This window comes from Centrocercus urophasianus, unplaced genomic scaffold (genome assembly GCF_019232065.1).
Source record: "Centrocercus urophasianus isolate 14NV4802_14NV808 unplaced genomic scaffold, USGS_Curo_1.0 seq_11, whole genome shotgun sequence".
NCBI classification, from domain to species: domain Eukaryota; kingdom Metazoa; phylum Chordata; class Aves; order Galliformes; family Phasianidae; genus Centrocercus; species Centrocercus urophasianus.
In genome coordinates, this window is record NW_024884253.1 from 32906537 (window position 1) to 32978045 (window position 71509).

The 71509-nt window shown below is 39.8% G+C and overlaps 3 protein-coding genes across 8 annotated transcripts in view; 2 read left to right on the plus strand and 1 right to left on the minus strand.

Moving 5' to 3' along the window:
- The window catches only part of PDE7A (phosphodiesterase 7A), a 73633-nt gene extending 71738 nt beyond the window's left edge, over nucleotides 1-1895 (plus strand). For all 3 annotated transcript variants that reach the window (XM_042839754.1, XM_042839757.1, XM_042839755.1), the window contains one exon: nucleotides 938-1895. In XM_042839754.1, coding sequence (XP_042695688.1) covers nucleotides 938-1149 — 212 coding nt within the window. In that variant the 3' untranslated portion in view covers nucleotides 1150-1895. The remainder of the gene's footprint in view (nucleotides 1-937) is intronic.
- A 2635-nt stretch (nucleotides 1896-4530) lies between these two features.
- MTFR1 (mitochondrial fission regulator 1) lies at nucleotides 4531-25762 on the minus strand. Of its 3 annotated transcripts, none has more exons than XM_042839725.1 (8): nucleotides 25604-25760; nucleotides 21673-21815; nucleotides 18237-18335; nucleotides 12428-12546; nucleotides 9852-10087; nucleotides 7930-8182; nucleotides 7588-7756; nucleotides 4531-6106 (listed from the first exon to the last, which is right to left on the minus strand). In XM_042839725.1, exons 2-8 carry the CDS (start codon nucleotides 21736-21738, stop codon nucleotides 6047-6049), a joined length of 1002 nt encoding a protein of 333 aa, XP_042695659.1. In that variant the 5' UTR covers nucleotides 21739-21815; nucleotides 25604-25760; the 3' UTR covers nucleotides 4531-6046. The 3 variants fall into 3 exon arrangements, with proteins under 3 accessions (XP_042695659.1, XP_042695660.1, XP_042695661.1); XM_042839726.1 differs by having other exon boundaries at nucleotides 25653-25758; XM_042839727.1 differs by lacking the exon at nucleotides 18237-18335 and having other exon boundaries at nucleotides 25604-25762.
- Nucleotides 25763-26578: 816 nt separating this feature from the next.
- Nucleotides 26579-57830, plus strand: ARMC1 (armadillo repeat containing 1). Of its 2 annotated transcripts, none has more exons than XM_042839738.1 (7): nucleotides 26579-26715; nucleotides 28779-28980; nucleotides 32960-33051; nucleotides 51270-51459; nucleotides 54710-54826; nucleotides 54915-54989; nucleotides 55564-57830. In XM_042839738.1, the coding sequence occupies exons 2-7, from the start codon at nucleotides 28807-28809 to the stop codon at nucleotides 55753-55755; spliced, it is 840 nt and encodes a 279-aa protein (XP_042695672.1). In that variant the 5' UTR covers nucleotides 26579-26715; nucleotides 28779-28806; the 3' UTR covers nucleotides 55756-57830. The 2 variants fall into 2 exon arrangements, with proteins under 2 accessions (XP_042695672.1, XP_042695673.1); XM_042839739.1 differs by lacking the exon at nucleotides 26579-26715 and adding an exon at nucleotides 27485-27530.
- Nucleotides 57831-71509: the final 13679 nt, after the last annotated feature.

Consider the following 71509-nt stretch of genomic DNA (forward strand, 5'->3'; position numbering starts at 1 on the left):
CAGGTTTATGTTGTGATAAGAATCAGCTTTTCTTATTCTTCCCACCCATGTTTAGATCATTTATGAGGTAATTTGTTAGAAAAACTATATTTCTAAGAGAGATCTATTGTGTAGTTTATGCGACTTAGTTATTGATTAGATAACTAAGATTTAGATTCTCTCTCCCTGTTCTCTAATATTTTCCTTTATTTGCTCACTGTTCTGGAAAAGAAAAAAGATCTTGTAATCCAGTATTAGTTGGTCCAGTGGAGGGCCACAAGGATGTCCTATGGAGACAGGCTGAGGGAGCTGTAGGGGGTTGGAACTAGATGAGGGGCCTGCCAACCTCTCTGGACACCCTGTTTCTGTGCTCTGTCACCCTTACCATAAAGAAGTTCTTCTACATGCTGTGTTTGAGTTTTAGGCTATTACTCCTTGTCTTATTGCTATGCACCACCAAGAGCCTGGCCTCATCCATTTGCCTCCCTCCTCCCTTTAGATATTTAAACATTGATCAGATCTCTTCTCAGTGGTCTTTTCCCCAGGCTGAAGAGACCCCATGTTACTCAGCCTTTCTCCCTATAGGAGGTGCTTCAGGCCTTTATTCACCTTTGTGGCCCTCCACTGGACTCCTCCTAGGAGATCCCTGTCTTTTTTGAGGTGAGGAGCCCAGAACTGGACACAGTAGTCTAAATGTGGCCTCACCAGGGCAGAGTAGAGGAGAAGGATCACCTCCGTTGGCCTTCTTGGCCACAAGAGCACACTGCTGGCTCATCACCAACCTGTTGTCCACCAAGAAACAGAGCTTCTCCACAGAGCTCCTCTCCAGCAGGTCATCCCCCAACCTGTACTGAATGCAATACTCGGCATGGTTTAGCTTATTGTTACATCTTACTTGAACTACGTAGTTTCTGTCCCTGTTTTCCTCACGTGGCTGTGTGTGTTTGCTGTTTTGAAGGCTTCATGACCTACCTGGTGGAGCCACTGTTTGCAGAGTGGGCCCGCTTCTCCAACACGCGGCTGTCGCAGACGATGCTCGGCCACCTGGGACTGAACAAGGCGAGCTGGAAGGGGGTGCAGAGAGAACAGTCCGGCAGCGGGGAGGATGCTGACCCTGCCTTTGAGGAGATGGACTCAGACATATTACCTCAGGAACCTCGATTGTCCTGACCTCAGCCCTCATGACAAAACTGCCTCTTCTCTCGGTGTCTGCACAGCTGGATTAAAGGAGATACTTGCTCGCCCGAGGTCTTGGTAAAATGATGCCAGCATTATTTATTATTTCCAAGTTTTCCTTCGACACAGACATTTGAACCTGATTTTTTTTAACTGCGAGATCTGAACATAGAGCAATATGCAGATGCCTCGGTTGGTTTTCGTTCGGAACCTTGAATATGCAAAGCACAGCGGTGACCGAGCCTTGGAGGAACAGTACGAAGGCTTCATTGTGCCACACCTTCGTTTTTCTTTAGTGAAATTTGAAACACGGTCTTCAGATCTAAGACTTGAGATGGATCGTTCCACTTCCTCGGAGTTTAGCGAGACTTGCATGAATGTGTTGGGAGCATACCTTCCACTCAGTCCCTGTTTTAATACGGAAATGTGAAGTGCCCATCCTCTGCTGCCTCTGGCAAGACTTGATGTTTACAAACGTACTCTGAAACTATGGGTTCTAGACTTAACCTTTGCGCATGGCTGTGAAGGAACCACTAACCCGGGTTTTTTGCTTTTTTAAAAGAAAAAAGATCAAATCCGAGACTGCAGCTCTTGTTTTTTGGATGCCGGAAAAGCCTCCCATTTGCCATAATTTTGTTTGTGCACTGGGAACTGAGCATTCATCATAGAGCACAGCCAAGCTTTACTCCAGTGCTGTATGGGAATGCAGTTTTTTAAAAGCGGAAAACACGTCAGAATTCGGGAAGGGGCGGGGGGGGGAGGGGGGGGCCGGGGCGCCATCTGAACTGCATTGCGATTCTGCAGTGAAAACATTGCATGTTGTTTTCACTATTGTACACTTGAACTGCACATGCAAGAAAAAAACAAAGGTGGAATGTCTCAACACCATCATCAGCTCAGGGTATTTGCCAATCTGAAATAAAGCGGGATGGGAAGCGTGTCCTTCAGAACAAGGGTACAAATGCCCCTTTGCTGCAGTGTGTGTATGTGTGGGTGCGTGAGTCTGTGTGGGGGGTGGGGGGGAGTGGGGTGGGAGGGTCTGGGCAGGGTTTGAAAGGCAGCATTTTATTTTTTTTTTTAATTTATTCTTTTAGAATGTGACAATTTCATGAACAGCCACATCGGGGAGGAAACTGTAACAGATTGCTACAGATGCCTTAAACTATGCACAAAGCTAAGTGACCAAATTTGTTTGTGATTTGAAGGAAAAAAAAAAAAAAAAAAAAAGAAAAATTACAAAAAAAAAAAACCACAACCAAGTGCATTGTTTACCTGTTCCTCCCTCTGCTGAAACATCGCCCGTTGGTGGGGTTTGGATGGGAAAAGGAGAAAATGTTTTTCTAGGACAAAATTAAAGGACTAATTTTAAACTTAACAACATTCCATTTTTGTAATTTGTTTGACATCGTTTTCAGTACAGTAAGCACAACTGTAAGCTGATTTGAGAAACTGGTGCTTTCTTTTAGTTCACTTGTATCTCCCTGTTATTCTTGTAAAAGACTGTTTATCGATTCTGTTTACAGTTTGTCGCAACAGCCATTTCTGGGAGAGAGCTTCAGCGTAAAGCCGTTGGCAAGGCTTTGCCGCAGTCGTTTTAATATGTGCCTGTTGCTGTTAACTTCTAATTGGTAAAAGAGATCGTTTTGCATTCTGCTCCCGTACATTTAAGTTACAACCGAGTCCAGCAGTACAGAAAGGCGGCGAAGGCTGCAGTCGGCTTCCACTGTACACTGAGCCCAGCTTTGGATTTGGAAATTGTCCTCAGATTCTGGAATTTATTGGCTTGGCCTCTTACTGTATGGAAAACAACTTCTGACTTACCTGTTCGTTTCCCCTCTAAAATTGAGTTGTTGGTTATTCTTTCATGTTCCCTGAAGTAATACTGTAATTCTTGAGGTGGCCATGTTTAAAGAAATAAATTTGTAATGAAACCACTCGTTCTGAGCCTGCGTCAGCTTCCTTCCTTTGTTACCTGAGTCCGGGGAGAAGGATCAAAAGCAACATGAGTGTGGGTGGCTGCTGAGATGGCCATGAGTGGCCTCTCCTCAGCAGGCTGCTCGGCAAAGGGCCATCCTGGATGGCCTTGTTAAGGACTGGGCCTCACTGGCTGTATCAACTTTGCTACTTGTTGCCTTGTTGCAGGCTTTTAGATATGTGTCAGTATTTCTAATGGAAAGGAAATGAATTCACAAATATCTATATAGCACTACTTAAATGTAATATTGATAAACAACCTGTGCCATTTGTTGTTAAGCAGGTCGCTCTAGTTGGATAAGAACCAATGCAGTGGGTCCCAGAGCTGAGTGCCAGGGTTCTGATCCCATTTATGAGTGTATGTGGGAGCTTCTGACATTGGACTGAAGTAAAAATCAAAATCCCTTCAAAGCACTGCCTGGAAATTCCTTCTAAAAACCTATGCTGAATATCATAGGTTAACCACCTAGAGAGCATAGATGTGCTGCGAGCATCTGTAATGCATTACAGCTGCTGAGAGTCACTCAGCCCATCTGGATCCTGGAGTGCATTATGGGATGGATGTCAGGTTCCCATTGTAACTGCTTTAATCTGCAGATCTGCTGCTGGGCCACCCCATGTGCTGGAGAGCCAGGCACAGGCCTTGGGCTCTGCTGCAGGTGTCTGTCCAGTGTGTGTGTGTCCACTTTAAGTACTGCTGCCTGGGAGGCTTTCTGCTGGCACTGGCACACGGAATGGAAAGATTTAAAGCAGAAAGATGCATAATAAGGTGTATGAAAGTATGAAGTGAATTAATTGACGGCAGCTTTGTGCTGCGTTTTCTATACAGAGGGTGTTTCTGTTACCACAGCTTTATGTCATTAATAAGGCTTTGCCACGTTCTTCTATTTCTGGGGCACTGAACGCCTGCACCTCACATCAACATTTCAAACCAGAGAGGTTTTTCTCATGTTTCAGACAAATTTAAGGGGTCAGTCGAAATCCTGAACTTTACAATTAATGACATAACTGAACTGAGTTATGTTATCACAAATTACGGAGTTGAAGTGAAGTTGGCTGAAACGTTTTCACAAGTGTGACTTCAGTAGAGTCTTCTGGGCCACCTGTTGTGAAGCTGTGGCCTCTGGGAAGAGGAGTGAGTGCCACAGAAGTGCATGCAGTGACTGACCAGAGCCCCTATGTGGGTACCAGGAGCGTATGAGAAGCTGCAGGGTAAGCCTGAGGGAGGCATAAAGTGTGCTACTCTAGGACTAATTGTGCTGCACAGCAAGGTAAGTAGTCCTGTCCTGTTCTGAAACATGCAGGCTGCCAGTGCATTTCTAGTCACTGTCATAGAACATAGAGTATACTTGATTGTGGCTGACATCATTTGTAGAGCACCACAAATCGCATACCCCAGTATTTATTTTAAATGCTTTTAATTTTATATAATGGCAGTAGAGCATTAAATACAAAACACCCAAAATTAACTTTTCAAAAAGTGTTGTAAAGGCGTTTAAAAGAAACATGAGGCTTCAACGGCCTATCAGTAAAACTGATGGCAGAGCATTCTGAAAAGAATTTATATTGTGTACATATTAACATCATTTCAAGTTTCACACCAGAAAACATCCTCCTTGATCACACAATCTACATCCCAGTTACAAGCAGCAGCAAAGCCTCAGTCATCATCAGTAACCTCCCAGGACCATTCACTTGTTTTTACTGCAAATGTGCTCTGTTTCTCTTTTCCTAGAAAACAGCAGCTCTAAAAGGCACTTGTACTTGTTTGAGTAGCAGGCAGACTACGGAATAGCCACACGTGGCTGAGCCCAGCTGCAGTCAGAGCAAAACCTGGCTTCCCTTAGGCGTGCAGCAGTTACAGCTGGTTGCAGAACAGCTTTTCTCAAGCTGAGCTCTGGATCTAGCTTCAGCCCTGCACGTTTGTAGACAGAGGCAAGAGGGTTGGTCAGCAAACCAGCTCTGTGCAGGTCTGGCAGCAAAGAACCGCTGTGGGAAATCTGCAAAGGACTTCCCTTGAAAACAACATTATGTGTGACAACTTCAATCGTGGCTTCCTGCAAAGAGGACCACGAGGGCTTGTGCAGTCCCCAACAGCTCAAAGCCTACCCAGCTGGGAATAAAAGGTGTCAGCACAGCTGAGGTGAGCGATATATTTTTGGCAACTTCCATCCCCTGGTATTTTCTGCCTTTTTACCTACACCGCTGCTGCTCTGGCTAACACGTGCTCTGACAGTAATCCTTTCACTCTGCTGCTACCTCCTGTTTAGTTCAGGTTTGCTGCAGTACCAGCATTGAGGGCCCCACAGCACAGCACTCTGGCCACAAGATGGTAAGTATTGCTATCTTACCACTGCAACTCTGTGCTGCTACTAAAATTCTCACACCAGGTGACTTCTGCAGCAGATTTCAGTTTTTTCTTGATTCAGAATGAAGCAGCTGTACTCAGTTTTTTGGGGGAGGAGGGCTAAAAATTGCTAAAATGAAGTTTAAAAGAAACACTGACATGGAAAAAGTCAGTATCAAAGTAAACACTGTAGTGCAAGTTACCATTAGAGCTCAAATGAGTGATTAACGTAAGGGTCTATCGCCGTCATTATTAACATGTACACAATGTTTTAAGGCAGTCAGTCATACACAAGGAATGTCATAGAGATAACATAGTGTTACTGAACAAAAACCATCATGTAAGTCTACACAGAAAGCCAGGCTTGAATGCAAAATTAATACCTGAGTATAAGGTCGAATTTATTCCTTGTGGTAAATCACATGCAAACATGCACCTCAAACTTCATGTTTAGTTCCACATCAGTTTTCTTCAGCTCTGCACAAGACCCCTTGGTACTAATGCTATTTGCAACACAGGAGACTTCAGACATAGCAGCTTGACGGTCTTTCACACAGCGATCTCAGAACATTAAGATTTTTCAATTAAGGTCTTCATTTTTCCTGTAGACTTCAGCATGTGTGGTCCAAACTGAGAAGAAAACCAGAGGCACTGATTGCTTTCAGCAGAGACCCAGCTGAACTATTACCATCCAAGGTGTTCATAAAACCACAACCTGGGCGGTGGGAACTTCCTTTGTCTACTTGTTCCTATGCAAATGTTGCCAACTCAGCCTTTTATCTTAAAGCCTCTGATGCTAGAAATAAGGGATTGATGTGGGGGAAACACAGCCCTGAAATTGTAAAGAACAGCTTGAAAGTTGCTAGGGCTGTTCAGTGTGGGGAAAAGGAGGCTGAGGGGAGACCTTACTGCTCCCTTCCAGTATCTGAAAGGTGCTTACAGTGAGAGCGGGGTTGGTCTCTTCTCAGAGGTGACAGGACAAGGGGAAATGGCCTCGAGTTGCAACAGGGGAGGTTTAGGTTGGATATCAGGAAACACTTGTTTACAGAAAGGTGGTTAAGCACTGGAATAGGCATCCCAGTTGAGTCACCATCCCTGGATGTGTTTAAAAACCGTTTGGATGTGGTGCTCAGGGACGTGATTTAGCAGAGGGTTGTTACACCGTTAGGGCAGTGTGGTTAGGTTGTGGTTGAACTTGATGATCTTTAAGGTCTTTTCCAACCTGAGCAATTCTATGGTTCTATACTGACCTGAAAGGCCTAAGTCAGAAGGCAAGTCAGTCAGTCAGCATTAATAAGCTGAACTAGTTGCAAGTCCTGAGACTTATGGCTCAGAAGTCTTACTTTTCTCAAGTAATTCAGAGTACAGCTAACTCTTTTGGTTAAGCTGCTTTAGATTTTGGAGTTTCACACTCTTCTGTTCTGATTCTATAGCACAAGGCTTTGAGGGCTGTTTGCTAACATCACTGATCTATATTATCTTGTTTTGTATCCACTGCTCAAAAAAACCCCATGAATTTCAAATCAATCTGAAATACACTAGGAGACACTGACTTGTACTAAGAATAATCCCATTTTAATGCCCCCATGTTGGAAAAAAAAAAACACAAAGAAAACCACACTAAAAACTGTTAACTCGCTTATACTAACTGTTAGATAATGCTCCCTATAATGTGATTCAGCAGGCATTCTCAAGAAGTTGCTTTCTACATTCGTATGACTGGTAGCTCCAGGACCTTGCTTTGAAATGGCCCGTGCACTACAAGTCTGGTTAAGGTTGGTAGTAACAGGCAAACACAGTTCAGATTTGTTTCAGGTATGAGCCCACAGGAATCAAGTTTTTACAGTACCACGTTTTCATTGCAACAGGAGATTCTTGTTTAAAGAAAACTTGAGAAGGGATTTTTAAATCGCGAGCCAAACCAGTACACAATCTTGAGAGCTGATACTAGAAACAAAGCTTTTCTGCCACAACTCCTAATGTATCAGCAATACTTCCTAGAGTTTTGTGGACAGGTTTGTTAATTCCTTGGTATTTCTGTGCGCTGGCAGAAAGATTTGTTTTATTATCAAACAATCATTTGTCCAAGCAATCAGAGGCACAATACTCACCAGCACCGCTTCAGTCTTTGTCTTAGTTTCAGACTTGGGAATGGCTTTTTCAGTTTCACTTTGGCTATCCCTGCGGTATCGGTAAGCAAACTTCTTCTTGAGTGCTTCTGCTATTAAGGCTGCAGGATCTGTGGGGTCAGCTGCTTTTGGTTTTGTATCTCCCGGTGATCTAGAAAGGTAAATGAAAAACCTCAGCATAGTCCAAAGATTTAGAAGTCACGAATTCGTTTCTACTCTTGTTTGTCAAATGTTCCATTGTCATCTCCCCCAAGCTAAAACAGTTCTTAGTCACAAAAGCAAACTGTTAGTGCAAAAGTTAATAAATATAAATAAACATCTTACTTCTTCACCGAGCGTAGCTTCACACTGCTCATATCTTTGAGGATTTCTAGCATGTTTGGTATCTCAGGCTTCTTCGGCCCATTTTCAGTCGGAATCTGGCCAGAGTTTGTTTTTCTGTGTTTCCGTTCTCTGATGAGCTCAATGGCAGAAATGTTTTGCTGCAGAGCTGGCGGAGGGAGCGGCGGAGGGGGAGGAGGCGGCGGTGGTGGCGGCACACCGGGGACAGCAGCTGAGGCAACAGGGGTCAGCCCAGCTGCAAGCAAAACATGTGCCACGTCAGTTTCCTTCTATGCACTCTTTATACCTCACAAACGCCCTGATGAGAATATGATTAAAAGAGCTTCAGTTGTCTCCTCTCCGCCTTCTTCAGACTGTCGCATAACTTCTTAATATTGCTGAAAAACCACATCAAAATCCTTCCTTGCACTGGGATGGATGTCACCATGTCTTTCAAATCAAATCCTGCTTTCAACATTATCACTTTCGTCTGAGAGGTGGGCCCTGAGCTGGACGTTACAGAATTGTTTGAGTTGGAAGGGACCTTTAATGCTCATCTGGTCCAGCTCCCCCGCAGTCTGCTACGTGAGTGATGATACTTTCAGTTTATCACCAGAAACTACCATACAAGACTTTAAAATGTATAAATAGTGCTTAAATTCAAGCTTAAATTTAAGCTTAGAGGTTATTTTAGGACAGCCAATCATGTCTGATCTATCTTGACTTGGTATTCCCTCTCTCTTTAGATTAAAAAAAGTTACAATAGTAGAAATCACCAACACGTGAAGAAACCTCTGTTCAAATGCACCTTTAAGAAACTGCCAAAATCAGGCTAAGTCAAAGTTTTGAGGCCTAGAGTATTTAGTATAAATATGTATGCAGACAGTATAGGAGTCTATGCTGCGTCAATGTACTCATACACAAGTGTTACCACATTCTACCAGAAGAGGGAGGTAAAGATGATAAAGTCACATCAAAATTCAAGTTTCCTAATACATAAAGGAAAAGGGAAAATGGGGAAAACTAAGTTCCTGCGGGACTTTCTCAAATAACTAATTACAATTCAAGAATGAAAGCAAGTGATCTTTGAAACTGTTTTGCCATTTTGTATTTGGCTTAAGTTAAGGAAGAATCAGTTGCAGGCAAAAACTAAACAACACCATGAGCACAGGCAAAACAAAGTACTTGGTAGGAATCAGTGAAAACCGAATGGCTATTATCTGCAATTGGTAATGGCTCTCTCTCCCACTAACCCTTGCAGACTGGAGACTCAGAATTGGATGGATAGCAATGGTTAGTTGTGAGCGAAAGAAAGAAAAGTTGTTATGGTGCTTGCTACAGGAAACAACTTCTACTTCTGTATGCATAATCTCCTTTTCTGCTACTTATTTCATAAGCTTAAGATATAAACTACATCTTCCAGAAGCATAATCAGCTTCTTACATGACTACATCATTACACGAGATGGTCTATTTCTGGGTAGGAATAGTTAGGTGTTAGTAATTATTAAACAGCTGGGATTTAACCAAGTTAATCATTAGCTTTGCTCTGAAAGCTGCTAATACTTCTCTCATCTGCAGACTGGAATTCTGATGAGCTTTCACAGAAATGCCCCATCCCTGGAGGCATTCAAGGCCAGGCTGGATGTGGCTCTGGGCAGCCTGGTCTGCTGGTTGGTGACCCCGCACACAGCAGGGGTTGAAACTCGATGATCATTGTGGTCCTTTTCAAACCAGGCCATTCTGTGATTCCATGAAATACTCTCCATCTCTCCCCTAAGATGCTATGTCCATCTACTAACCCAACTAAAGCAGTATGCAGAAGTGTTCAGAGCTGCAGTATCTTGCAAAAATGACTTAATGCTGTACTGAACATAAAGAGAATTCGCTGAGTAATTAGTGCTAAGAGTACACTAGATCTAATACCTGCTGTTAGATTCTGTTGTTCTTGCAAGAGAACAATTTTGGCTATTTGTGCTCTTAAAGTGGCTAGTTCGTTTTCCAGAGCACTGATCTTCTGCAGAGCTTCTTCATTTGCGATTACTGTGCTTCTGGGTGCTGGTTCTTCGTGTAACACATCTGGTATGGAGTCTGGTCTGCCCAGGGAATTTCCATGTAGTTCACCTGAAAGGGGCTGGGCTGTTTTTGACCACACTTCTGACCTGTAACAAAAAACACCAGAAAGTTCTTCTTTAAAGGCTTTCCAATCAGTAAAAACTAAAGCAAACCAAGAACAGAAGGTGAAGGATTGACAAAAATTGCCTTCACACCTTCCACCACACACTTCCACCAAAACATTATACAACTTAAAGTAAGAGCCTTGCATCCCTTCTATTTGTATTACTGATGTTTCTTCTCTTTCTAGCCAGCTTTGTAAGGAGTACTGAATTTCCAGAGGAAAAAGGAATTAATTCCCTCCTGCCCCAACTCTACTCCTCTGCCTCATGCCTATTTTTTTTTCTTTGGTTGAAATTAAGATTTAAATTTGTTTTGGTCCAAATGCTTCCATATTTCTTTCCATCAGTTGCAAATAGTCATTTGTAGTTGATTCCTTTGAAGGAGGAAGAGTTTGTTAGTTCCATGGCACATTTTTATATTGTTTCTGAACTTCTAGACTTCTGTTCCTTTTCTGCCCTCCACTTTACCTGTAGTGGGAGAATGGAGCATACGGAACTTGATGCTGCTTATCAATAAATAGGAAGGGATCTCACGTCAAGGTTTCTAAGAATAAACACAACCATAGAGAAATAAAGCTTCATACAATTTAAGAGAGCTTATGAGCTTCCCTTCTTCTCACAAAGAACAAGAACATTCAGCTCTGCTGCCTTCACACATGAAGGCAGAAGCTATGTTAAACACAGATTATTGAACATCTGCAGTCACCAACAGTTTATTTTAACTGGTGGCAACAACATTTTAAAACAGGCTGAGTAGAGCTGATACAGATTAATGATGATGGGTTATCACAAATCAGATCACCTCACTGCAGCTTTAGATGATCAACAATTGAGTCTTTCACAACACTGACAGAAAATATCAGACATTATCCAGAGGAGCTGTGGATGCTCCTTCCATGGAGGTGATTAAGGCCAGGTTGGATGAGGCTTTTGTGCAACCTGATCTAGAATGACAGAGTCATCAGAGTTGGAAAAGACCTAAGATTATCTAGTCCAACTGCTAGCCCCTCACCACCATGCCACTAACCCACTAGTCTCTCCAGCCTGTTCCAATGCTTGACCACCCTTCCTGAGAAGAAATTTTTTCTAACATCCAACCTGAATCTCCCAGGGTGCAACTTGAGGTCATCACCTCTCATCCTATCACTGTCACGCGGGAGAAGAGGCTGACCCCCACCTCATCACAACCTCCTCTCAGGCAGTTGTAGAGAGCTGGAAAGTCTCCCTTGAGTCTTCTCCAGACTGAACAAACCCAGTACCCTCAAGTGCTCCCCATAACACTTGTGCTACAGACCTTTCCCCAGCTTTGCTGCCCTAGTGGGTGGCAAACCTGCCCACAGCAGCAGGGTTGGAACTTGGAAAAGTTGGAGAACAAAAATACCAAATGCACACTGCACTACATAGCATCATGCACAGGTGTAATAAGTTCCATGTTTAAGTTTCATAATGTTCATGTTTACTAAATAATTGACCTGCAGTGCTTCATTAGAAGTGTACATTGCCTTAAGGTCACTATTTACCTAGAGGATTCTTTCAGTCTGATCTCATATCCACCTGTCCCACCCCACCCTTCCTTTGCATGCAGGCACTTCAGAGGTACATCACTCCTACAGTTTCTGGAAGGTCAGTCTGAACTAAAGCTTTCTCTGCACTGCAGAACTGTACCTCTGTTTCAGGCTGGTGTGAACAGCAGTTTGGGTACGTCAGAAAATGGAACTTCATCACCCAGGCCAACCTGTTTCATGCAGCTACAGTGCTATGCAGTGCTCCATGTCCAACACAGAAGTATCTACGCTATCATTCTGGACACAGGTACTCACACGTTTCCCTGCCAGTCTTCATTATAAAGATGAAGACAAAATAGAAGTTGTAATTTTAAAATCATCTGCTATAGAATGCAAAGCCCTGAGCAGAAGGATGAAAAATGATGTGAGAATTATCAGATTGTCAGAATGATCATTGCTGTTAGTCAGGAAGCCTTACGATGTTGCCCCAAACTAATGAAAGCTCTGGAGAACTAGAGAAGAATCAGTGCAAGTGATTGTGCCACACCACAGTAGATGTTTTTGTGGAAGCAAGGTTGCGTGAAGCTTATCTCTGAAATAAATAAGTTAATAAAACCAAAGCAGTCTCTTTTCATGTTCTCAAACCAATCTTTCATTCACGTTACTGTAATCTCTACTTATTCTTTCCCAGTTCCTACCTTTTCTATCTCCCAGCCCAGAACTGCTCTGCATTAATTGTAATGCACAGTGTATTCTCATCGGGGAGAATCAAGTTCTTTTGCTCAGCTTATAACTTCAAAGAGAAAATCCAAGTGCATACCTGAGCCTTGTAGAGACTTCACCTTCCTCTTGTGCAACCCATCCCACATCTGCAAAAGAAGCCACTGTATCTTCTCTAAATTGATGAGGATGATTTCCTTCTGTGGCTTGAGAAGTAAGCTAGATTTTAAAGACAAGATTGAAAGTTTTAGAAACTTTTAGTTAGGCTGCACGTAACTATTGACACATACATGCACAAAACACATCAACAGACTCAGTACACTTGTTACTGTCCTGAGCTTGGTGTAAAATCTAACACACTATTCAATCTAGTCTCCTCAATGTTTGACAGAAATTATATTGGTCCTTGAGATTCACAACTAGCTACTGTACTGCGGTGCAGCACTCAACACTGGAAGTCCAAAGCAAACTGTTATCTTAATAACAAAGAAACATCAACACTCTGAAGCACTTTGCTGTAATAACTCAAATAATGCTTTAATAATATTCATGACTAGTAGTGAAAAAAGAAAATAATTACCACTTCTACCTATTAATCTTTTACACCAACTTAGCACTACTGTGACAGAGAAATTGTTGTAGTGTGTTTCCCTTTCTCTACAATGTCCAAAATTTCTGTATGAGACTTCAGCCGTGTCTGTTACATGGGGAAAAAAAAAGTCCTTCTACCAATTCCATCATCATGAGGATTTTCAATGACAACTATGGCAGAACTATGATGGAATGAATAACTATTTACTCAAAAAAAATCTCATTTACACTATGCCAAATAGACAGACTGTTTTGTAGCACAGTTTTGCTGCTAGTTCTACAGCTTTCTGAAGCTAAAGGTGAACAAGGCTCAAGAGACTGCAACATTTCTTCCATTTACAGTTAAGTGACTCAAATGGAAATCTGACAAATTGTCTGGGCCATCCATATATGCTCCATAACCACAACTATACAAAATGGTTTCAAATCTACTTTGAAATATCAGCTGCTTCCCCAGGCTACACAAGAGCATGTGTATTCAGTCCAACGACTGAGTACAGCCTGGTCTCCGTACTTCAGCAAATAAAAGCTACTGAAATATCTTTCAGTAATTCCTCCTGCTCTGTTTGCTGCCTTTAGTTATGTATTTCCAGTGTGGCTGTGCCACCTCTACTGCATATGTTGCATACAATCCACATGCCAAATGTGCATGTGAAGTGCTGTAGGTGTTTAAGTGCCAGCAGTGGCAGAGAAGCTACTAACCTTGACAAAGATGGTGGTATCACTTAATAGCCTCTGAAGTACTGCCCTGATTCACCCTGCCAGCACTTAAAGGCAACTCATGCCTCTACAAAGAAACCATAATGTAGCAGCAACCACAAAACACGAGTGCTATCCTGAATTTGTAGCTGACCCAGCACAGTAGGACTGTAATCTTGTTTAGGCAAAACCCTTTATGAAGAACATGCGCACATATTTTAGTTGTAGCCTTTGATACACAAGTTCCAGAAATACAAAAGTTCTGTTTTTGTTGTTATTTTTTTTCCTCCCCGAGGAGTTGTCACAAACAGCTTTGGAAATAGAGATTATGAGGTGAAGATGACTACTCTTGCAACTTGTGTGTGAGCCTTTATCACAGCTCCCAGGAGTATATATTGGCATTACTCGATCATTTGGAAACAACAGGGTTTTCTCCAGGTAGCATCAGCACAGATGGCAATTTGTTATCACGTTAACAGTTGTGCCTAATACCATCACAGTCTGCCTCTCTTCAGAACAGTCTGGAGCATACTATATTGCACGTTAGGACTGTCATTGTTTGAAGTTTCTTTGAATTTTTTTTTCTTCTTTTTTAAAATAAAATTATCATGACCACTGCAGACGAATTAAAGCTCACGGTAATTAAAAACCATCTCATCTGTAACACAGCAGCTGCTTCTTGCAGGCCATACAAATTTTCCAAAAGGTAACGGCCACGTGAGGAACTATTACCACAAAAGGGCTGCAGGTGCATTTCAATAAAGGTATTACATGTACTTGCATCAGAAATCATTTTAGAAAGCAACAGTAAGGAATGCATTTACCACGGCCAGGTTTCTGCATCATGAGATAAGCAATTTCTAATCCAGCATCTAGTAGCAAGCCTTATGTTACACTGTGATGCAAGTTTCTTCTTACTTTTTAATTCATATTTCTGTGTAAACAGAATCTGCTTGTTCCATATGCAGATGTTTCTTTTCTCTATCCCTATAAATGACAAGGCCTTCCACAGAAGTGGGTTCTGAATTTCAAGTTGAGGCAAGATTTTTAACTGAACTTGGAAGTTAAAAGCCAGCACTCATCTCTTGAAACATTTGCTTGTCTATAGAACACAGATATTTGAAGAACCCTGGTGAATGCCCTCCAGCCCATCTTGGCTGAGGAACATTTGGACAACTGCTCTGCCAACATCTGAAATGGAGAAATGACAGCAGAAAACAGAGGCCCAATTCTATTAAACACTGAATTGCAGGAATTGGATGAAGGAGTGGAATTAGCTCTGCTTTTCTTTCTCTGGATAATATATAGCTGTTTCCCTAACTTTTTCCTTAACAGATTTTTTTTTACTATTTTAGTGTGTGTGAGCTTCACATATACATGTGTGCATGCAGACAAAGAATGAAAAACAAAAAAATACTGTTTTTAGATGGTGTCAAAATAGGGTCCTACCTCCTGTTGGCTCCAAGAAGTGGAAAGTAGAACAAATATTTTTTACACATTTAAGGAAGAACAAAAACCTCCAGTTTCAAATTACTAACAGACCTGCGTATTAAGCATTTGGAAATACTTCTTTAGGACAAACTTACTATGATTTTTTTAGATTGGCATTCATGTTTGCTACATTCACATCAACTCCTTAGGAGGCATGTGTTCAATTATAAGGTGTGTATCAGATAAACAGAAGCATGGGACTACAACAGAGATGTTGTATCTCGAAGATACTGGATTGGTAACACTGGAGGAGGAAGGTTCCCATCTTCTGTGTATTAGTTTAACTGTTTCAATCTACCTCAGCTATATCGATGCTCAACTTTTTTCCTCCTAAAGACAATGGGTAAATGTAAAACATGACATATAAAACCAGCTTTACGAACCACTTCCATTTGTTCATGCCACATACAGTCAAGTTCTGTCACTGCTTACTGAATGCATGAGCTGCACTTAGCAATAAATACTGATGAGGACAAAACCCACAGAGACAAGTGCTACAACAGTCACACACCTCAAGCATGCGAGGAGAAAAGAATGAACATAAACAGAGATGCTCTTTTAATACCCCTTACCCATTAATCATAAGAAAATGAAAGCCTGTAGAATGTTTATTGATCTCAGGTAAAGTTAGAAACACTGGTGGTATGCATGCACCCCCAGATGAGGCAAGCATGGTTTGCTTTGGTTTCTGGATAAAGTGACTTACAGCAAAGTTCAGTGCATGGTCCTTTCATAATATAGTTAAAGCTGGCAAGAAAGAAAAAGGAGGAGACAGCGATAGGAAAGCCTCAGTTGCAACAGCATAAACGTGATCAAGACTGGTACTGAACTTCACTACAGAACCTTAACACTGAGATAAAGACAAAGTTAGATGTTAGCATCACACCTCTACATGTTCAGCAGTTTATAAACTGAAACAGTTATAATTATGCTCAAAAGCTCGCACTTACCATATAAATTTTCATATACATAAAGGCCCCACGTTGTAATATTTCAAATTCAATCAAACTATGACAGTGGTAAGGAAAAGTTCCTAAAAGCAGTTCATCTTATATAAGATTAATGTTTACACTGTGTGGATAAAATCAAAGCAAAGCTCACTGTCTTGGCATTTCAACACTAAGGGATTTTGAAAAGAACCCCCAGACGTATCTCCCAGCTCTCTGCAAGTACAAAAACCAGAACGTCTTCTTCTAAGTATTGTTTTGAGAGAAGGCAATATTTGGCTAATTTTTTTTACAAATAAGCATTATCTTCCCTTGCATTGCTTTCACAGCAAGGTGGATCAGACACAATGCAGGAGGACTGCACTTACAAATGTGAGGCACACACAGCCGTACTGCTGGCATAATCACTATTAATTATATACCTAAACATTTAAATTCAGCAGGCCATTTTGTTGTCCTTCCCACTCGCACAATCCCCCCTCTAGCAATGTATATGTTTATTATTTCAAGTTTCATGAAGACACCCATGGTGGGAGATACTTGGCCCCCAAGTCTCTAAGAGAGCAAAAATGTTAGCATGGCTTTCACCATCACCACAAAGAGGCTTCTATGGTAATCTGAACTATTTGATCGAGGCTTATTTTAAATTCAAATACAATTCATACATTTCATCTAGGACACAGAGAGTAATGTAGGAGTGAAAAAATTAGCTATACAAGAATTACCTTGCCTTAGCATGGCTGATGGTTTCCACCATTCATCTTTGTGTTCTCCTCCCTTGTTCAACCCAAGAAACATTCCTCTCTCAGCAAGAGTTTCAAGCACTAAATACCTGCAATTCTATACCCACCCCCTATGTGCAGCATTCTCAGAGTTGAAAAGATTGTATGTAACAGCTTCCATTTTCCCTTCTGTTCCTGAACAACTTGTTATAAAAAGCAAGAGTTTCTCCTCCTCAAGCTCTTGCCCTTCCTCTTTAACATTCCACTAGGTGCAGACAAAGTTACAACAAATGAGAAAGCTGCACAGCACTGATGTACCCCTTTCACCTGTGATGTGCTAGCCTTCTGCAAAAGCAAAAAAACAAGGGTACTCATGTTATCTTATAAATAATTTTTTACTTTCTTACAAAGTTGATTATTTTCCCCCATATTTTTACATAACTGCCCACCTTTGCATTTGCATAGTCTTCAGTACTGTTCTTTAGAAGTAAGTTTTAAATGTTTCTCTCTTAAGAATTGATATTTTTTTTCCTAGAAATGACTTTTTAAAACTGTATGTTCTGGGCTGCATTAAAAAAGGGGTGGCCAGCAGGGACAGGGAGGTGATTGTCCCCCTCTACACTGATCTTATGAGGCCCCATCTGCAGTACTGCATCCAGGCTGAGGTCCCCAGCACAGGAAGGACATGGAGCTCTGGGAATCAGTCCAGAGGAGGCCACTAAGATGATCAGAGGGCTGGAGCACCCCTCTGTGAGGAAAGGTTGAGGGAACTGGGCTTGTTTAGCTTGGAAAAGAAAGGGCTCTGGGGAGATCTCACTGTGGCCTTCCAGTACTTGAAGGGAGCACATGAACAGGAGGGGGATGGCTGTTTACGAGGGTGGACAGTGATAGGACAAGGGGGAATGGTTTTAAACTGAGACAGGGAAGGCTTAGGTTAGATATTAGGAGGAAATTTTTCACACAGAGGTGGTGACACACTGGAACATGTTGCCCAAAGAGGTTGTGGATGCCCCATCCCTGGAGGCATTCAAGGCCAGGCTGGATGTGGCTCTGGGCAGCCTGGGCTGGTGGCTGGCGACCCTGCACATAGCAGGGGCTGAAACTCGATGATCATTGTGGTCCTTTTCAACCCAGGCCATTCTATGATTCTATGATTTTAGAAGTTTTATTTTCTTTAGGAAAACAATTCAAGTTTTGCTATGTGTGTTACAGCAACACTGGTCAGCATTTTAGGCAGTACTGAAAAGAATCCATTAGTAGCTGAAAATCTGAATTGGAAGTGGGAAGAACTGAAGTAAAGCATTCTCCTTTGAGGCAGGTTTATCTAATTCTGCTTTCACGAACTCTCAAGTCAATTTATTTAAATGAGCCACAGAAAGCCCTAAAATCTTTTGATGCAAGAGTAAAACTCTTCATCTGTACAGTGAAACTTGTGTTTTAAACTGTTGAGACTGCCTACCTGAAACTGAACTCTTGGACACTGTATTAGAGAGAGGTTAGTACCAATTTTTCTCACAATACTTCGAGATGAACCATAAGGCTTGCTTGACCAAAGTACCTATTGGGAAGAAAAAAAAGTCAGATGTTAGATTAAAAAATTAATCACCATATTGGAACAGTTTTCCTTTATCCTTCTGTGCTGTGCTTGTGCTAAACATACATATGATTTAGAATTTATTCTTTTCTTGCTAGGAATACAATATACAATTACGACTGTTGAGAGACAACCTTTACATTAAGTTTAAATTCAAAGCAATAAATCTAGTAATGCAGTAGGATTCAAAAGATGTGATCTTCAAAAGCATCATTTGCCCCCTTTTAACACAATGAGGAATCTGCACTGAGTCATACACTGCTTTTTAAGGCGTTTCATGAAAACCCATTCAATCATGAAAAATCCAGAATCACAGAATGGCCCATGCTGTAAGAGACCTCAAGGACCACGAATCTGCAATCCCCTACCACAGGCAGGGCCACCAGCCTCCACCTCTAATACTAGACCAGGCTGCCCAGGGCCCCATCCAAGCTGGCCTCGAACACCTCCAGGCTGTTACGTAATTCCACATTCCCCAAATCGTTTTGTGCTCTTTTAAATTAAGAGCTCTTCTAACACAGGAACAGTGTCTACTGGTCTTAACAGAAACAGACTATAAGCCTGTACAAAGTCGAATGTGCAACTGTGGAATTAAAGAGAAAAGAGGAAAAAAGAAATATTTGAAAATTTAAATGCCCTAACATACAGATGCAGTAAAGGAAACTACAAATAGAACCCCAATTCATCTCTAGCTGCTGATTCGAAACTGTTCTTACTGAAATTCACATTTCTTCTAGGTCTTTTCATTGCGGATTTATTTTTTATCTTTTGTTTTAGTTAATGACAAGAATGCTTGCGCTCCTATGTTACTGAAGTTGTATGAAACGAGACTTTAACCCTAGAAGAATTCTACAAAAAGAGCCAGAACAGAAGAAAAGAATAAAGAGAAGTGGGAAAGATTTCAGTAGAGAGAATGACAACAGAAGCAAATAGAAAAGGTAGAAGGATTGAGGGGGAGGCTGTAATGAAGATGATGTGGCTAATAAACAACTAGAACACTGTCTGGTAATTAAAAATACTTGGACAGTATTTACTTCTGACTGTAGATACAAATTTACTACTCAGATCTTAGTTTTTAGAGGCTGATGAGTTTAAGCAAACTCAACACCCTGTTAGAAGGTTGGCATAAACAGAAATCTTAGTATGAACTGCATGGATTGGATCTGTTGACACAACTCTGATATGGCATGGCTGATAACTTGTGTGATCTGTGTGGTGAAGCTGTGGGGTTTCACACCACTCCACTGAATCACACTTTGATACGCTACACAAAAATCACTACTCTTAAAATCCAGAGGGTTCTTTTAAGAACAAAATACCCTGCCTCACAGTATTTATCCCCAGATTATATTATTTCAAAAACTTCACAAAAACATTTTGCTTAGTTCTGTACGAAAGCATCTTTCTTTCCTCTGACTTTAGTAGAATGTATACATTTTGACAACATAAATGCACATACGCACGGCACATATGCTATGCTAGATTTCCACATCAGATTCTCATTGCTGCCAACGATCCCCTCAGCCTCAATTTTTCATTACAGGAAATACAACTTCGCTCCGCACACAGTTAAGTTTGAATACAACTTTTTTCAACCTACAGAGTCCTCTCTGGGAACTGCACTTTAGATGCCATAAAGAACAACCTCTCATTTGTGATGACCACATTATTGTCATCTATACAGCTGAACAAAAAGTAAGTAGATGGCAGCCCTCAAGAATAAGCAATACTGCAGTAATAGAGTCTCACTATTTACAGACGATTCTGCTGCTAAAAGCAGAATGGTTGACAACAGCCTCAAAGTGAAGTTGCATTGGAAAAAAATACCAGTCAAGGGAATGATTGATTAATTATGGAAGTACTTCCACAAGAGCAAAGAGCTTGGACTATGTGCTGTATTGCCAACCGAAGCGCAGTACATTTCAAACAAGTGGTAGAACTCGTTTAGAGATTGCTCAGACTACAGACAAAAGGTTGACTGGGACCCATATCCTCCGTCGTATTTGGTGCCTAAATACATTTCAGGTTTTTAATGACTCAGTTTGGGTGATTCAAGATATGCCTAGACAGTATTTTCAGAAAACTGCACACAAGTTGTGCCTCAAGGTATGTCAATAAAGTCAGCACTGCCCAGCTGAGCTAATAAGTCTCAGCATTGCTCTAGCTCTGTTCACACAGCTTCTTGTTGACTTGAAGCACTGGCAGAGCAAGTCTGCAGACTATTACTTAGCAATACCCTCTTATTGCATCAGTGTTTTACTGTTCTGCAGGCTAACATTTGGAAATGTAACCACATTATCCCAGGCTTGAGACAAACAGAGAATAAGGGGAAATAGAGATTAAAAACTTGCTTCCCCCCCATTCACACTAAAGATGTTGCTAACAATGGCCATGCCGGCACCCAGAGTAGTAAGCATATTTTTGTGCTCCGAATTTTCAGTGTTATACTCCATGAAATCTCTGATTTAAGTTCTAATAAAATCCTAAAATACTGATTCCCATGGGTAACCCACAATATATATAAGTTCTACTCCCTGTAAGTTCCTCAGTGGCCTATCACAATACCAAAGTAAGAACCATCTTAAATGAGTACTGCACATAGTTGGTAAGGAATTCCATCTTATTAAAATGTATTTATAACTTAAAGACGTTACTGTATTGGAGACAGCAGTTCTACACAAAATAGCTTCCTAAAGATCCCAATGAAACAGCAGATAATATGTAGCAAATCTCTCTGCTAAGCATTGACAGAAAACTCCCCATATTCTTTCATTCAGGAGAAAACCTGCGCAGGCACATTCCTGTTTCCCAAGTGAAGCACACAGCCATGCTGCTCTCCTATACAGTAACATTTTCAGGAGGAGAGGAGAGGCAGATACAACACAATAATCATCTTATCAGTTTCATGGGGCTTTTTATACCTCTAAGATAAGAGCAAAGAAAGAAGGACATTTAAGAATGAATTCAGTTGTCAACTCAGTTGAAAACTTTCTTTCAGCTTCAAAATACACCTAAAAGAGGAAAATGGAAAGCATCATCTACACTGTAAACAGTTTATTATTAGAGCTAGAAGGATCTACATGGTATTTTTAATGCATACCTTACTCACTACTTCAGTGTCTTGAGAAGGGAACTGCACACCTGCTCAGCAATGTAGAATCATACAGATACTGAGTACATGTAAAGTGCTCTGCTGGAATGGACAAGGGCAAACTAAAATATATGAAATGCTTTCAATATCTGATTTTCTGAAAGAAAAAAAAAGAAAAAGAAAAAAAAGAACCTAGTTTGAAACACTTACTGATTCCATGTTAAGTCCAACTTGTTCAAAAATCATCCTCATTAAGCTCTTAAACCAGCGAATCATCTGGACCAGAAAGGGTTCTTCCAAATCTGGATTTAAGCCTTCCAAATCTACAGGGCTGCAGAGGTTCCATAGTCCTTCTGAAAAAAGAAACATGAAACAAACATTTTAGAAGCATGCTGTGGTCATAAAAAAAGAAAATTGCTCCACGTATTTCAGAACGCTTCTGACGCAGCTGCTGAAAACAAGATGCTTCCAGAGAATTCCTAGTACTGCAAAGTACAGTTATCCACAAGACAACTGACCAAGTAGAGGCAACAAAGAGTTTTTGTAGTATGATTTTAAGTCAAAGCTGCTGCGAAGTTAATGGCTAAAACACTGGGAAAACGACTGCTCACTTCAACTTGAATGGAATGCCTGCAACCAAGGAGCAACGCTAAGATTCAAGGGCTGCATTTCCAGCTGAAACTCTTCCCTATGCAAAAACAAACTCCAGAAAGCAGACTCCTTCTCCTCGCTTACTTCGCTGACAGCTTTGTTGTTTCCCACAACAGAAACATGGAAATATGACTAATAGAAGAAAAAGACAGGAAACAGTGTCAATGTGGGACCTGAAAATACTCGAGTGGCTTATAAAGTTGGCCAGATTTCAAACTGTGTCTATTTATACATACTACCATTCACTAAAGATGTTTTTACTGCATATCTTTCCCTTAAGCATGTTCTACACCAGTCACAATTTGGATGCTACTGAGAATTGTGTGCCATTAAATAATTAAAAAAAAAGCAAAAAAACCCACAAACCTATAGCTTTAGGTTTACATTTGTTTTGTGTATCAGGCTAGAAACAACACTGTTGAAGCACCCCAAACAAAATATTTGTAGTATGAACAACTGTGTTGCTAAAGCCATTACAGACAGAAGGATGACTAAGGAAGAGTGGCAGTTAGTGAGGAAGTTACAGAGTCAGGAGATGGAAAAGCTATGCAGTTTGAAAGTGCCCACAAGCATCACAGTTAAATCATCACTGTTTCCATTACAAACGTTTTTGGTTTTTGGTTTTTTTTTTTTCTCTTCTCAACAGTCCCTTAGTGAGAATCTACTCCTTGTGGAAACTTGGCAAGAGCCATGCAGCCTTACAGGCTTTTTGTTTTTTTTCCAGACAGGCTTAAATACAACAACAAAAATGGATATTAGTTTCTCATCACCACAGAAAGAATAACACATTTCCTAACAGGACTTCCTTTTATTGATGTGTAACCCAGGAAAAAGCACTATTTTACCAGCTAGCAGAGGACTAACACAGGTTTTTTTATTAGCAAAAGAACACAAAAATGAACCAATCATTAAGAAATTGAAAGCAACAAGAAAGAATAACGGGTTGCCTATAAGCTGCAATCCCTGACAGAACCACTCTCCATCCTTCCTGCCAGGCTCACTTTAGGTACTGGAAGACCACCATGAAGTCTCCCCATAGCCACCTTCTTTCCAGACCAAACAAACCCAGCTCCTTCCCCAAACAAGCCTTTATTTGTAGGAGAGGCTCTCCAGTGCTCTGAGCACCTTGTTGCCCTTCTCCAGACCCAGTCCAACAGCTCTGCACCCTCCTTGTGCTGGGAGCCCCACATCTGAATGCAGTATTGCAGGCGGGGCCTCACAAGGGCAGAGATGACTCCCTCTACCCTGATATAATGCTCTTCCAAAAGACAGCCAGGTCGTGCCAAAATGCTAAGATGTAGTCAGTTGAGCTTTATTAAGAAAATAAAGAAAAGGCAATGATAATTTTGGTTCTGATCAACTGAGAAGGCAGAATCTTTAATAACAGAGATAAGTGGATGCGAGTGACTTAGTAAGAAGATCACTTTTGGTTCCCATTATAAATCACCATTTCTTCTACAGCCTAAATGTTTAAAATGGCCAACATTCTGAACTTGCCTATGACCTGCTGTCTGCTTTTGCTGGAAGAAGTGACAGAAGTCACTCAGTGAGAGTGCAAAGTACTCCTGGATCCTGGATATCAGCACAGCACTGACGACAACTGTGTTTTAATAACCTCCAGATCATTACTCATCTAAAAAGAAATCTAAAAGGGAAATGCTTCTAAATACATCCCTTTGATATTTTTATGAAATCTATTAGTTTTCCAGATTTACCCCCAGACAAACTTCACACTCATTTCTTCCAGGCTACCCTGCACACTATTTTTCTTCACAAATCTCAACTATTTCACAATTATTCCGTGTGCCAAGAACAGAAAGGGTGATTTCACATGAAATGTGGGACAGCGAGAATGAAAGTATTAGTAAATACCCTGTACACGTGCCAATCTCAAGAGTTAAACATTCACTGCTTTTAGCAACCTAGAACAACAGCTCTTTTAAAATACTGTTTGCTTTATCTATTCTCTGACTTCTTTATTACCCTCTATCTACCTGGTGCTCGCTAAATTTAAAATAATAGTAGTTTAATTCCACTGAAGCCTCCACAACTCAAATGCTGCAATAAAATGCCCCAAAGTGACAGTAGTAGTGCTACAAAACACGATACTTCTGTACGCTTAAACAAAATTACAATGGTAAGGAGTAGTCACAGGCAACGTTCCCAGAAGAGGTTAGAGAGAAATAACACAAAGAATGGATCTCAGTGCATAAAGCAGGCCGGATGGGAATGCCACCTGTTGCTCACTTATACTTCTCTATGTACACAAAAAGTAACAGTGCTCAAGAGCTTTTTTTCTGATAAGGAAACCTGCAGAAATTCCCTGTTCAGAAAGGAGCAGGGCTGTGCTCCTGTGTGCTGGGGGTCTCACTTCAGCCCTGCTGAACTTTCCTTTGCCCCCACCTTTCCCAATCACTTACAGAGTTTTCACTCAATATTTTCCTATCATGTAACAGTCTACAAGGCTGACAGATAACACCACTTCATAAAACATTAATGAGTTAAATGCAAAGGCTCCGAAAGCTATGCACATAAGCATACCAGTCAGCAAATAGGAAATGGAAATGAAACCCTTTGCCAGGCTCTTAAATTGAAATATTTCTATGTGGATAAATACAACACTGGAAAATACAAGTTCCTTTCAAACTATGAGTTCTCTCTCTTAAAAAGAAATATGATATTTGTATCTGTCTTACTAAGAAGTTTCTCTAAGTAAATCCATGCAAAAAGAAAAGAGAATGCTTTAATGCTCTTGGTGCAGCAGATCAGCTATATATGAAGAGAAAACAAGACCATAAAAAATGAAAGGTCTAGTCTCTACATTGAAAGGGTACTCATAACATAAATAAGTACATTTATTTCAAAGAAGTATGGTTCAAAGAAGCACCAAGCTCATAAAAAAGTTACATTAAAGAAAAAAAGCAGGTTCCTCCTTATTTCAGTAGGAAACTAGGCCATGCATATCTTCAAAGTCTTTATGATGTGACCCATGCTCATCTAATGAAGTTTCATCCAAATCATCTCCATAAGGAAGCATATTAAAGAATTTCAAAAAAAGGCAAAAAAAAACGAATGAAAAAAGTAATGACAAGACGCCAAGTGGTGAGCAGAATCTTCTCATAAAGGAGCAGGCCCTCACCCAAATCACGGCACACCACTTATGAGCAATGGAGGTATTTAGCAGAAGTCTGCTTTTTGGCTTCGTAGACGCCAAGAGAATGAAGTGCCCACTATTTTGTGAAGCACTTGCTTGGGAAGATATGCCTAGGGGCAGATATAAGTCACTGGATACTACAGAGGTGGCTGAGGGATAGGTACACAGAATCACCACCACCACAAGAAGGTTTCATTTTCGGACAGTTTCAATCCGCACACAGCTGCGTCAGCCCCGCCAGACAGACGGAGGAGCGCCGAACCGGCTGCCCGCCCCGCACCTGCCCGCCAACGCCCCTCGGGGCCTCCCCGCAGCCTGCACCCCCCTTCACCTCACCTGACCCCACTTCCCACCGCCAGGGTTCACCGCTCTGAAGGCGACGTACACCGGCGAAGCTCCCGCTGCCGCTCTCCCCTCACATGCCGCTCCCGCCCCGACGGGTGCGGGCAGCCCGACAGGCTCAGCAGCCACCGTCACCACCGCCACGCTCAGCCGCGCTCTCACCCGCTTCTCCCACTGCGCTCGCGACCTCACCAACAGCCAATCCGCGGCCACGCCGGCACCCTCCCAACCAATAGCCAGCCGGCCTGAGGGGAGGCGGGACCTCAGCCGCCCTTCGGCAGGCTGTGGAGCGACCTTACCCGGCAGACACCGCGCCCGACCGTGTCCGCCGGACACGTGACCGGCCTCCGCCAATAAGAGGCGGCCCTGCAGAAATTGCCGTTGGCTGCTGCTTTGCAGAGGGTGCTGGGTGATATGGGGAGCGGTGCCCTGACCCGCTTATTGGTAACCTAACGGCGCCTCTGCAGCGTCGAAGATGCTGCTGTGGGGAGCACTCAGGGTTTGGCTAGGGCGCGTGTCTTATTTCTGAGCTGAAAGATTTCTGCTGCTGAAAGCTTTGCTAAAGTTTTACTACTTACTACTGCACGCGGGATGCGTAAGGCGAGCACCTGAGAGCTCAAAGCTCACATGTGGTGAGTTGGACAGCAGAATCTCAAAGCAAAACAAAAGCTCCAAAATTCCGGAGGAAAAAAAATCTGCCAGTAAATAAGATTAAAATCTGCTCATTTTAAAATAAATTTACGTGACTACAAATTTACCTGTCTAATTCTTTTGGAGGAGGGATTGACTGCTTTGGGCTTAGCAAGGTGTTGAAGGCATCTTGCCCACGCTCCGAAAACCTGCCGGACTGCAGTCCCCGGCGTGCCTTGCGGCGCAGCCACCGGCCAATCCCGCCTCACCGACAACAAGACGCGCCGTGATTGGCGGAGAGGCGCGGGCGGCGCCGCACCAATCGCGTTGCGGCGCGGAGGGATGTGTGCGGCCGGAGCGGGCCCAGTGGCGGTGCGGGAGAGTTGCGGGTTGTGTCCCCGTTCCGTCCTGTGCCCTCCGCGGGCGATGGGGGCCTGAGGTTGGGTCGTGTCGGTCTGGAGACGTCTTGTTCAGCGGTACGAGGCCGGGAAGAGTGCAGGCCGCTCTGGGATGTGGGAGTGAGAGCGGGAGAAGCTGGGGAGGGAGAGGCGGGCTGGCCGGGAAGGAGGTGCGGCCGAGGAGCCCCTGTCTTTTGTCAGCGGCCACGGGGCGTGAGTCAGCCAGGGCTCCCGGGTGTCATTATGTTGTTGTAGGTGATGGAGAAGCTGGGAGCTTCGGTTTTTGTCCTCGGTTGCGAGGAGACAGAAAGGTCTGGGAGGAAAAGAGTGTGACCTGATGGGGTAGGGTAAAACGTAGCTTCGTGTGTATTCAGGAGATCAGAAGAAAAAACGATAAGGGCTTATAGGGATGCAGAGAGGTGTAGAAGGGGTCTGGTGCTCAGGACACTGACTGGAAGTCAGAGTCTTTTGTTAACGTTAACTCCACAACTGATTTCATTTCTAGGCTTTGAGTAAGCTTTGTTGATAAGCTAAGGAATGGACTGAATAATACTGAACTTCACAGAGACTTTTTACCAATTTAGAGCAATCTATTTTGAGAATATGAAGTGTTAATTATGGATCCCCTATGGATCTCTTTAGGACTTAAGACAGTCAAGGGAAAGAATATGGAGGGTAATCATTGATTTCTCACATTAGCATTTCCTTTCCTGAAGGATGTGGAGGTTGGTGGCCCTGCCTCTGGGGATTGAAGATTCATGAGCCTTGAGGTCCCTTCCAACCCGGACCATTCTGTGATTCTGTGTGAAGAACCAGTGACAGAGAAATTAGCAGTTTAGTTGATTTTAAGTGTCAGAAACGATTGGACGTTTCTACACGTGCATCTACCATCAGTAAGAGAACAATATAATGTTTGGATGATATTATTTGTTTGGAAAATAATGGTACAAGAATGTTACAAGTTAAATATTTAAATTTATTATGCAGGAGGAAAAAGAACACAAATTAACAATATGTCACTATTCATGCTTTTGTGCCTTAAAAAAGAGTTACTTACATGAGTTTCTATTGGCAGCACCAGGACCACAGCATTCAGTAGTTTTGTAAGCATACAGTCAGTCTTCTGGAGCGATCATAGAATGGTTTGGATTGGAAGGGATATTACAGATCACCCAGTTGCAACCCCTATGCCCCCAGCAAGGCTGCCACCCAGCAGCTGAGGCTGCCCAGGGCCCCATCCAACCTGGCCTTGAACACTTCCAGGGATGAGGTATCCACAACCACTCTGGGCAGCCTGTGCCAGTGTCTCACTGCCCTCTGAGGGAAGAATTTCTTTCTGACATTTAACCTGAATCTCTGATGCAGACCTTCTCTTTCAACTAAGCTTATGCCTCTGTGGCCTGTTAAGTAGTTACTCCTCATTGAAACAACTCTGGAATCAGATACTAAAACTAAAACACATCTCATCTGAAAAAGATATGTTGAAGCAAGGTGTGATCTGTTTTGTTTTCTTTATTGAAAGCAAACTAGTCAGAAGTTACCAAAAAATCACAACACCTCTAAACATTTTTTAGCTTTGAATGGATATGGTGTTACACTACTTGTTTGGGGAATAGATAAAATCAAAACATGTTATTCATTGTGCTTGATGCTGAGTTAATCCTTTGCTGGTTTATTTGGTTCATTTTTTTCATTTTTTCAAAAATCAAAAATTTGATTATTGCTAAAGGCACTGAAAATTCAGGTTTTGATTTTACATGTTTATACAAAAGGATGTTTTAAGACTTGCAGTCTGCAAACTGGGTATGAGAAGACTGGAGTTTCTGATCATCTTTATCAGTGCTATAAAGATACTTAGGTACGGTTGTACATATCCATATGTATACTGCTGTAAAGGCTGACTACTGTAAAATTATTTAAAGGAAATGAGAAAATGTTATTAACCAAACCCTATCTGCTTTCCACGGAGGAAATTTAAGTTTCCAGCTGAAAAGTTCTGAGATCCATATTCTTACGAATTTTGTTCCTTAAGGTTTTTTTTTGTACTCTTATGCCTGTAACAAATCAGTGCATTTGTGTTCTTGCCTTCTCTCTGCTTTAACTGACAGCAAACATTAATACCGCTTTTTTTTTTCCAACAGGTATTTTCTATGTGTGGTGTAGGAAAAAATGAATTCCACTATGAGTGAGGAGCCTGATGCACTATCTGTAGTTAATCAACTCCGAGATCTAGCAGCTGATCCTTTGAATAGGAGAGCCATTGTTCAGGATCAAGGATGTCTGCCAGGTCTGATTCTGTTTTTGGACCATCCCAGCCCTCCAGTTGTTCATTCAGCTTTATTAGTAAGTATTCCAGAGATAAGTTTGTATGTCATTGGGACTCTTTGTTCCTTTGTTTCTGTGTCTTTAAACAAGTAATGTAAAAGACAAAGCCTGTTTTTATGTTAAATCACAATTCATTTTCACTTTTCTAAAAGAAGCACGCAATTCAAAAATTGTTTAGCATTGTAGCATTATTCCAGGGGAATTCACAGATATTGGAAGAGATTAATTTGCTTTGCATTTTTTCCCTAATACAGCCATTTCACTTTCATTGTGGAAGGAGGTAAGCATGCTTAAATCTTTTTTTTTTTTTTCAGATGAAGCCCTGGAGCTTGGTAAATATACACAATGATTTGAAATTCATGTAAGAAAAGGACCATATATCATAGGGCAGTTTTGGTTAGAGATGATTTCCCAAGGTCATGTAGTCTAAACCCATGGTCAAACTGAGACAAATTAGAACAGGATTAGTGCAGGATTGTATTTGTTTAGATGCCCCGCAGCATCTCAGGCACCCTGTTCCAGCATTTGCCCACCCTCATGTGATTTTTAAAACAAAAAAAAATCAGAATCTGTTGATGTCTAATCCAACTTTTTCCATTTTCTCTTCATTTCTTCTTGTTCGAAGCCATAAAAAACCAAAGTCCCAATTTCTCATCCTAAATCCAATTTTTAAGAAGTGCATCTCTTTCACAAAAACAGGACAAACTAAAATCAAGATTTCCTTAGAACCCTAATTCAATTCTCCTAATAAGATTTTTAAGTTATTAAAACCTGTCATACACTTGTTTCATATTGTTTCTTTTTTTTTCCTAAATGTCATTGAATTATAAACAGAGCTCAGACTTACATTAAATTCTACATGATTTTCTGTACCATTAACATTTAGTCTGCACCACCATTCTATATATTTTTTTCACTTGTTTTACTTCCACAAGGAATATTTGTGCATTTCTTGGAACGATTCCAGTATTCTTTGGGGCACAGGGAGCAGCATCCCATAAGCCAGGAGATGTGTATCCTGCTAATTGGCTTTCAGAATAGCTTTGCCACATTTGCCAGATGAAATGTTCTTCGCTGGATGACTTTTGAGTTGAGATTACCATTCTTGGGAATATGTTGCACTGTTTGTCATTCTGGTGTAGGTTCCTTAGGTCACAGAGGCTTTTGTTTGGATATCTCTCTCCCTGTTCCTTACTTTGCATTTTTGGGCTGCGTATTCTCAAAGCCTGCATGAAACTTAGTAATCATTCTGTGATCACATTGCAAAAATTAACCCTACATTAAAAGAACTGAATTTACCAGATCAATGAAGGGTAATCCAGTATGCTGTATGATTCCACAAACCCAGATATTACTGCAGTTTTGTGGTAAAGACATCTTGCTGGGTGAGAGACAGCTGTGTTGTTTTATTTAGTGGCAGCCTACAGGTAGAGTGAATTAAGGGGCAGGATTAAGAGGAGACCCCGGCTGTAGTCAGAAATGCAGCACTTTGCTACGAAGCCAAATTTTTGTCTGCTACCCAAACTATTTGTGTTTGTGACATCCTGAATCTCATAGGTACTGTAGCTTTTAATATCTTTGCTGACAGATTTTTAGTCATCCGTATTGTTTTACCATTCTGAAATGTTTGCTCATTTTGTTTTTATTTTTCCAGCCATCCGTTCAAAAAAAGTCCTTCTATTCAAGCCGAAATCATTAAGTGTAATAATTTTCCATTAAGTTTATGCCCAGTAAAAAAAAGTATGGCACTGACTTTAATGAAACATATTGTTTCATATTTATATATATACACACATATATATATATATATATTTATAATATATTCATATTTATTGTTTCATATTGATTCCCATAGCTGAAATTATGACTCCAACAGATTGTTTATAATAATTTCCTATCTAACATTTTGATATGTTATAGGATCCATCAAGGAAAAATGTTTTTCTCCCCACATCCAGTTTCAGCTCAGTGCTTTCTTCTATCTGATCGAGAAGTGGAAATTTTTTTTTCTCCAGTTTAAATCCAGGGCTTTCTTTGTATGGTGCATTTGTAATGATATATGATTTTGAATGTTTTCAGTAATAAAAAAAATTGAAGCAAAGAAGGTAAAACCATTTTTTTTTCTTAAATTTGGACTAAAATTTTCAGAAATTGGACTCTGAAGTTAAGGAACTGCCTTAATATTTCAATTGTAATGATGAAAAGCAAGTGTGGACTTACTAATTAATATGATGGAATCACTTGTGAGCTTTAAGCTAACATATGAGTGTTTTACTGAACAGAGGCTCCAACCAAAGTCCATGAGAATAATATTACACTTCAGTAGATTGCAGTTTGTAAATATAAATGATCTGAGTTCTTTGAAGGTGCAGATCTTTGCATCTCCAATGGAGTTGGAAAGCAAGTAAAAATTTCTTATGCTGAACAGCCAGGTCATTACATTTGCTCTGACAACCTTATCCCTTTCTCTGTTTTAGTGTAAGCTATATTTTTGTGTAAAGAATATGTACATAAATGGAAAAGAAGCTGCCTATGTTTTGGCCCTTAATTATCTGCTTAGAGAAGGAGGGTATCATTGTCCAAAAGCATTACATCCTTGCTGACTTGCCTAAACAGACTACAAATATAGGAAACATTTTCTGCAGTTAAGGATTCTTTTAATGTGCTCGTTAGTAGTTTAGAATTATCATACAGATGTTTTCTTAAATACTTCCAACTAAGGATGAATATACAGCATTTACAGGCTAGAATCATGATGTTGAACCGCATCAGGAAACAACAGATATCTCATTTGAAGTTCGTAACATGTCAGACAATAGTCAGGCTTCCCCAAAAGGTAATTCTACCTATTATATGCTGAAGACAATTTAGAAAGAAAGAGAAGGGACTAATTATCTGTCTCTGAAGGGAGTAAGGAGCATGTTATTTTTAAATCAGTTGGTGAGCAGCGTAGTTATTATATGACTTTAGTTAAAGAGTTAGTGCACTTCTAAATCTTGCTATCACAACTAATTTTATAGCCCATTGCATTTGTGAATGGCAAGATTTTCTGTGTGTGGTTCTTGTACTTCCGTGACTAAAACAGATTAAAGCACAATGCAAAATACACTTTTAGAGGTTCCTCCTAAGAGGAGTTTGACAGCACTGAGAATTGAGAGATGAGTTAGGAAAAGGACTTGAAATTTCAACTGCAAGGGTATTGTGTTAAGGGTAACCACAGTTACCCTTGTTGGCTGGAGTCAGCAATGTGAAGTTTTGCAAAGAGTTTACCTTGTAGGGCAAAAAGTCTTGGGCAACATGCAACTGATAGTTCCCAGCTGAGGTAAAGGCAACCTAAGCAGCTGATGGCTGCTGCCATATCCTTATTCTTGTACTTACGTGGAATGATTAATTACTCCAATGTTATAGGTATTTTAAACTTTATAAATCTTTTTTGCTCTTACTGTTTCCAGTATTGCAATTAATCTTTAGAAGCTTAGAAATGTAGTAGACCTCTATTTCTGTGGGTGGTAGAAACTTGGTGGTGGTGAATCCATAGAACTACTAGAAACACAGCATATAAAGAATTACATTAGATCTTGGAACATAATAGTGTTGGCTGGAAGGGACTTCTGGATGACATTTACTTCAACTTTCTGAACTGCTTTTGTAGTGGGAAAAAAAAGTTTTCATAATGTCTAACCTGAACTTCTCTAATGACAGTTTTCCTTCTCCTTGTTATGTTGTCTACTGCTGTAGAGGAAGGTCATCTTTGTAAAGGCTCTGTGGGTTAGTTGTAGACACTCTCTTAGTATAAGCAAATCTAGTCTCTCAGCCTTCTCATAGATTGGGTAGTCTTGCTTTCTGTGTGCTTGAGAATAAAACAATTTATTTAATATTTACAGCACATGATAATACTTTTACTAGAAGTGGCATTGTGAATCTTTTGCAGATTTACAGTGATAAAAATAAATGATTATGTACTGGAAATGTTGCTGATTTGTCCTTTCTATTTTAGGCTCTCCGTTATTTGGCAGAGTGCCGTGCCAACAGAGAAAAGATGAAAGGTGAATTGGGTATGATGCTCAGCTTACAGAATGTGATACAAAAGTAAGTTTATGTTGAGTTGTTGTATCCAAAGACAGCAAAAACATAACATGCTGTTGCAAAGTAAAATTTCAACTATCGTTTTGTGTAGGGGATTTTTATTATTGCATTCTTCCTTGTCGAAGTTGAGGTTGCAAGCAATGAATGCTCTTTGTTTTGTAGTCCCACAAAGCTATTGGAACATAGAACAGAATAAATAATACTTCGGAAGTCGTTTGCCAAACAATGGATTTCTGGCCCTTATTAAAATCAGTAATTTTGTCTCATCCCTTTAGGTTGTTTTGTAACTCTTATTGTTTTATAAAGGTTTCTTGCTCTAGTGCATTTAATGGAAATTACTGCAATCTGTCATGTTTTTCTTTTATTCCTACTTTTAAGAGAGGAAAGGGTGTATGCAGTGCGTTTGTCTTGGTATGTTTTAGAAAGCTTGTATCTACAGATTTGTGTTCAGGAAATGTCTTGCTGATGGAGAAGAAGTTAGTGAGGTTTAAATGACAGGTTTTTGTATGGGTGTATAAAAATAATCAAATTAAGTCTTACAGTATTGGCATTTTTAAAGGACAAGAATAATTAAGTTAAAATATACAGAAGTCTCTACTTGCTACTTTATAGTAACAGTAAAATTGGAATGTGTAGGTAGTATTAGAAGCATTTTTTGCAGACCAGTTAGCCTTTAGTGTAGATTAGTTGTCTATTTAAAGAAGTTTCTTAGCATCTTATGTAATCCACAAGAAGATGGTGAAAGGGGAATAGTATTCATTATCAGCTTCTGTAGCTTACATAATAGTTCTGAGGAAACAGTCTTAATTAAAAATTTTGTTTAAATAATGTTATGGAAATTTCTTAGGCATCATTTTTTTTGTGTTTCAACTTGAAGCCTACAGAGGTTGGAAGCAAAGACAGGTAGCTCAGGAGCAACACCAAAGAATTATCTGAGCAACCAGAGACTGGACTAGGAAAGCTAAGGTCCTGATAGAATTAAATCTGGCCAGGACATCAGGGCCAACTGTAAGTACAGGGCTTCTGTAAGTATGCTACTGATAAAAGGAAAACTAGGGATAATCTGTTTTCTCTGATCAGAAACGGGAGAGTTAATTATCTGGGATATGGAAAAGACTGAGATTCTCAATGGCTTTTTTGCCTCATTCTTAACCAGGAAGTGCTCCCTAGCCATGCTGCACAAGCTGCAGAATGCAAAGGCAGGGTGTAGGAGGATTAAGAGCTACTGTAGAAGGTTCTGTGGTGATCTAAGGTGCACAAATCCCCCTGAACCTGGTGAGATGCATCTGCAGGTCCTGAGTGAAGCTGCTAACCCTACTATCCATCGTATTTGAGAAGTAGTAACAGCCTGTTGAAGTTCCTACTGACTGAAAAGGGGAAAAATAACTCTTGTTTTTATAAAAGGAGAAAAGGAAGATTTGGGGAACCACAGACTACTCAAGATGATGGAGCAGTTAACTGTGTAACTGTGGTACATGGAAAACAAAGGGGTGATTCATGACAGCCAACATGGCTTCACAAATGACAAATGGGGACTGACAAATCCGGTGTACTTTCACAATGGTAGTACAGCATTGGGTGATAAGGGTAAAGCAACTAGTATCTTTTACCCGGACTAGTGCAAAGTATTCTGACACTGTCTCACATGGAATCCTTGTTTCCAAATTAGGGAGACATGGATTTGATGAATTGACCACTTGGTGGATAAGGAATTGGCTGGTTAGTCACACTCAGAGAGTTCCAGTCAGTGGCTCAGTGTCCAGGTGGAAACCAGTGGCATTCCTCAGGGATTGGATTCAGGACCTGTATTATTTAACACCGTTGTCGGTGACATGGACAGTGGGATTGAGTGCACACTCAGCAAGTTTACCACCAACACCACGGTGTGTGGTATGGTCGATGTGCTGGAGGGAAGGGGTGCTGTCCAGGGGGAGCTGGACAGGCTCAAGAGGCAGGCCTGTGTGAGCAACATGGGGTTCAAGAGGGCCAGGAACAAGGTGCTACAACCCCAAGCACAGACATAGATGGGTGGAGAAAGTATTGAGCCCTGCAGACAAGGATTTGGGATTGTTGGTGGATGAGAAGCTCAACTTGAAGAAGCAGTTTGTGCCTGCAGCCCCAAAAGTAAACCATGTCCTGAGCCACATCAAAAGAAACGTGATCAGCAGGGCAGGGGAGGTGATTCTCCCTCTTTGCTTCACTGTTGTGAGACCCCGCTAGCAGTACTGCATTCGGCTCTGGGACCCCAAGCAGAAGAGGGACATGAACCTGTTGGAATGAGTCCAGAGGAGATCATGAGGGTGACCAGATTGCTGAAACACCTCTCCTACAAAGACAGGCTAAGAGAGGCAGGCTTCTTCCACCTGGAGATGAGGTATCTGGGGAGAGTTTGTGTCAGCCTTCCAGTACCTAAAAGAGGAAAGATGGGGAGAGACTGTCAGGGAGTGTGGTCCCAGAACATGGGGTAGGGACTTTAATCTGAACGAGGGTAGATTCAGATTAAATATAAGGAAGTAATAATTTACTGTGAATGTGTTGAGGCTCTGGAACAGGCTGCCCAGAGAAGCTGTGTTCAGGGCCATGTTGGATGGGACTTTGTGCAGCCTGGTCTAGTGGGAGGTTCCCATGCTCATGGCAGAGTTCCCAACCACAGAGTTGGAGCTAGATGATCTGTAAGATCCATTTCAATCCAAACCGTTCTACGATTCAGAGATGAAAAGGGTATAAAGTTCAGAAACATGAAGAGGAGAGAAAAGTCAGTTAAAAACTGGGTATTTTGTAGATTCATTTTTTTCTAGAAAGCTCTTTGGCAAGAGTAAGAAAATACATTTGATTTATGTGCTTGTAACATTTGGAATGTGTGATATGATGAAAATTTAAATATGTAGCATCTTCAGACACAAGACTTTGTCGTGTGCTTGTCAGGATTTTAGGTTGTAATGCTGACAAGAAATGCTGAAGCTAAGTTTTGTTTTGCCCGGAGAAATATGGAGAAAGATAGTAAAAACTGCTGAGAAGCTAGATGAAAAATTGTGTCACAAAAAAAAAAAGTCTGGTTTTTTTTCTCTGTTAGAAAGTCAGTAGGGGAGACAGCAAGGTCTTCTTCAGTTTTGCTGTACAAAATGGAGAATTTCTCAGAAAATGTTGTTGTTCTTTGAACTGAAACTAAATATTAATAAATGCAGTAATAAATGCTTTGGTCTTAGTGACTTCATTCTATTCATTCCATTGTGCTTTCTGGAATCTGAATATCTAACTCATCACTCTAATCCATAACTTAATTGGGATTTTTGAGGATTTTTTCTGTTGTCTTCCAGAGCTCATTTATCTTGACAGGTGAAATGCATCCTGTGATGTGAACTGTGCCTTTTTATCAAGGATTTTATAACTGTCACCATTCACTTTCATTGATTTCTCTCTTATGTGAACAATATTCATGGGCTTTCCGTGTTCAGTGCTGAACTGTTACGAACTGTATTCCATCACTGATGGTATTACTGCTTCCCGAGCAGTGAAGGGTAGCCCACGTGCACAAAGAGTCAGGTTGACAACTATGCAGTTTGCATCCCTTAGGCTTCATGCAGTTCAGCACTGAACTAACAAACACTACGCTTTGAATGTCAAGAGTTTTAGAATTCTAGTTCTCTTCCACTATGCTCATCTTGAAATTTGAGAGCTTCTTTCATCATTTAAGTGACTCTTGATAAGCCTTGAAACTCTTTAGTGAGATTTTAGGTTTAGGAGTGGAATTTCTTGACAGCTGTGTGTATCTCACCTACACCAAACTGATCTAACAGATCTGAAAATTTTGAATGGTTGATGCCATCAACTAGTAAATAGCTGGCTTGCTAATTAAGTTTGTTCTAACAGTACAGCAGAACTTCAGTAACAGCCCACAAACCTTTTGTTGAGAGTGAGATACAACCAGTGGAAATAAAATGTAGCACTTATTTGAACTCTTTATCCCGTATGTAAAGTACTGTTTCCTTCAGAAGACAGTTTATGATGAAAATTGGAGCTGACTGCCACCTTTTTGTCTGAGAAGTGCTCTCTGTAGTGCATCACAGAAAATGGACAGGAAATAGTTACATGAGAGACAGCCAGGTTTAACTGTAACTCTTTGAGGTTCCAGCAGTTCTCATTTCACTGGCTTAGCAGTCCCCTAGTATTCTTAGATGAGCGTTGTGATACTCATTTACAGCAAGGGTTACAGGTTAGCTGTGAACATGCTGCTGTTTCTTAAAATGATCAGTCAGCTCATTCCATTTCACATAAGGAATAAAGGATAAGTTTTAGGTTCACAGTCAATGACAATGATTTTTCAAAATGTAAGAATACTAGTTTTTGTGAACAGAAGAATAACAGATTTTAGGTTTAGAGACTGAAGCTTACAGGCTGTACAGCAGCAATATGAAATGTCAGCTCTGAGGATTACAGAATAAAAATTTGAAAGGAGTGATATATATTTGGGATGCTTTTTCAAACTAAACTTGATGTGCAACTTGTATGACTCTGAGATACTTCATATAAAAGGCTTTATAAGCTTCTGTGTTATTTAGGACATATGAGAAGCTGTTCAAGTTTCGTAGAATACTTCAGGACAAACTCTTTGAGTATTAAAAAATCCCTTCCATACTTGCTGCATTTTTTTATCAGGGAAGGTTTTGTCTTTGTGCATCCAGATCTGCTTAGTTTTAGGTGGGGTTTGATGCATCTTTCCTTTGAGTTTTGCAGTTTAGAGTAAGAAGTGTGGTGGGGAGAAATCTGACCTTAAAAATCCTTACATAGAGGATTCCAAATGTCTTTTTTAAATTGTTTTGTTATTATAAAAAATGCTTCTATTGAATTTGTTTGAGAACTTGTATGCGTACAAGCATGTGTATAAATAAATAAAAAGAGAAGAGGTGGAAGTTCATTGAAGAGCTGTACTTCATTGCATTCCAGTAGTCATAGCAGTTATTTAATACTGAAAACTAGTTTGGTTGCTGGCTTTATGAATTGTATGGAGTACTTAATGTGTCCGTATGGACTTTATAAAATGTTATTAGCAGCTTCTAGAATTAAAATTAATTAGGATTTATAGCCTACAAAGAAATATACTAATTTGTGTTCGGAGTGAAAATGACTTTTCGTGGACAGTAAAGGTCGAAGTTTATAATTTTTCTTGATCTTTATGAGGAGCATAATGAAACATAAATATAACTAACGTGTATTAAAAAAAAAAAACACAAAAAACAATGAGTCAATATACTGAATAGCTCTTATTATGGAATAGGAAATTATCGAGGGTAAAATTCCAATTACTTAGCTAAAAGAGCTTTTCAAGACAGTCTTCCTTTGCCAGGGTGTCAGATTTAACAAGCTGAACTAAATCCAGTGCATTAATCAGCTCTTTCAATTTATTACTTGCCTAAGAAGATTAGGGCAATTAATATGTGCTTAATTAGAGTCCCTTGCAGATATGGTAAAATACATGCAGTCTATAATTGCTGACTTCTTACTCAATTTTAATTTTTGGTTGTCTTAATTACCTATACTTTTTGAAAATTTAATTATTCGTTGAAACCAGCCAAGTTTAAATTTATGATGTCTGACAAAATAATGAAAAAAACCACAACCACAGCAGAGCAGAGTAGTATTTGCTGAAATAAAAGCAGCAGGAATGTAGTATCACAACAGGTTTACCATCATAGTTGTATGACATACTTCTTTGTCTCCTTTGTGAGAAAGGAAGAATGGCTGGGGGAGGACAGGGCTAAGGCCATGTATTAATTAACAAGAAAGCAAATTGCATCTTTACAGGCATATAGGGTAGTGGAAAAGATGTTACCATATCATCACTGGCCACAGGATAATGTTTGGGATGAAAATGTAGTTAAAAAATTCTGACAACTTTCCATGTTTACTGTATTTAAGAATGTATGCTATTGATTGGAGTATTCTAATGTAAAAATGAGAAAGAGAGAGCTCTTTATAGAGGTTTTAATTTTCTGTACATTAATTGGTAATTTTATCATTCTTGGTCATTATTGTGTGGGTTTTTTTGTTTGTTTAACATCAAAATGGAGAGATGACTGAGGCAATGGGTAATGGGAAGCTTGGTTCCGTTGCATGATTGTTTTTGAATTGTACCATACTTCTGATTCTGAGAAATTGATTTCTCTTGGAAAATCACTGTTATCACGTGTCTTAAATATTCTTTGAGCAGAAGGTTACAAAAATGTTGTTTCCAGAATTTAATTTACATTGCATCGCTTAGATGTGTTCATCTTTTCCATACTTCAATTCCTGGCCTGGAAGATGCTCTATTCCCTGTTCTCTTTCCTGTTCTTTCCTTTCTGTTATCTTTCCAAGCATACTTGCTTTACCTGCTCTGTTTTATTTTGCCTATTGGAAGTTAAGTGCTTCTAGAAAATTACATCCTTGGTTGTTGGTGCATCTCTTTGGGCTGTGGGGTTCCAGTCTGTTCAGTGCTGTAACAATGTGCTTGTTAATAATAGATGGTCACAGTAGGAGGATGCCTGCAGGCTGCTTCATTCAGGATTGTGAAGCAAAGTGGTCAAATATCCCGCTCCTCTGTGTCTAAGTTTCCTTAAGGAATGACTTTTTACCTATTTTGTTTATCTTAAATTCAGAAGTGGTTTATTTTTTATTTTTGGAAAAGCATCTTGTGTCAAAAAAAACCCCTCCGTCCCACAAACAGTGCAGTATTGGGAATTACAAGCAAAATCAATATGTCCTCTATAAATATAACATTGTGTTTGTTCTAAGTGGCTGAATACTACTTTTGTCTGCTAAACAACTTCCTGGTATTTGCAGGTTATATATAGGAGGGATTGGAGGAATCAGGGAGCAGATGGGTTCAATGTCACAGGCAGCCTACCTCACTAAGGCATGTGTGTATATATATATATATATTTATTATTTATTATATATGTATGTCAAGGTTTTTGCTCTTTTAGTTTATAAGAGTCATGGCAAACTATAAAGAATTCAGTAATTGTTTTTAAAATGTTGTTTAAAATATTTTTGTATTCTTGAATAGTCTTAGTGTTATGAAAGCATAGGGACCTATGAACTCAACACAAATTCAGGCACAGATGCAAATGATAACAAAACACAAAAAGCATTTTTAGGTGGTAATAAAATGATGTGGCATCCAAAAAATTGGACTTCAGCTGTGGAATAATGGACTTTCTGGGAGAATGTTAATTATTTTTGTAGGATTAACCAAATACAGTGTAAAAGCTCAATAGATGAATGTCATTTGTAAGAACAGTCCAAGACTTGATGGCCAATGGTTCGGATAAAAATAGTCATTTAAATATCGAAGTATTACTGTGGACTTTTATTTTTCAGGGTTTAATGGAAGTTGGCAGTTAAAAACCTGTTCTCAACCATTATTCTGAGTGGTGCAGTTTGGGGGATGTTGTGTCACACTGATATTTTCTTTTGGTGTGTGTGCAGTTGGTTGCAGAAGAATCTGAATGTGTGACCAAATGGAAGGATCTGTACTCTGTGCACTGAAACATGCAATGGACTTGTTTACTTACAACATTATTCCTTTCATCTTGGGTCTTTTCTGTAGTCAAAGTGGTATTAGTCAAGTCATCATCCTGGGCTTCATCAGAAGAGGGGTGGCCAGCAGGGACAGGGAGGTGATTGTCCCCCTCTACTCTGCTCTTGTGAGGCCCCATCTGGAGTACTGTGTCCAGGTGTGGAACCCCTGGTACAAGAAAGACAGAGAGCTGTTGGAGAGGGTCCAGAGGAGACCACAAAGATGATCAGGGGACTGGAGCACCTCCCCTATGAAGACAGGCTGAGGGAGCTGGGCTTGTTCAGCTTGGAGAAAAGAAGGCTGCGGGGTGACCTCATTGCAGCCTTTCAGTACCTAAAGGGAGCCTACAAACAGGAGGGGAATCAACTCTTTGAAAGGGTAGATAACAGTAGGACAAGGGGAAATGGTTTGAAGTTGAGGGAGGGGAGATTTAGGTTGGATGTCAGGGGGAAGTTCTTCACAGAGAGAGTGCTGGAACAGGCTGCCCAGAGAGGTTGTGGATGCTCCAACCCTAGAGGTGTGCAAGGCCAGGTTGGATGGGGCCCAGGGCAGCCTGGTCTGGTATTAAATGTGGAGGTTGGTGGCCCTGCATGTGGCAGGGGGGTTGGAGATTCGTGATCCTTGAGGTCCCTTCCAACCCGGGCCATTCTATGATCATTTATTCTACTCAACCTGTTTGCTTACTGTGCTCTTCACAATCAGTACTGTGTCTTCTCTAGCCATTGAAGTGGTTGTTAACCCTGAAATTAGGCTTTTTGTGCATTTGTATTTTCATTCATGCGTTACTTTTCTGTAATTTCTATTAGATATTCCTCTCTCAGTTTGCTTTTACTTCCTGCTGTCCAAACTGCTACTTCTACGATACGACCTTCCACTTGATGTCTGGCATGTGCGTCGTGGCTGCTGGTTGTGTGGCTTTTCATTGTTTGGTCTCTGTCTCAGCAACCATGGTTCAATATTTACTTTTTGTGAAGAGTGGGCAACAATCATAATTGCTTTCAGTGCTTTTTACTCAGAAGTGAAGAAATGAGTTGGGAATTTTGAAAATGATCTAGTAGTTTTTCACTATAGGCAAGAAATATCGTGAAGAATATTGCAGAATAAAGAGGTGAACTTGGAAACTGCAAAAAATATCTGAAGTATAAAATACTGATAAGGATTTAAATATATTTGTGTTCAATGTGTCAGCCAATTTCTTCCTTACTTAGAAACTTTCTGGAGCATAAAGTTAACTGTTTGACAAAGTAGTGTGAGCTTAAGGTGTTTTTTAATTCCTATTTTTTTCTGCAGACCTTTTGTTTAAACAAACAATGGTCTCTTGAAGCACTGTGGTTTTGAATGTTAAAAAATGAAGTTATTTGCAGTCTTGCAAGAGTCCTGATGTACTAAACAATATAATCTGAATTTATATTTCAAAATCATGTACTATATGGCAATAAAAAAAATTACTATTGTGCTGAATTAAGTGCATCAAAACTTGTTGGATGTGACAATGCCAAAAGGAAAATGTTTTTGTAGTGGGATGCAGTACTGAGGTGGGAGGGAAAAGATTTTATGTGGATTGGCAGAAGAGGCAGGAATAGTGGCAACTCAGGGTGCCTTTAACACTCAATAAACCTTGTAGTCAGCTGATGTCGAAGTATTTTAGAAATAGTGACCTTCACTGGTTACTATTGAGTTTACAAGAAAAAGTGCTGAGGTAGGTTCTTCAATGATACGCTGACTTTTCCTGACAGCTCACTAAAATAAAGAGCAAAGGAAGCTTAAGGTGCTTTGAAATGAAAATAGTAGATGTTATTGTCAAGTATTTAATACTGCGGGTGTGGGTTGACAGTATTGTAGTCTAGAGCCATTTATCTGTGAGAAGGGAGGAGGTAGATACTTACCTCTGTGAGGTTTCTCATCTTTCCTTGCTAGTATCAAATGTCTGCTTTTGGATTAAAGTATGCGGATGATGCTTGTCCCTAGCTTTTGACCTTCATGCGAAGTGTCTGTACAACAAAAAAAAAAAAACAGAAACAGGCTGTCCTTTTGGATAGCATTGAAGCTACTGGTAATACTGGTTTGCTTTATAAAACAAACATAACAATAACCTCACAATTGCAAACAGGTAGTTTGAGATAAAACAAGATCTCTAAATTAGGCATTGCTTTCAAAGTTACCTACTTCAAATTTCTGCTGAATAGGTATATATTAACTATATTGGCAAATGTATTAAAAAAAAAAACCAAACAAAATAAGTCCATGCAGACTAAATCTATTTTTTCCACCTCTACAGGTGCTGTTGTAGTTTAACTCTTGTTGTTTACATAGGTTATGTTCAAGGAAACCTAAGTTTGCAACCTTTTTTTTTTTTTCACTTTGTCAAAAAAAAAATTCAGAGAAATAAACAGATGAAGTTTAGTAGTCAAAAATTGAGCTGCTTTTGAAGGCTTATAAGGATTTTCCATATAACAATGTACTATCATTGTGTATTATTATGTGATGAATTTAATGGCATTAGAATAGATGATAAGTGGCATTTGGCTTCCTTCATGTTCTTAAAATCTTATGGACAGAGCCTAAATTCAGTACTACCAATATTCCTACCTGATTGCTACAGCATTGTTATTGGTAAGGATTACCTTTCTAATTCCAGCATTTGATATCTTGCACTGGAAAGGACCGAGGAGCAGTGTTACCCTTAAGATTTTAATGCCAATGCAATTTGCTGAAGCCATGTAATGAACATGATTTGTCATATAAGGCCATTAAATAATTACTGTTCATTAGCAGGCAAGATGTTAAAACTAGCTACTGTGAAATTTGAAGTGGAGTTTGTATTTGTTATGCAGACTCTTGTCTAGCAAATGCTATTCTGAAGCTTTTTGAGTTTAGTTGAGTAACAGGCCTTGATTTTTTTCCCTTTTTTTTTTTTTTTTTTTTTTTTTTTTGTGATGGAGAACATGTCCATATGGTAGAAAACAAGCTGTGGAAGATCAAAAGTTGATCTCCATTTAGCATATAAATAGCAAGAGTTAAACAAAATTGGATGAATAGATGGGTTAAGCATATGGCATATGTACAATGCTGTTATCCCATTCTTGTAAGTTTGTTCTCTTCTTGTGATCAGAGGACAATAGAATAAGTCAAGGGAACAGTCTAAGCATTAGGTAATTATTCTGTTTGCTAGATGTTTAAGATTATATTGTGGTCGCTGACTTCACTGTAGCTAATGAATTGTACTGTGATTTTACTCAGATTTGCAACTTGTGCTAATAATACAGTGTAGGTTTGATTTTTGACTTTTTTTTTTTTTAAACAGTCTTGAGACCATCAATCACAATATTTACATGATATTTCTCTGATTTTCTAAGATCAGATTTAAGTTGAGCTGGAAGTGGCACTAGGAAATGCAATCTTCATTCCTAATGTTGGTGACGTATTTCTTGTTTTTAGTACAAAATCCATCTGAGAACATCTGGTTTCCTTTTTCTTTTCCAGTCTTTTCCCAACTTAGTATCTCATGGTCAAGTACTACTACACAAGTAGTGCAAGTAGAGACTGGAAGCCTAGCATCTTACAGGTCTGGAAAGCTCTCTAGGAAAGTCTGTCTGTCCCTGCCTAGTTTACATTGTGTGCCAGCCTTGGAGTAAATAAAGGTGACGTATAGCTAGCACTTGGCTGATACCATTAGGGTGCTGTCACACGCACAACTGCACTCAGACATGGAGCAGTCCAGCTGCTTGATTTCTGGATTTAGAGGCTTGTGGTGCTGCAGCTCTGAGTGTCACTTCAGACTTCCCACTCCTTTAGGCTCTTTTGTTTTGCCTATGAAATGATTTCTGATTGTTAACCCACTGCTATGCTGATATGCCTTTGGATAGGCAAGCATCCTGCTTTCTACATATTTGAGAATTCTGACTTATTTTAAAGAAAAGGGATGGTAAATCCTTCTCGACAACTGCTTTACAATGTTATCTGGCCTTTACTATCTGTTTTAGGGCTCAATGAAACTGAACAAGTGGTGTACTGGAATGGGTAGCATGGTGATAGCACCTTCCTGGGACTGTGTGAAAGTGTACGCTGAAGTAGTACTCCCTTTTGACTTGCTTTCAAATGCCTTCCCTGTTGCCTGGAATGAGTCAGGAGAGCAGCCATATGCTTGTGAGACCAGCATATCATGGGATACACAAAAAGCACACAAGAAAGAGCAACATTCTTGGAGATAAGAAAGAATCTTGCCCTGGCACTGGAGCAGAACAGCCCAAAAAACCCGCCAGATCAGATAACTGTCTTGAAACAGATTGCTTTTTCTCTAATACCATGCTCTTTCTTTAGGCTTGTCATTCATGCTCAAAGTTTTCATCAAAACTGTGTCAATCACTGTGTTTCACTTCTAGAATCAAGGATTAGTGTTGTTTTTTTTTTTCTCTCTCACAGAATATAGCAATTCTTTGCAATTTACTACTCCTTTAGGTAGCAGCAGTTTCTATCTCTGAATATAGGGAGAATGAACTCTGAAAGAAATTGGTCACCTGGAAATAAAATGTATCAATGGCCTTAAGGACATAAAACAGTTGCATTTGCCCAATAAATTTGGAAAGGATTCATGTCAATCCATTAAGTTCTGTCTTGTGCTTTTTCTTTTTTTTTTTTTTTTGCATATAGGATGCCACATTATATTTATTATAGAAATAAAATCTTGGAGTTGTTTTCACTTTCAGTTCACTTTCAGTTCATGTTAGATGTCTATGAGTAGGCAATTTAGTATGGCATTCAGTTGAACTTTCTGAAGGTTTTCACAGAATCATTGGAACAGCTGAAACTGGCAAGACCTTTAGGTCCATCTGGTACAAATCCTCCTTAAGCAGAGACACCCAGAGCAGGGTGCCTAGGCTCATGTCCAGGCAGCTTTTGGAGAAGGATGAGATTCTGTATCCTCTCTAGGCAACCTATGCCAGTGCTCAGGCACCATCGCAGAGAAAAAAAATATTTCCTGATGTTCCAACATACACTCCTGTATCTCTGATTGTGCCCATTGATTCTTGTTCTTTCACTGGGCACTGCTAAAGGGAGACAAGCTCCATCTTCATTGCATAAAATCACCCCTAGCCTTTCCTTCTTCAGGTTGAACAGTCCCAGTTTTGAGCCTACTTGGACACAGCACTCCAGGTGTGGCCTCACCAGAGCTGAGGGGAAGAATTACATCCCATGACCTGACAAGACTTTGCTTAACGCAACACAGGATACCATTAGCTTTCTTTTTGTCAAGGGTATGCTGCTGGCTCATGTTCAAATTGGTGTCCACCAGCACATTTTGCACCAAGCTGCTTTCCAGTTGGGTGGCCACAGCATGTACTTAGGTCAGGGGCTGATCCTTTGCAGGTGCAGGACTATGCACTTCTTGTTGAACATCATCAAGTTCTTGTCCGCCCATTTCTCCAGCCTGTCAAGGTCCCTCTGGATGGCAGCACAATCCTCTGGTGAGTCAGACGCTGTCCACCCAGTTTTGTGTCATCTGCAAACTTTCTGAGGGTTCACTCTGTCATCCAGACCATTAGTGAAGGTGTTGAACAGAACTGGACCTGTTATTAACTGCTGGGTTATGCGGCCTGCAATCAGACTTTGTGCTGATCATTGCACTCTGGGCCAAGTAAGACTTATCTTTGGTATATCAGTGCTGACTGCTCCTGATCACATTCTCCTTTACGTTCCTGGAAATCGATTAGGATTGATTAGGGTGTTCCACCACTTTCCCAGGGATTGACCACCTTGTAATTCTGTGGGTCCTCCTTCTTGCCTCTGTTGAAGATAAGTGTTAATAAGAGTTGCTTTCCTCTAGTTCCCAGGCACCTGTCCCAGCTGCAGTGATGGTTCAAAGATTTTCAAGAGCCTTGAATTCTCATCACAAATTGATTAAATACAACCAAAAGCACTGTCATTGCATAAGTGTGTCTGGGCTTTAAGTATGGAATTAAATGACACAAGTCTTTTTGATAGTATTTGAGATGTTACTAAATCTTTGGCAAACCCTCTTTAATTTGAAAATCTCCCGTGTCTGGGTTATAAGCTCAGTAAATCATTCTAATGAAATTCCATTATAGTATTTCTGTTACCAGTTTAGCTAATATTTGTTTAAAGCATAATGTATGCCATTAAGGAAACGAATATGGTGGTTTCTGTGCATTTTCGCAGGGTCTGCTGTACCTCGAGCAGGGTTGTGGTTGCATCTGTTCCTCCTGATTCTGGGGTGCATATGTGCATATGTTTATATTAAATAAATATATATATAAATGCAGAATTATAGAAAGGATAGAGTAGGTTCTCTATACATGCACACGCATATATAAAAACACATAAAATACATATATAAAAATATATAAAAACAAATATTTGTGTCCTGTATTTTCCCATTTTGGAGAAAGACTCTTTCATTAGTCTTTCTCAACCTTTATCCTTCCAAAGGAGGAAACAACTGTTTACATTTACATCAGACATGACTATACTGGGAGGACTATTGGGCACATTCTGTTATCATTTATGATGCTGTATGTAGATCACATGCTGATGATACAACCATAGTGCTATGTGCTACGTACCCATTCTGTCCAAGCATACATACTTTACACACATCAAATACACCTTTGGAGTTGTGGCCATTAGTGTTCTTGTTAAGTTCTATATTAAAATATTAAGTCCTGATTTTAAAAATATCTTATGTTAAAAACATCTGCAGCATTTGGACCATGTTTGTAGACTTATTTTTAATTTCAAAGAAAATGAGAAATGTTTCTTCTATCCTCTTCTCACAGATACAGCACATGTCACTTGGATTCTGTGTCCATCATACTTACACAGCCAGTTTTGAGTGAGCATAATGGAAGGACAGGCAGCAATCTAGGATGACAGGAATTCAAGAAGACAGTTAAAATTAAAGGTTTGGGTTGCTGACAGGCATCTTCTAAATCTTGCTGAAGTAATGTAAGATGTTATCGCCAACTCTTTCTCTCACTTTACTGCAGCCAGAGATGATCGTTTCCCTAGCAGCAGAAGACTAGGTACTACATAGTGACTCAGTAATAGTTTCCTACACCTTCTGTGGTGATGAAGTACCATTCAAGAGGAATGGCAGAAAAATAAGCAGAAATTTGCTTCTGCTGCTGTGGCAATGCTGGATTGGATGGCGATGAATACGGGCGTCAAAAATCACTAAAACACAATTGATGAGAGGGCTTGTGATGGTGTCTTCGGTACTCTCTTCTTTTAAGGTTTCATTTTTTTCTCATTTCAGGCAACAAAACTACAGCCCATATGTCAAGTTTATTTTTGATGCTTTTGTTAGTTTAATATTTTTCAGTTTTACATGTAGTTTCATTGTTTTTTGTCTTGTTACATATATAACATATACATACATATATATGTGCATAAAAACGTTGTTGAGCATTTGGTTTTACACTAGAGAGGGTTTTTTATACTTGTTTTATTTACAGATCGATGTTTATCTAAGGGAAATCAAGGTTTCTTTTGTTTTCATAGCTGTTGTGTATATTGCTTTAACGAATGTGTAACAGACTGATGCAAAACTTCTCTTAACTCATTTTTCCAGTACATTTGATTATAGAAGGCTTTGTGGGAGATTTTGTTGTTTTTTGTTGTAACTGAATTGCTGAAAGTATGTGCATTAGTGCAAAATGAAACTGTGTGTGTTATTTTATTGTTATTTTTGATATTGCCTTGCAATCTGACATTCTTACGTCACGTATTCTTATGTCATTTGTAGTGTGTGAACTTCAGGCTCTTTTCATTACACAGTCGCTCATTTAGCTCAACAGATTCTACTCTTAAAAGTAAAATCTTGTGTTAGGGACTTTTTTAAATGTAGAAAGGATAATTTGTGTTATCATTTGTAATGTAGTGATAGATGGTATTAGTCTTTCATGTGAAAATAAAGAAAATTATTTGAGTGTTTTGTGTGTGTATACATTTCTACCTGCATAGACTTGTTTTGGGAGTAACTTAGAGTGCTTGTATCAAATAAGAGCAGCAGGCTCGAGAGTTGGGTGGGAAAGAACATGAGAGGGTTCACTCATGTTCATCCTCAAGGATGCGTGCAGAGCTCTGTACCTAGGGGGGAGTAACTGCACGCCTCAGTAGAGCTTATGGGCTGACATGTAGAAAGGAGTTCTGCAAAGAAGGACCAGGGGGTCCTGTTGGACAACAGGTTGGCCATGAGCCAGCAGTGTGCCCCTGTGGCTACGAATGCCAATGGAATCCTGGAGTACTTTAAAAAGAGCAGCCAGCAGGTTGAGGGAGGTGATCCTGCCCCTCTCCTCTGCCCTGCTGAGGCCGCATCTGGAGTACTGTGTCCAGGTCTGGGCTTCTCATTTCAAGGACAGGGAGGTTCTAGAGAGAGTCCAGCAGAGGCTACAGAGATGCTGTGGGGCTTGGAGCATCTCCTGAGGAAGGGCTGAGAGAGCTGGGACTGTTGAGCTGGAGAAAACTGAGGGGAGGATCTTATCGGTGCTTATAAATATCTAAAGGGTGGGAGTCAGGTGGATGGGTGCCCAGTGAAAAAAGGGACAGTGGGCACTGGCTGGAACACAGGACGTTCCATACAAACAGGAGGAAAAACTTTACTGTGAGGGTGACAGAGCACTGGAACAGGCTGCCCAGAGGGATCATGGAATCTTCTTAAGAGATACTCGTAACTCACCTGGATGCTTTTTTGTGCAACCTAGTGATAGGGAATCTGCTTTAGCAGGGGAGTTGGATTTGATGATCTTCAGAGGTTCCTTCCTACCTCTATGATTCTGTGATTCTCTGTAACTCACTTGATATGTACATATATACATCTGTGTATATATATATATATATATATATCTATTTTTTATTGCAGGAATTTGTAAAAACTGATGTCTGAGTGAATTTCTTAGTGTCTTGATAAGGTGTCACTTCTACACAAGCTAGTTTATTACTATCTCAAGATATCAGCTTGCATGGCTTTGCTGTTAAACTTTATCACCTGTTACTTTATCTTGTGAATTATGGAAGGATCAAGTTGAAGTCTTTGTGAGTTTTCAGCACTTGTTTCTGTGAATTGATTTAAGCATTTTATTTCCTTGGTTGAAAAGCAGAATGTAAGCATGTATTTAAAAATTGCACATGTGCTAAATTAGGTTTAGGCAATGACTTGCTATTCCATCTATTTTTCCTTGAATTCTAATGCTTACTAATGTTCTGAGTGACCACAAGAACTCAGGTGTACTTCTCTGAAGTGGTGCTGCCTAATCAGTGTGCACAGAAGGAAAAGGAAAGAAGGCTAACTGGTAGCCCTGCAGGTTGTGAATTCAGAGTATCACTAAGGTTGGAAGAGGCTGCTATGATCATGTACTCCAGCGGTCAACCCATCCCCGCTATGCCCACTAAGCCACGTTCCTCGTGCCATATCTACATGGCTCTTGAGCATTTCCAGAGATGATGACTCTCTTGCTTCCCTGCACAGCCTGGAATGCATTACCACTCACTGAGAAGAAATTTTTCCTAATATCCAACCAGCTCCTAACGTGCTTGCTTCACTGTTCTTTCTTGGACACGTGTTAGGATGGAGAAGATGTTTAACGTATGGTAGTTAAGAAAGTAAAATAGGAAACAAGAAAAACAATTCCAAATGTACTTGTTAATTATTTGGTCTTTGCTAAACAAAACAGTGAATCACAGATTCACTGTTTTAAGATTAATTGCATGCTCATGCTATAATAATTTTGTTTCTGCACGTGGATTTAAATCAGTGTAGTAGTGTAATTAAAACAAGAATGAGTTTGGACAGTGGATTCATATTCTTTATTAAAATTAATTTTCATTAATCATAAGAAATTATTGTATGTTCATTTTTCTATTTGAAAAGTGCATATCCTTTAGATTTTTAAGATAATCTGGGATTCTACTTTGCTGTTGTTGCTCGGCAACTTTTGAGAAGAAGACATTTGCGAAGGTTACAGTTCCATGGAGAAATAATTTTTGTTATGTAATGATGAAAGTGGGAAAAAAAGTATCTTAAAACTATTGAGGCTTTTTATTTAAAAACAAACAGACCTCCATGTGACTGAAGTAATGTTAGTGTGCTGAGAATCTACTGCTGCTTTTTGTTTCTGGTTGTCCAGCTAATATAAACTGTATTCATGTAGTTTAAGAACCATGATTTGTTTATGATTATGTAAGAATTAAAGCTTTAAAATTTGGAGAGTGTGTAATAAGGAAATAGATTTCTGTAATTCCAAGCCCCAGTAAAGTTTTAGTCATAGTTTTTGGTCTCTCATTTGTATGATGCCTTGTAAGGAGTTAAAACAAGCACGACTGAGTTCTGTTCAGTTGAGAGTGCTAAAATGTGAGTGGAACAGGAGCTCATGAGTACAGAAGTGGCCTAAACACTCATTTTCAACTAGTTTCAAATGACAGAAAGTGGTTGAATATGCCATTCACTGACTAAAGTACTGTTGGATTTTTGTTGTTGTTGTTGTTTCCTTTTTAGAAGTCCATTTTAACATTTTTGCTGTGTATTGACTGTGTAATTGCATTTCTCTAGCATGTGGAGTATAGTATTTCAGTTGCTAGGACATAAGTGATAGCTGGAAAACTAATGTAAAAATAAATCCTTACATACTTTAATTCCTTTTTCCTTAAGGACCACTACACCTGGAGAGACTAAACTTCTGGCTTCTGAAGTCTATGACATCCTTCAGTCTTCCAACATGTCAGATATGGACAATGTGAATGAAATGAATTATCGTCGACGGAAAGCCCAGTTTTTCCTTGGCAGCACAAATAAACGTGCTAAGACAGTGGTTTTACATATCGATGGCCTTGATGATTCGGTAAGGAGACCCTCAGCACTTGTGTAAATAAGGCACACTGTACTGAGATGTGTTCTGCACACACAAGTGAAGTGTTTCAGCTAGTTGTGTGTGTGATATCATCAGCAGTTTCTTTGAATTATGTTTCATACCACAGGATTGATACAAAATCTTGCATAAAGTGAGCATACTCAGAATGTCTAAAGACATTTGTAAGGCAAGTTTCCTTTTTTAACTACTATAAAAACCATTTTGTTCCCGCTTTTCCTTTCTTTTCTTCTTCAAGAGAGAATAGAATAAACAAGGTACCGTCAGCAGTTTCACTCAATGTCTTGTGCTTGTAGCAATGTTAAAAAAAGTTCATTTACATATAAGAGATCTAAACAGCTATTTCTTTATTTGCCTTAATTTGGAAACACTGGTGTTTTCTTTGAGTTGGTTTTGCTACATCTTTTCACTGACTGTGAGATCTTTTCTACTGTAGTGACCAGAATGGCATTTGAGTTAATGAGGTCTCACTGAGTCTTTATATAATGTCAGAATTACTTCTACGGATTTATCTACCATACCCCTGTAGATAACACCCCAGGGCCATGTTTGCCTTTTTACGGCTGCCAAACAGCATGTAGACTGTTTAAGCATGTTATCCACAAGTGCCCTCCGGACTCTGTATCTTTGGTTTTGTACCCATTTTAAATGATCAGACCTGATCCTTTGCTTTGTTGCTTTACATTTTGCCAAGTAAGCGTGTCCACAAGCCCAGTTCATCAACAACATGCCCGTCGTACTGTTTTCGTAAGACCATAGTTAATTGCTTTAGAAATAACATGCTGTTGTAGCTCACTTTATGCAAAGTAAATATTTTTTGCAGTTTTGTCTGTCCACTGCTTGCTCTGCTTAGGAAGGCAGTTGTTTTTTGTACTCTGAAGTGTCTGATTCCTGTTTTGTTATTTTTTTGTTGATTTTTTTTTTTTTTTTCAATGGGTGGTTTTGGTTTTACACTTGTGTAATTGGTTTATTTATTCATAGGTCTCTCCAAGAAAGAAATTTCATCCACTTTGACTGTGAGTTTAGATGTGCGAATTGTAGTTTGATTCTATCTTAAAATCATCTTTATGTGTACTTTGACAAATGGAACCTAGGCAGATATGTGGAGTTTTATGTTTCAGGTGTTGAGACGAAGGTATTTGCTTTTCGTCTTAAAAAGTGCAAGAAATTTTGATATTCAGATCCAGAGAGCAAAACTGCAGGGTTCTGTTGTTGCCTGGAGCACACCAGCATGCTTTCTTAGCTCATTGTTGAAGAAAAGAACAATCTGACTGTGTGCTAGCTGGAGATATGCAGTGTAAATAGCTCTGTATTTCATCAGTTGATTAAAGAAATGCTAGTGATACTCCAGATTCCCATCCAATGGTTAAACATCCCTATAGTGCTGTTAAAAATGTCGGACTAAGTTGGGGACTTGGAAAATGATGAAAGATGTGAACAGTAAAAGCAGCTTAGTTTCATTCAACACTTCATACCCACCTTAACCAGCAAAGAGAGTTAGCTGAGTGTCAGGCAGCATAGCAAATAAATGCAGGGCAGTAAACACTGTGTTCTCAATTTACCTCTGGGTTTTTTCAGTCATTTGGATTAGAGACAAAAAGCTGCTGTTAGGAAAGATGACAACTCCTAACGTTTCTGTGTATTTCAAAACCTCAAATAGTAAGTATTGATTACTTCAGCAGGAGAGGGGAAAGGTCAGTTGTTATTTAGTGTGCAGCAGGATGTTTTTGTTCTAAGGTCTAATTACCAAATTAGATTATAAACTTGAAAATTAAAAGAAAAGAATAATGAAGCAGTAGTTCAGGAATTATATTTTGATGGGTTTTGTGCCTCATTTGCCAAAGTTAGACATACTTTTCAAAAGACATTTGTTCAGCAAAGCTGGAAGATTCCAAACTACCAGCTTGTTGAGGGTTCTGAATAGATGTTGCTAAGTGTTATCCTTAAGAAGCGTCTTCAAGAAGATGAATTACCTGATCACTGAAAACCTTGTTGTGAATTAAACTGAGGTGCTTAAGGCAACTTAACTTGGGATCTCAGTCAAGTTCTATTACAGCATTGCCATACAACTGTTATTTATTTAGGCCAAGAAGCTACAAATGAGTTGCTTCTTGTGTCTAAAAGTAGTTTAGACATTCACTCGTGGAAGGCAAACTGATCTTTGCATCAGATACTTCTTTTGTATAATCAGTGCAGCCTATCTTACAATGTTAATTTTTACTGTAAAAAATGTTAATTGTTTCAGAACATAAACTTATACAAATGGATTGTTTCATTGTGTAGGTTGAACTACTGACAACAAACTGATTCAGTCAGTTGTTGGAGAGATTAAAATAAGTTTGTTGACTTTTTGTGCATGAAACTGTACCCGGTACTGACCAGTAGGTATTTGGGAACTAACATTAATAAGCTTTGAAATAACTTAGCATTGAAAATGTCACCAAAGCTTGGACTAAAACTTAAACACATCATTATTTTGAACCTTGTAATACTGTCAGTTCATTTCTGATATAGTGCATCTTTCCATTTTTTCCCTTGTGTGCTAGCACTCTCTCCAAATATATTTTGCTCCCTTCTGTTACAGCTGTCTTGTCATGCAAATACTAAGAGGAAAGAAAAATAGAACATTCAAAGATAATATAGAACAGATGCAACTAGTACAGATCGATGTAATGCTACAGCACAGTAGGCGATGTCACTTGCTTTAAACATAACATTCTAAGGGTCATCAACCAAATATTTTCCCTTTTGAAATAATGCTGTGTAGTGATGTCCATGAGCTGCCACAGTCGAAGCAACTGCAAGATAGAACAGCTGCTCTGATGCTTTCAGTCAGTATGGATGCAAGGTGTCTGATAAATAGCAACTTAAACACTAACTACTCATCAATGAGCACTTCAGTCAATCAGAACTTAACCAGAGGGGACTGTGTTGCTGATCATACGGAGAAAAACATTCTTTGCTTTTCAGCATTTTTCTCTAATTATTTACAGTTGATTCCATCCTTCTTTGATTTCTAAAGTGTAAGCAGTTTCTTTTTTTTGTGTGTGACAAAAGAATCTAATATTTGTGTGCATAAATATGTGTCTTAGTTTTTCTGTTTTACATAATTGCTGTTGAATAGCTACCTGCCTTCAGATGTACAGGAATTCCTTAGCGATTGTTAGCTTTTACGTACTGTATTGTGTAAATACTTCATATGTGGGGCTTTTTTTTTTCCTAGTCTCGAAGAAATCTTTGTGAAGAAGCTTTGCTGAAAATTAAAGGTGTTATTAGTTTTACATTTCAAATGGCTGTTCAGAGATGCGTGGTCCGAATTCGCTCAGACTTAAAAGCAGAGGTAAGTGCTCAGTAATTCTCCAGATCCTCGCATTATTGTATTTTTGTTATGTTAAGTTCTTGATTATTTTTCTTTGCACTTGTTCTAGGCTTTGGCAACAGCAATAGCATCAACCAAAGTTATGAAGGCACAGCAAGTTGTAAAAAGTGAAAGTGGTGAGGAGGTAGGATATGTCTCTTTCTAAATAGAAATTTCTTGACTCCTGAAATTTCTTGACTTTGCTTCACTCTGTTTCTAATATAAGCACCACTGTGTCCATAACACCTGATGCCATGCAAAATCTTGTAACTGGGTCTAATACCCACCTAAGGAGAACAAAGAGTATTATATGTCAGGACATGTGTACACAGAACACTTTTGTAGAACTTATCATTGAACTATTTAGAAAAAGGACAAAAATACTGTAACCTTTTCTCTCCTTAATTATGTTTTCTTGATATGAAAAGAATCAGATTAAAAAACTTTTTTTTGTAGCATCAATTCCTGACATGTTTTAATTTCATAACTATAGTAGAAGACTTACAGCTGTTGGAGTTCTATCTTTCTTCCATGTTAAGCCAGAGCTTTTTGTGTATATCTTCCAAGCACGGTAGATTCTAGATGTGTCAATTTCTGTACTCACTGTCTGGGCAGGGAGTCTCACAGCATCTATGCCTATAATCCTGAATATAAAACTTCCATTTTTTTCTTTTAAGTTGCAGCATTTGACATGATTTTAATCCCTTATGTTTCATCAGATGCTAGTTCCGTTCCAAGATACTCCAGTGGAAGTAGAACAGAATACAGATCTACCTGAGTATTTACCAGAAGATGAAAGCCCTAGTAAGGAACAAGATAAAGCAGTGTCTCGTGTTGGGTCGCATCCAGAAGGTGCAGCAAGCTGGCTCAGCACAGCAGCAAACTTTCTATCCAGATCTTTCTACTGGTGAACTTGTGTTTGGTGTTAAAAGACTGTGTGAGCCAACAGGGGGGCCAGTTTTCCATTGGTGTGGTGAACTGCCAAGTGCAATTTGCAATAAATTATCACAAAAATTTTAGATTACGCAAATGTATGCTGCATTTTACATTTTATTGGACATTTGACCTGACAGGACAGGGGTCAAAGGACAGAGGCCTCCAATCAAATTGTTCCTTTATTTGTTTTTCATGTAGATTTTATTGCCTCACTTTTTTTAAAAAATGGGTCCACTATTATATACCAGACATTTATGTGTATAGAGCTTTAGGTTTGACTTCACATAAAACACACGATCGGGAGAATCCATTTAACTTAAGACTCAGGGCCTCTGTGAATGAAAAATCGTAATAACTAAATGTGTATTAAGTAAAATGCCCTTTTTATTTCTGCATCCCTTAGGACTAATTTGATTGAATTTTCTCTATTCTGACTATACAGAAAAAAAATATACAGTCTGCCTCTCTTTTTACGTTCATTTTTGCCAACCCTTTTCACAGAATGAGCATGATGCTCCCTTTTTGCTGTTAAGCTAGCATCACTACATTCTTGAAACTTATAACCATTGTATTTGTATTGCTTTTTTTTTCAGTCTGAATTTAACCATTGGAGTGCTTGAGATTATGAAATAAGGGATTGAGTAAACACAAGAATGTGTACATACATTGTACAGTAAATAAACTAGAACATATTTGTAATGATGGTTGTGACTGGCTCATGTATATAAATAATAAATACCACTGACTGCTCTTCAGGCTAGTTGGGAAGACAGTAGCAAAAAAGCTGTGGTCTAAGGTAGTGACAGCCTATTGCAGCTCTGTTTGAAGAGGGATGGAGGCTGTATTTGGCTGAGAAATGGTGTTAGCAAATATTTAATGGTAACTGAAACTTAATGAACTTGAAGAATATAGCAGAACTGAATGCCTCTTTTGCCACAGTGCCACTCATAAATTTAGACTTTAATAACCCTTTTTATTTTTTTTCACCTAACAGACATGACTTGTAAGTTCTCTCCTCTTAAGTCTTCATGAGTTTCCCATAGAAGTACGTCAACTTGGACAGGCTTAAAAACATGTACAAACAATTGGCTTTACCTTGTTACTTACAGACAGTATAGATCTAAAGATGTCTTAGTAATTTACGTGACCAGAAATGATAATAAAAGCAAAACTTTTGTAGGTAGAGACTAATATAGATCTGAGCTGTTAGCATGCACTGTGTGCCTGAGAGGATTCTATACACAGTGCTTGAAAACTGCAGTGCCACTGCTTTCTGCACTAGAGAAGTACAGCTGAGAACTTTAAATAATAATATAAACCTCATTATCCAATGCTTTTTTTTTTTTTTTTTGGTGTGTGTTAATGTATTTCCTATGTTGTTAACTATTTTTACCACTTTGGAGACTCGGAGAAAAAGTTTAACACATCAAAGTTATTCCCCTGTGCCTGTGCACAAGGAATACAGGAAATTCACATTATGGAAATTCATTCCATGATACTACAGAAATGCAGAGGGATGATAATGTAAAATAATTACACAGGTCAGAATTCACCCACCCAAGTTATTTGTCATTCTAGGACAAAAAAAAAAAGAAAAAGAAAAAGAAAAAGAAGCTTGTTGGCAGACTAGGTGTCTCATGTTTTTTAATATAACTAGTTTATTTTTGATTCAGGTTTACACGCACAGATTGAAAATACAGGCTTTTCAGGGCATGTATTGCTTTACATATGTAATACTACTCATATTGCTGTCTAGAATGTTAAAGTACCAAATGTGTTTAAAAAGTCCTCTGTTCTATAGCCATGAATGCAGAGTTTGTTTTTCTGCATTAACATCTGTTTGCATTTGCATTGCTGCACATCTATTTAATAAAAGACTACACCCTTCGGATATTAATGGTTCTATACCAGTAGGTATGAAGTTTGTTTGTGCATTCGGTTTGTAGGTGTGCTTTTATGACAGTATTGCAGCTCTTGTAGAACAGTTCAAGGCATCTGTAAAAGTTTTTGAAATATATTGTAAAATAATAAAGGATAATATAACTAAAAATATGGCTGCTGTTGGCTTTTTAAAGGTTGTGACATTTGAGTTTTTTGTGGTACTAAAAGTACATGGTTATCTTATTTAACAGTGCAATACAAGTTAACAGTCTTAGTGAGATCTTTGCTGCATGTCACAATGAGGGTTGGTTTTTTTTTGTATCTTTACAGCATACTTTCATTTCAAACAAAGCTTTTGTAAAGAATAGGTAAGTAGAAGCTACTTAAGGATATAATCTCTCATTCTTAAGGTTTTTTTTTTTTTTAAGAACATCAGTTTTCTTTGACTGATGGTGTCTAGCACATATTTTGTTAGGGAAAATAAGCAAGCTTCACTGTGGTAGTTGGTTTTGAAAAGCTTTTTGTAAACAAAAAACACATAGTTGATGATTTCATACTTATCCTTTTTCAGAGGTCACGTGAAAGGTAATAAAGCTCTTTGACTTAAGGAGATGAAAATTAAATAAATATAAAATAAAGGCTTGCAGAAAGAATTGAAACTGGCAGACAGTTGTGGTCTCACATTGCTCTAGCTATTTCTTGCTTTCCAAGGAATTCACTGCCTTGCATGATGCTTTAAGATCCTGAATTGTCCTAAGGTAATAGCAATGTAAAGCATAATAGAATAATCACTACCATGTTTCTACATAATAAGAGCAAATGCTGATGGGATAGGTAGAGGCAAAATTGAGATTCATAGCTGTGCCTCGGTGAACAACTGTCAGAGCCCTGTAAGCATTCTGAAGTATTATGAAATACAACATAGTCTTGCTTTCCTGCTCCACAAACACCTATGGCTTATTCTGTACAGAAATAGCTGATGTTGCTGAGCTTTGCCAAAGGCCGTTTAAGCTGGTGGCAAGTGTACTGTGTGGGGCTAATTCAGAAGAAGGCATTGAATACCTAGGCAGATGCAAAGTGGCAGGTGTGAAGTACTCCTATAACTGCGTGCAATGTAAAATAAAATGTGGGTGCTCCTTTTTGCCTGTGAACAGCTCCAGCTGTCAGCTAGCGAAGTTTAAAAACATAGGTAATAAAAATTAGCAGCAGCATTCTGTACTGTATTTCTCTTCCAGAAGGCTGTCCTGTTTCTTCTTCTTCTCCATCTATTTTGATTTCCTAAAATCTGAGCAAATCTGTTGGTGAAAATTAAGGATTATGAAAATAAATAAAGATAGGGATGAAAGTATCTTCTCAATCATCTCATGTTCCGTTTGTAATTCTTAGGAAAAGTTAAAAGGCTGCTATTTGGCAGAAGGGGTCAGTGATGGGGTCACTGGAGACTTCTTCAGTCAGGTACAGCAGCTAATTAGCCTCAGGGGTGAGACTTGCTGTTAAAATTCCTGCTCTAAAGCTTTAGTGTACAGCTGTCCTATTTCTTGTTTACATGGAGCGGGCAGCGCACCACCTGTTTTGTCTGCTTTTCATGCAGGATTGAAAAAAAAACTGATTTAAATTGTCACTAATTTGCGTGTATATTGGTTAAAACACAGAGAGCAAGGTGGACCTGCGTCAGTTGATGCATACAGAATTTAAGTATTAAAATTTCTTCATTTATGTGAATGTTACACTGGATTTGTTAGTGACTGGAAGAGTTAGAGCTGTAGAATAAATTCAGATCCATTGAAACAGCTTGGAGTTGTTCAGAGATACAGAAGTATCTCAGATACTGCACGCCTTTACCACAGTTCTGTGCCATTTGTTGTGGTCGGGGTTGTTTCTGTTGAGTTAGCACGTAAAAGCTGCTCTGCAGGTCCTTCCCAGTGGCTGGGCTTCGGCCTGCGGGACGGCTGGGCACAGCCTATTGCTCACAGCACTACTTCGTGTTTGAGGCCTGCTGAGTGCCCACTGCTCAAATCAGGGAACTGCCCAAGCTTGTGCTGACCTGACGAGGTTTCCCGAGGGGCTAACAAAAGCAGAACTAGAGCCACGTTCACCAGATAAGAAGCACTTTCATGCTAGAAGCATACGGCAAAATATATGAGTGGTGTGGAAAGAGTCTTCTAAGTACTGCATATGAAAAAAAAATTAACACCGTGAAGCCACCATTCTGCAGGAGCATTGCTTTTACTTTTGCTCAGAGCGCTAAGTGTGAATCACAGAATTACAGTACCACAGAATGGCTTGTGTTGGAAGGGACCCCACGGATCAGCAAGCTCCAACCCCCCTGCCACAGGCAGGGTCAGTAAACGATGAGGACAGGGGTGTGCAGCTCAGCTGTTTCAGATCATTGTCTTGCTCCTTATAGCCTTTTCCACCTGAGGTGGCTCAGGCTGTGGGTGTGCTGGCATGTAGCTATGGGGAGCTGCCACAACAGCTTCTCTTGGGCCCAGCTGTCTGCTCCTTCACAAAAAGAGAAGGCAAGCGAGCAAACAGGTGGACAGTAAGCAGGGAGCAGCTGGCATGCTGCTCCTCTCAAACGTCCTGCCAACACACGAGTGTCCGTAACATGAGCTCTTTACAAGGTGCTTTTATGCTGTCCTCATTTTGCAAACTGTCACTCCTTCTATCTAAAACTCGTTGGGAATCCTGGCAAGTGCTGTACCTTGTGGGCTGACTCTGACTTGTAGTGACGTTACAAAACCAAGTTGAGCTGCCTTCCACGTTAAGAGAAACCTTTGCTTGGTCTGTCCTGGAATAGAAAAGTTAATTGTGATGTAAGCAACTTTCCATGTTGAATTATACATAGGATTGCACCACAAGTCAGGCATGATTGAAAGCTAATTTTCTTCTCAAATAGCTCTTATCAATTTACTGACATCCCACATGAGGAATAACTGTTTGTAATAAATACCTTTTCTAGTTGGTTTTCCCCAAAGAAGAAAATTCTGCTACCTCTGCACTTGTTGTGGTATGTTTCCAAAGCTTTGCACAACAATGTTCTTTCAGTAGCACTGTGTGCAAAGCACACCCAAGGCCTTTGCTGTCTTCACATATACTAGAGCACTGACCTGACAGTGGTGTTTGCTCCCTTTCCCACAATTAATGGGTAGCTGTGTCTGATACCTGAACACTTCTCTAAAGAAGATGCCATCTCCCTTTTAATTTCCTGTATATGCACTTCCAGGTAACTCGTTCGAGCATCTTCATTTTGTTTATTTTCAAGAGCTGTTCTTTCAGCTCCCCTCCTTTGCTCTATCAGGTTGAATATGGTGACACAAAAAGATGTCACAATTGTTTATGAACTTTTGGTGATGTTTCCTTCGTTAGGGAAGAATCCAAAGTGTGTTAATTTGTAATGAACTTGAAAGGTCAGGGAGAAGATGCAGGATGGGGAATCCCATTCTCGGGAATTGTGGGAGAGAGGCAGGGGGAATCTGGAAGGAGGTTCCAAGGGGAAACAAGATCTATACTTGGGGAAAGCTGTTCCTTTTTGCCAGAGGAACAGTGCTGATTTAACATTAGATGAAACTCTCTAAGGGTGATGGTTTACCTTGTATTATTGCAAAATGAATAAAAGCTTGAACTACCGTAATAGATTTTTTTATTATAAAAACCTGTATTGTTAATGTGAAAGTCTCATGGTTAATGCTGACGAAGTCATTCATGTTCATTATCTTGGTATGAAACTAGAAGCTTATACACTGTCCCTTGTTTTCATGGCTTTACCCCTTTACTAAAATATGTGCTGTAATGTTTTAGCAAATAGCCATTATTGTTTATACACTGTAATTCAGAGGGATGTAGTAAATGGTATATTTTAAGGAGTCTATTTCTTTGCATATAAAATAGCTGTAAAGCTTACTGGAGGTGAATAGTGGCTACTACTTAGCTCTCAATTGTTGGCCACATTACTGAAATGATGAAGATATATCACTGGCTATAATAGGAAAATAGCTGCCATTTAACACAGTTGAGCATTAAGGCTGTCATTTACGCTGCTGAAGCAATCTTATTATTACAGTGAATGTAAGCTGCTTTTGTTTCTCCATATGTGTAGATGTTCTGGTGTATAAAATGCATTGCTGTTTGTAACAGTAAATTACGTGAGCTAGAAGGATACTATTGCTCTTTAAATGAAGTTTTACCTGGGCCCTTTGTCACAATAAAGTAAAATAATGGCTGGTTTGGGAATCTGTTCCATTGAAGTAATTTCAACAACAGAATCATTTTGTGCCATCTTTATAAATTTTGTTCTGAGAAAAATCAGAGCAGACAAAATCACGCTCTTATATGTAATCCTTCACAGTGAGAACAGCTTCTAGAAACAGGACTTTCATGGAATCGTGGAACATCCCAAGGTGGAAGAGACCCATAAGGATCATTGAGTCCAACTTTGCATGGCTTATTACCAAAGTAAGATGCACAATACCCATTTCAAGGTGAGTGCCCTGCAAACCTTATCCGTCTGCAACGTCTCAAGAGTCATGATTTTTTTGGTGTTATGCCTGCAGTCTGGATTTGTGTGCCTAAAGAGACGAATTGAGAACTCAGCTGTTTTTCTTTCTTCTATTTTCAGTGTGTATTCATACACACTGTACTGATGATAAAGAACCCTGGCTCAGGTTTCACTAGTGCTATAGCTAAATAGGCACAATTCAATCAGGGCTGTGTAAATTTGGAAAGGGAAATTATAATTAATGGGGAAGACCACCAAAAAATAGTTCTAAGACTTTAAATGTTGCAATATATCTAAATTTAAAATAAATGCTTTATGATACACTGTTCATAATGTGTTCATAATGTACAAGATAGCACGTTACAGAAGCATGACACTGACTTCTCTGTAGAGTGGATTGACATCTGGGAAAATACTCTAAGAGCTAGACTTGATTATTACTTGTGAAGAAAAGACCTTCAATGTGTAAAAGTAATCTGCATTATTTACAATAATTAGAATGGGAAGAAGAGAGGACAAAAGCTAATGCCACAAAATAAAAGCTAGAATGCAGCATAGCCCCATCACTTATTTGTCCCTTGTTCTATCCCCATTGCCATCAGACTCTAGCAAGGCCTGTGAACAGAGGTGAGATGCTGCTGGATGACTGGGGTAGGAATGTACCTTCTACTCATGCAAGACTGTCATTAAGAGAAAAAAACTGTAGGTTCTGCAGATGTTATTTCCATTGTTATTCCATTATTCCTACTGCTATTACTGCTTCAATATTCCTGTATTGGTATCTCACAGAGAGCCAAATCCTGAAAATGGACTTTTGTCTTTAGGAAGTTCCTTACGATCAGCCTAAGTACTAGAGCTCCAAGAGCTGCATCTCTCATTCAAGATCAGTGCCATACTCTTCTGGCTAAGCAGTGCTAAGGTTGTAGAGTTATAGAATTCATAGAATCATTAAGGTTGCAAAAGACTTCTAAGATCATCTAGTCCTACCCAACACATCATCACCATGCCCACTAACTGTGTCATTCAGTGCCAGCTTTCCTGATCACCTGCAGGGATGGTGACTCACCACCTCCCTGGGCAGCCTGTTCCAGTTCCAACCACTCTTTCTGTGAAGAAATTTTCCCTAATATCCAATATCCCCAATCCAAACTTCTCTTGGTACAACCTGAGGCCATTATCTCTTGTCTGAAAATATTTGTTTGGGCTGTGGGAAGGTCAGCCAGCACAAGGGGGCACAAGGGGAGGATAGACAGGGGAGTCTTGAAACAAATTCTCCATTTGCAAAGCTCTGGGAAAATTCAAGTACTGATTTCACCTATGTGCTGCATGCTGAGTTCTAAACAGTTTTGTGCTTAAATGCTGTCAATGAATATTTTGCATTTTTCAGGATGGGAGCACCAAACCTCAAGGTGTCCTGCTGAATCCTGAACCCCAAGCTGAGTGGTGCAGTGGTGAGAGCCTTGCTTGGAGAGCAGCTGCATGAGCAAACCTTCTGGCTTAGCCAAGTGCACAGCAGTGAAACTGCAACTAAGCATTACTGGGGCTTACAGCAGCTGCTGAGTCTGAGATGAATGAAGTGCATGGTAACTACCCAGCTAACTTCCGATTATCTGATCCTGGTGACTGCAGCCCATCTTGAGTAGCCACCTACTCTTAGGCTTAAATGGCAGCTGGCATCAGCTACTCAACCAATCCCATTTACTTTCAATCACACCATTACTACAACCTCCCTCCTCCATCTGTGTAAACATATGTCTTTGTTAAACACCACCATTTGTACAGGATAAAAATTGTCAATGCTGACAAAAGTGCCCCCCACATAATGCTGTTGTGATTGCTGTGCTCTCCCTAAGCTGATTCTAAAGAAGTCTGTGAGCTGTTCAATGTCTTGTATTAATGAGAAACTTTCTTCCATGGAAATAAGTTAATTTCAATTAGTGAAAATGATACATATATTTTGTCCGTAGGTAATGGTTTTCTTTTTCTAAGACTCACCTCTTCTAAGCCATATCTTAATTGTTAGTAGCATTTTGCAGTGCCACAGAAATGCTCCTTAGCAATCATTGTTCCATGTGCAATCCTTTCTGCTATTTCTGTGTTATCTTGGCAAGGACGTACTTCCCTCACACCTTTCTTGGACTGGCCTTTAAATCTGGCAAGGGAATTTCTAAAGAAAACATCTGTTATTAAGTGGGTGTACCACGCTTTCTTCAGAAATGACCATGACTTGCTCCTATAGAGGAGTTTTTCCATTTTCTTTTCCTTGTAGTAAGCTAGAACAACACTACAAGACAACTAGACCCCAACATAGCTAGCTGTGAATCTGAGTGGCTTGCTGTCTGGGGTTTTAACTACAGAGGCTGGTATAGAAAGCAGGGTAACTTGGAGAACTACTGTAAACAGCAGTAAAACTCACAATCCCCTCCACAGAGCAAAACAAACTCAAGAGAATATATCTGATCCTCTCATCTTACTCCAGCATCTCTCAGCACAGACCACTGTGAAATTCCCACCAAGTAAATAGGTGTTTTCTTCCGAGTAGATTTATTTCCTCTCCTGTATACTTTGTTCTGTTTTGCTCATTTCTTTTTACTGTTATTATTACACTACTTTTTTTATACTTCTTCACTCATTCCTGGTGTTGCTAAATATGAAGCTGTAGTTGACTCTGAATAGGCTGAGGATTTTCTTTCATTTTCTCCCTTGTTCATTTTCTTCAGCCATTTGGGGATGTTGGTGTGCAATTCCAAGATTTTTCTCTCATCATATCCACAGCTGTGTGGATTAGGGATGGTTTTGTTTTATCGTTTTAATGAAAATTGAGTCAGTCAAATCAAATTGCTTCCCTTAGAAATTGGGGCTTCGCAAAAGCAAGCACCTGAAAACCAAAACAAAACCAAAAACCTCTTACAGTCAGACCGTAACAGCTTTCCATCCTTCTTGTTCCACTGTTAATCCACTCAGTTCCTCAGTGATGTGAAGGTGATGGAGAGAGGCTGTGCTGCCTCTTGGAAGATGCATGCTATTCACCTCTTTGACCTGTACTACGGAAATAAACTGCACTTTTACTGCACACCTGGTCTTCACTATCCCCCGGCTGCTCCAGTCCGGGCTCATTCCCCTCGCTGCCATTTGTTTGCCTGGCGCTATAGCTAAAGCAGAAAGCATTACCTCGGCCGTACTGCTGGACATCTCCATTCCCTCCCAGCCCGCAGCTCCCAGTCCGCTCAGAGAAGACAGCTCCCCACGCTGCAGAGAACCGCTCCTCAAGAGCAGCGGGAATGGCGGGCCGGGCGGCGGGCGGGCGCTAGATGGCAGCATGGCAGTGCCGCTGGGAGCGGGCCCGCCGCGCTCCTCCCGTGAGGCGCCGCTCGTCGCTTCCTGCGTGCGTCTGAGTTTCAGGCAGCTGGGAGGGAGCGGGTGTTGTGTTTTGCCCCTGTCACCCGGATCTCGCCGTACTGTTATTTATTTGTTGCTTTTGAAACGAAAGTTTCCTGTGGATGTGAGGTTTTGTCTCTAGCTAAAGGGAGCTGTTTGCTCTCACAGTTCATTTATTCGTAACTGATAAGGCAGTCTCAAGTATGCTTGAAACTCAATGGTGGTATGTAAAACTGTGTATTTGTGTTCCAGGTAGCACCTGCCTGAGTGACAGAAGTCCTAAGGTGACCTAGCTGGCAGCGCTGCAAGCACAGGCTGATTTTATCTCCATGTTATTCTGTAAACAGACAATCTTGGTATAATTGAAATCAGAATTTAGCCTAGGCTCTTTATAAGTACATGGAATCATTGAGGTTGAAGAAGACCTTCAAGAGCATCAAGTCTGACCATCACTTAACACTACTAACTCCACCACTAATCCATGTCACTTAGTGCCACAGCCAGATGGTTCCAATGCCTCACCACCTTTTCCATGAAGAAACTCTTCTTCACATCCAATCTAAACCTCCATCAGTGCAACTTGAGGCCGTTTCCTCTGTCCTGCCACTTGTCACCTGAGAAAAGAGGCTGGCAGCTTTCTTGCTGCTGCTTTCAGGTCACTGTAGAGAGCAGTGAGATCTCCCTTAGCCTCCTCTTCCCCACACTGAACAACCAGTTGCCTCAACTGTTCCTCATATGTTTTGTTTCCTAAAACAAGACACCCTCTTGTTTTCCTCATGCCACCTTCTAAGTCATGCTTTGGTTACAAAGAAGGGATGTGACTTATGTTCCAATCTTGAGAGAAGTATTTGTGCAGTCGCCCAGACATATGTGGATTGGGTATCTTAACAGCAACAGAGGCTGGTGGTCTGCTTGCAGGTCTGCACAGCACAGCACTGGGCCCTATGCAGTGGCTCTTCACCCAATGAGCCCCTTGCTGTGAGTTAGAATCACAAAATGTTTGGGATTGGAAGGGAGCCACACAGATCAGTGAATCCAACCCCTGGCTCCACACAGGAACACCCAAAATTCAAACTCTATGTTTGAAAATTTTGTCCTCTGGCAACTTGGACTGTGACCGCTGCCCTGGGGAACCTGTTCTTTGCCCTCCACTCTCTGATGTTTCTTCCCCCAGCTGCCCCTCCTGTGTTACAGCTCCATGCTTTTACCTCAGGTCCTGTCACTGTCACCAGGGAACAGAGCTCAGCACTGCCCCTCCTCTCCCTGTGAGGAGCTATAGTCTGCTGTGAGGCCACCTCTCAGTTTCCTCTAGTTGCCTTCTAAATACATGAATGGGAGTAATGCCCCTCTTCTTCATTTTTTCCAGTGTTTCTGTTGGCAATAGATACTTGAGAGGCATCTACATAAATGAAGAATTAATGAGAGGCACAAAAAAGTGGTCACAGTTCTATTTGTGTTTGGTCTAATTTTGGATGGCAGTTAATGTCCCTGGTTAATGTAGGCAAAATCTGAGATCCAAGTTACACTGCGTATATTATATTATATTATCCTTATATTATTTTAATATATCCCTATATTATTATAGTATATTATCCTTCAGAAAGTTCTGCCCTCTTGCAGCTTGGAGCTTAGCTTCCAAAAAATAGAGGAACTAATCATGAAATTAGAAGAAAATAACCTAAATGTTATTTAAACATACAATGTAGTAAGGATACAAACTGTATTTTAATTTGTAATACAGAAGAGATTCAATGATGAAACAACACTGTTTTTCCATAAAGCCTTGGAACAATTTTATTCTAAAAGAGACCAAGCAGAAACAAATACACTTTTTCCTCCTGTAGGTCCCACTTAAAATATTTTACTGAAAAATCAGTTAACTTGGTCACATGCATGTGGATATATGTGCATAGTGGAGTGCTGTGGGTATTAGCTCAAAGAAGTCTTATTACCTGGACTTTCCCTTAGAGAAATCAATCTGTTTATAGATTTCAGCCCCCCAGTGCTTATTCAACAACCATGTTCTATGCAATATATTAAAATGTTATAAGTTATCCCATTGTTACAACAGTAAATGTTTTTAGCATTTTAGCAAGATAATTGTACATGTGACACATGACTGCGTTTAGCCTTGTTTCCATCATGGGACTTTTCCAACAGAAGTCAGCTTGGTGGGTGGGCAAAGCCACTGACCAAGAAGATCGACCATGCAGTAATTTTTGGAATGCCTTTGTGTTGTGGCCCCACCTGGCCTTGCATTAGACTCACTGACCTTGCTTGTCAGTGAAACTGAAGATGTTGGTGTAATGTCAATTATGTAGAGTTAAATACCCTTCTGAGGTATCTAGATATTTTCCTGAGTATTGGACACATACTACTAGAATGAACTGCTCAAAACCAGGGATCTCATTGGTAAAATAAAAAGAATATGATTATAACTATACCATATAGATGAAGATACCAATATTCCATAAGAGAGAAACAATTAAATGAAGTTGTGGGTGTTACTGGCTATGCTACCAAATATTTTGATACCAATTAAAGCATAGTGCCACTAGAGATGTTTTCTTTGCAACATGAGACAGAAGTACAAATACTGACTCAGAAAATTACAGTGGGAATATAAGCTAGTGCCACAACAGATGTATAACAGCAGAGAGGCACGTATAGCAGAGTGATTCAGAAAAAAAAAAACAACAACAACAAAAACAGGCATAGGATTGTGTGTTAAGGAGATGACAGAAACTGAGTTTTCTCATGTGAGGACAGAGGAGATTTTCTCCCATCAGTCAGGCAGAGAAGGGAATTCAGACACAACTTTATCAAAAGTCCCAAGTGGGAAGGACTCATGGTAAAACTAGATGGTTGCAAACCGTTGGCTTATGGTGAGTTTCATTGTTCAGTTCCATTTTTTTTGTTGTTTTTTTTCACGATTAGCCAGTATGTGAAACAGAATTTGTATGAAGACTTCCAAGATACCTTGATAAAAGAAATAAATTCTCAAGATTTTACTCAAAGTGAGATTTTTAGTCTGGAGTTCATGACTCAGAAAATCTCCTTTGACCTTTATCTGTCTTGTATGGACAACATCAAAAGGAAATTAAAGTTACCTTAATTCAGTTTGTCTTCAAATGAACAGACTTCCAGAGAGCACTGGTAGATATCAGCCTTTATGTTGTCCTGTTCACAGTACTCATCTAATACTTCAGTACACAAACACTGCCAGTTCTTCTTTTATGTCTAATATGTGCTATTGCTATCTGATGTAGTAAGACTGAGAAGCCACAGAGGGAACTGAAAACAGGAACAAACCATTGAACACAGGCATTCAGTGAATCCAGAAGCAAAATGAGCGTTTTTCATTAATATTTCAGCAAAACTGGATTCTTTCCCCAAATAAAACAATGCTATAAAATAACACAGATTCAACATCTGCTGGATCTTCATTAGTTTAAGTGTTATGGTTTGATTTCATGAAATTTTACCAGCAACATTTAAAAATGAAGTAAAGAGAGTGTTTTTCCTACAAATACCAAGGCATTTGTGCAATAGGAGCCTATGCTTATATGCTGTTGGTTTTTGTGGTGCCAGTTTAGCATTAATTCTTACTGTTTCTTCATTCTCTCAGTAGAAAAGCCAGTTGGTATCAAATAGCAGCAATTTTTGGTTGTTGATCCCAGAGCTCTGTTCTCTGCTGTTCTCATCTGACTTGGGGAAGTCATCAAACCTTTCATGCTTCAGTTGGGCAAGAGAGGGCGTTGTTGTGTTTTCCTTCGGAATGTGGAGATTAATGGCATTTCTCAGATGAAATGGGAGTGGATGGTTTGGTGGATCTTCTGCCGTGTGAGCTGATGTACGCATTCCAAACAGGGAAATGCCAGCAAAGCACAAAGCCTCTTGCAGGGGTATGACCACTAAAAGACCACATATAGTAAAATGAACACTTACTTGTCTAGTTAGGCAGAATCTGTATAAATTCCTTAGACTTCTGTGTGAAACCTGTTGAAGATTAATCTGCAGCTTTTTTATCCTGCTTCCTTCTCAAATACCCTGTAATGGGATCAGATCAGTCTTAATCTCCTTCTTTCCAATTGACCCTAGAGATAATTCGACACACTAGATGTCTAGACAAGGGACTTGTCTCTCTGGGAGACTGCAACACTGGAGATGTTTAGAGCAAATGTGCCTTCATTTATTGCCATAAATAGCATCTAACAGAGAGAAGCAACTGGTGGTCTTTGCAAGTGAGGAACCCTAATTCCACTGGTGTGACTGAGTGCACTTTGTATTATGAGCAGAGAAAATGGAGGTGGTCACATGGTTGGTCAGGTCTGTCAGACATATAACAACCTCTCACTCTGTGTTTTATCACTGGTGCCCTCTTAGCACCAGAAATTCCAGAAACAGGGTTTTTAAAGAAGTTTTGCATTGAGGTAGAACAGATAGACTGAGATTTGGAGATGTCAGTCCTAGCAGAGGTGACATAGGAGGGCAGGGAGGGTGACAACTAGCTACCTCTAGGTTTCTAAGGTAGCAAAGTCATTGGAGAAGGATACCCTAAATAATGCCAAAGATGACAGAATAAGAGGTCCTATATGTCAAATCTGGCATTTCCAAATCAAGAAAGACTCGTTCAACTTGATATTCTGGCAGTTTCAACTCTGAGAAATGTGCATTGTGGGTAACTGTTTTCAGATAATCTTAGTTTCATTACAAAGATTAACTCTTTTTGGCATGATTTTCTCTTTGTTAGAGTAACTTGTAAGGTGCAGGGGTGCTGCCTACAGAGTATTAAGTACATTGGAAAGAAAATCAAACATTGCTGAAAATAGGAAGTTCAACCTTATTGAGCTGTGTAGTATAAAAAAAAGTCAGAAAGGAAAGTGGTGCTTTACTGCATTTGTGTACTGTGCACAATACAGAAAATCTGCAACCACTAAAATGCTCAAATGCTTTAAACTAAATTGGAGTCAAAAGAATCTTAAAGTGACTTTCGCACTTGCCTGCTGTCTGGTTGCTTGATTCTCACTTGGTTGGGAGACAATTCATTTTCATTGCCTGGCTTGAAACACGGAATGGGTGAGCTTACTATTTTTTATCAGTACATCACCAAGGGCCTGCAATCTCCTTTTTCTCAGTTCTCTTTTCAGACTCCTGACAAATGCTGTTGGACTTGCTGTGCATGGCCAGACATCTCAGGATCAGAGCTCGTGGGCTCACATAGTGACAAGATTTTAAGAAACACTTGATACAGAAAGCAGTGTAGAGCTGTCAGTAGGTGGTGTTCCAGCATGAAATTGAGTAAGGCTCATAAATGAAATTCTTTAGGTAAAATACAGGGCAAAAGAGGTACTACCTATGAGACAGTAGAAACTCTGTGGTAACCCTTGCAAAACAGAAACAGAATTAACATCTTGTTGACAATTTCAGCCCATGGAAGAATGCTCTATGCATGTTTGCGTGTGGTTTCTAGTATAGCAATCAGATGTGATCTATATGTTGAAGGCTTTTGTGATCTTGTAAGCATGCCTCTAATAGGTGGAGCACTGGACTGTTTGGATGAAGAGTCTTGTGTATGTGTCAAAATCACATAAGTTAAATTCAGCTTGCTGCTTGTAGAGCTGTCAGCCTGAATGCTCTTGAAATTAAGCTTTCACAGTTCGCCATCTGGGTCCTGTATGAAGGCAAAAATGTTTCCCATCTATAGTACTACATATTAAGAGACAAAATTTGAGTTTTCTATACACCTGCCAAATCCACAACTTGGTACCAATTATGGTCAAGAGTTTTCTTGAAAAAGTAACCATAAGACAAAAGGAATTTCTGAGATAAATTACGAGAGTTATTTAGTCTAGAAGTTTCAAGTTATGCTTGACAAGAATCACGTACTGGTCCTTATCACTGTAGTTAAAAGTCTTGATTTCTTTATTTTGTTCTTGTTCAGACCAGAAACTTGCTCACCTAAGTGTCTG

Coding starts and splice junctions, on each gene's coding strand:
- MTFR1 (XM_042839725.1), bottom strand. CDS start 21,738: ATGATTCGCTGGTTTAAGAGCTTAATGAGGATGATTTTTGAACAAGTT. Junction 18,336..21,672: donor TTGGACTTAACATGGAATCA/GTAAGTGTTTCA, acceptor TCTTCCCAATAG/GTACTTTGGTCAAGCAAGCC. Junction 12,547..18,236: donor GTCCAAGAGTTCAGTTTCAG/GTAGGCAGTCTC, acceptor TTTAAAATCTAG/CTTACTTCTCAAGCCACAGA.
- ARMC1 (XM_042839738.1), top strand. CDS start 28,807: ATGAATTCCACTATGAGTGAGGAGCCTGATGCACTATCTGTAGTTAAT. Junction 28,981..32,959: donor TTGTTCATTCAGCTTTATTA/GTAAGTATTCCA, acceptor TTTCTATTTTAG/GCTCTCCGTTATTTGGCAGA. Junction 54,990..55,563: donor AAAGTGAAAGTGGTGAGGAG/GTAGGATATGTC, acceptor ATGTTTCATCAG/ATGCTAGTTCCGTTCCAAGA.